The sequence below is a fragment of the Archocentrus centrarchus genome, chromosome 11 (genome assembly GCF_007364275.1).
Source record: "Archocentrus centrarchus isolate MPI-CPG fArcCen1 chromosome 11, fArcCen1, whole genome shotgun sequence".
Taxonomy (NCBI): domain Eukaryota; kingdom Metazoa; phylum Chordata; class Actinopteri; order Cichliformes; family Cichlidae; genus Archocentrus; species Archocentrus centrarchus.
The window spans coordinates 3,765,296-3,837,384 of NC_044356.1; the positions used below are offsets into that span (position 1 = coordinate 3,765,296).

The following is a 72,089-nucleotide window of genomic DNA, read 5'->3' on the forward strand; positions in this document are numbered from 1 at the left end:
ATTTATATGATGATGATGTGCAGCATATGTGTTCACTTTGTATGGAAATTTTATGTGTAAATGTGAGTCCTGTTTAGAGCCTGCTGGACTGCTACAGCCCATTTGTGGTGTAGTTACAGTAGAGCAGAGAGACATGAACTTGTTGTGAAGTGAAAGCCAGCAGTGTGAACCTGTGAACTGTACTTCTTTGTCATTGTGTTGTTTCAAATGGTTTACACTGTAATGTGTGTGTCTAAAATAAAGCTTAAGCTTTGATATTATGTTTCTAGAACATCATTCCTCACAGTCTGTTTTCATTTAGTTACTCATGTATTTATTTATGCCGTGCAGGCAGTTAATTGTACCCTGATATTAAATCTATTGTACTATAATTCATGTATTACATGGACAATGAAATAAAACTGAATAAATGTAACAGCAGCTCAAAAACGTGGCCTTAAAAATGAACTGCAACAATAATTAATGACACCAGTGTACCAAACTGCTGATGAGGTGAGGTGTGTGTGAAAAACATACAACTTGTGAATAACAGTTCAGATTAGCAAAGCAGTTATTGTTTCATAAGTGTAGCAGAGCTGATTGGATCATTTTTAGAACACGTTAAAACATCAGAGTTTACTGATTCATTATTTTATAGCTGCAATTTACACTTGATATGAAATCCCCTCTCATGTTGGTGCTGTGAGGTCGCTCTCTACACCAGAGAGCTGAACACAAAGGTTCAGATCAGCCTTCATCTGGAAACTCCTGTCATGGTTGGACAGGATTCCTCTGTGGTCCTCATCTTCTTAGATCTCCTCTCCACGTCTCCTCCAGGACATCTCAGCTCTGTGACCAACCTGTAGCGTGGTCTCTGATTGGAGAGGAGGGACACTGAGGAAAGAAGAGGAGAAAGAAAGTTTATATCATTATTAGGTTGGAATAATGTTGTCGAAGTTCTGCTGGAGGTGGGAGTTGAAGATCTCCCGGACTGGGGCTTCTGCCAGACGTTCCCAGCGCACCCTCACAATACGTTTAGGTGTGCCAGGTCTGTCCAGCATCTTCCCCCGCCACCTGATCCAACTCACCACCAGGTGGTGATCAGTTGACAGCTCAGCTCCTCTCTTCACCCGAGTGTCCAGAACATACGGCCGCAGATCTGATGATACGATTACAAAATCGATCATCGACCTGCGACCTAGGGTGTCCTGGTGCCATGTGCACTTATGGACATCCTTATGTTCGAACATGGTGTTCATTATGGACAAACTGTGGTTTGCACAGAAGTCCAACAACAAAACACCATTCGGGTTCAGATCGGGCAGGCCGTTCCTCCCAATCACGCCCCTCCAGGTCTCACTGTCATTGCCCACATGAGTGTTGAAGTCTCCCAGCAAGACTATGGAGTCACCAGATGGAGCACTCTCCAGCACCCCGCCCAGTGACTCCAAAAAGGGTGGGTACCCTGAACTGTCATTCGGCGCATAAGCGCAAACAACAGTCAGGACCCGTTCCCCAGCCCGAAGGGACAGGGAAACTACCCTCTCGTCCACCGGTGAAAACTCCGACGTGCAGGCAGCAAGCCGGGGGATACAAGAATACCCACCCCAGCTTGCCGCCTCTCACCGAGGGCAAATCCAGACCTTCTCCAGGAGACTGGTTCCAGAGCCCAGGCCATGCGTTGAGGTGAGCCCAACTATATCTAGCTGGTATCTTTCAACCTCACGCACTAGCTCAGGCTCCTTCCCCACCAGAGAGGTGACATTCCATGTTCCAATAGCCAGTCTCGATAGCCAGGGATCGGTCCGCCAGGGCCTCCGCCCTTGGCCACCGCCCGACACACATTGCACCCGACCCCTGCGATGCCACCTGCGGGTGGTGGGCCTACAGGAGGGCGGGCACATGTAACCTCTTCGGGCTGCGCCCGGCCGAGCACCACGGGCTAATGCCCGGCCACCAGACGCTCTCCCTCGAACTCCCTCCCCAGGCCTGGCTCCAGGGTGGGACCCTGGTAACCCTATCCCGGGCAGGGTAAACTGTTCCCTTGCTGTTACAATCATAGGGGTCTTCTGAACCGCTCTTTGTCTGGACCCTCACCCAGAACCAGTTTGCCATGGGAGACCCTACCAGGGGGACAAGCCCCTGGGCAACATAGCTCCTGGGATCACTGGGACACACAAACCCCTCCATCATGATAAGGTGGCGATTCATGGAGGAGAGGTTGGAATAATGTGTATTTAAAATGATTATTGCTACATCTTTCTATCTTAACCAGCGCCTCTATTTGAATGAGGTTTAAGAAGTAAATCACTGACCACCAGGGGGAGCCGAAGCCTCACTCGTCACGACAACAATCAGGAAAGAAGGAAAAGCTTCTGTCGCAGGGTGCATCAGATCTTTGGTAGAGCTCATAACAGCTGGCTTTTTACACACGTTTTTCAATGATCCTTGCAATAAAACACTGACAGAGAATATCTCTGCAGAATATGCACACTTTTGATTCTTTAAGTCTATTTTCCTCTAAATTAATTCATAATTAACATTATGAATGAACTATTTCTAGAATATGTGCTTGAGCTGGCAGCAGAAAAGTCTGGTATCTCTGCTCTGCTCAACTTTATTCTGTTGTATTTTCATCGATGTATATTGATGATGATGATGATGATACTTTATTGATCCCACAATGGGGAAATTACAGTTAACAGAACACCCATCCAAGAAGACAAACAGAACAAACATGGGGAAATAGGTGAACTGTGGCCATGCTGCCCCCCTTCTGGAGGCGCTGCCATTAAAAAGACAGAAACAATAGTGAAAACATATAGGGATGAGTGAGGAAAAAAATCATCTCATACTTTGTATACATTCACACATACACAGTATAAGGTTACAAAAACCTCTGCGACAGGGCAGAAACATATAGTATGGGAGCACTAGGGTGGGGAGGGATGGACAGGGGAGCCAGCGGAGGCGAGTGTGTGTGTGTGTGTGTGGGGGGGGGGCTACTGTGGGGCTGACTCAAACTCCCTCCTCAGCTAACAGTTCTGATAAGATGTAGAGTTCATCAGCAGCTAGGTCAGGGAGATCAGTCCAACACAGGTCAGAAGAAGACAGGACGGCGGGGGCGTAGAGCATCTGTTTACAAACATCCCGGAGACAATTTGATAGGCGGCAGTCCAAGGCCGCCAGGGAGCCAAATTCCTGATTCTACGACTTGTTTTGGTACAGACTGTACTGATTAAATTGTTGACAGCCTTCAGTCTTACTGGCACCTCTCTGTGGCGAAAAATCCAATTCATCCGAATCTTCTTGGTTCGTTCCTTCGCCGTGCAGAAACAGATACATACATCTCCAAGATCTTACCCCTCAGAATCAGCTCCAGATATACAGAGTCTGAGTTTGAGTCTGTACCCTTCCAGCGTTCCCGTCATAAGCAGCCTTACCAAGGCCAGACAGCTGCCTAGACTTCCTGAATTGCAACGACAAACCAGGTATCTCCCGGTCCAATTCGGAGAAATCCCAGTGTCAATAAGCCAAATGTGTGTGTATTCCATTAACAATAAGGCCAGGCATGTCATCTTCCACACCACACAGGAATCCATAACGTAGCCAGCTGGAATGTCAATTGATAAGAGGGAATAGGGTTCTCCTTCCCCCAATCTCCTCATGGTGAAAAATTGATCAAAAACAATGGCATGGAGAGACCAGCTGACCAGATCCATAATTATAAATTCCAGTTCGGAAGTTGTGTGAAAAGAGGCTCTAAAGCAGCAAGCAGCAAAGCAGGGGAAAAAGGAAGGGCTGGGGAGAGAAGAAAAGTGCGACCGTCTCCGCTGAGAGCTGAGGAAAAAAAAAAATGGGTACTTCTGTGAGAAGAGTTTACTCAAGAGTGTTTTTCATTGTAATAGAGTAAATCTGGAAGATACCACCCTGTTCCAGCTGAGATAAAGAGGGGTTTCTGTGGCTGCCATAGTGGTGCAAAGGTGAAGGCTTGGAAGCGGAGATGAGCCCTTTCTGCCAACAGTCATCATGGGAAATGTGAACTCTCTGCCCAACAAAAATGATGACCTGGAGATATCTGTGCAGTCTCGTGTTTTACTGAAACACGGTTGAATCCAAACATCTCAGACTCTAATGTGGACATTCCACACACGCCCTGTGGAATGTCCAACGGGTTCTGTGCTAGGACCAATTCTATTTACATTATACATGCTTCCCTTAGGCAGTATTATTAGAAAGCATTGCATCAATTTTCATTGTTATGCAGATGATACTCAGCTTTACCTATCAATGAAGCCAGATGACACACATCAATGAGTTAAACTGCAGGAATGTCTTAAAGACATTAAGGCCTGGATGACCTCTAATTTCCTGCTTCTAAATTCAGATCAAACTGAAATTCTTGTTCTCGGCCCCACAAATCTTAGAAACATGGTGTCTAACCAGATACTTACTCTGGATGGCATTACTTTGGCCTCCAGTAACGCTATGAGAAATCTTGGAGTCATTTTTGACCAGGATATGTCCTTCAATGCACATATTAAACAAATATGTAGGACCGCTTTTTTGCATTTGCGCAATATTTCTAAAATTATAAACATCCTTTCTCAGAGTGATGCTGAAAAGCTAATTCATGCATTTATTACTTCTAGGCTGGACTATTGTAATTCATTATTATCAGGCTGTCCTAAAAGCTCCTTGAAAAGCCTTCAGCTGATCCAAAATGCTGCAGCTAGAGTACTGACAGGGACTAGAAAGAGAGAGCAGATTTCTCCCATATTGGCTTCTATTCATTGGCTCCCTGTTAAATCTAGAATAGAATTTAAAATCCTTCTCCTCACATACAAGGTCTTGAATCAAAGCCGGCCCAAGCCTTGATGGGGCCCTAAGCACAATTTGATTTAGGCCCCCTCATATCACTTCATTGTCCCCTGAGCCTAACCGTTATTAATTCTGCAAGGTTGAATTTGAATATTAATTTTTTTGGGATGCATCGCTGTTTCAGTCTCAGCCCACTGAAAAGCACTGTATTTCATTATGATATATATTGTAAAACTATGTCCATGACATTGAGGAGGGTGGTATATGTATCACTGCATGCCATATCCAATCTACAGACCATAGCCTTTTTAGGAATTATGTGATTTAGGGTGTTTGACCTGCTTTTGGACATGTTGGACATGCTCTTTTCATCCAAAAGATGTATATTTTTGCATAACTGTGCAAATTCATCTAATGACAGACTGGTAAATAAGCCATTTGTAATTATATAATAATAATTATCAATAGAATAATATCAAACACAAGTGGTCAGCAATTGGACCCAGTGCAACAAGAAGTGCTGTAAATATGTTACTATGCTGCTATACCACAAAATGGTGAGGCGGCACCCCAAGACCACAAATGAGGCATAAAAGTGAGGTCCACTAGTCTACCCATGCAACCTGACTACAGTGTGAAAACAACAAAACGCTGTCACCACAGGAACAGTGAGTAAAGTCTGATTAAACCACCACAGCTTACCCTAACCCTATTTTAATCACACACACTGGATTAATGGTAAATGGACTAGTTCTTATATAGCACTTTTCTACGCAGTATGAGCACTCAAAGCGCTTACACAACACGTTTACATTTACCCATGCATACAAGCACTTCCATGATTAATTAAGATAAGTGCTTTTAATTATCTAACATTCACACACATTCATACTCCGACAGTTGCGTCGGAGTATGAGAGCAACTTGGGGTTAAGATACATTGGCATGTAGCCTGGAGTAGCCAGTTTCATCACAAATGTAGGTGAGCTTAGGAGCCCCCTGGTGGTCAGGCGGCCCTATGCAGCTGCATACGTTGCCTATGCCTCGGGCCGGCTCTGTGTTGAATAATCAGGCACCATCTTATCTCAAAGACCTCATAGTACCACATCACCCCAATAGAGCACTTCTCTCTCAGACTGCTGGCTTACTTGTGGTTCCTAGGATACTTAAGAGTAGAATGGGAGGCAGAGCCTTCAGCTTTCAGGCGCCTCTTCTGTGGAACCAGCTCCCAGCTTGGATTCAGGAGACAGACACCCTCTTTATTTTTAAGATTAGGCTTAAAACTTTCCTTTATGATCAAGCTTATAGTTAGGGCTGGATCAGGTGACCCTGAACCATCCCTTAGTTATGCTGCTATAGGCCTAGGCTGCTGGGGGGTTCACATAATGCACTGTTTCTTTTTATTCACCTCTTTCTATTCTGTTTTTACTTCCCTCTGCATTTAATCATTAATTGTTATTAATCTCTGTCTCTCTTCCCCCTCAGCAGATGACCCCCCCTCCCTGAGCCTGGTTCTGCTGGAGGTTTCTTCCTGTTAAAAGGGAGTTTTTCCTTCCCACTGTCACCAAGTGCTGCTCATAGGGGGTCGTTTAGACTGTTGGGTTTTCTCTGTATTATTGTAGGGTCTTTATCCACAATACAAAGCACCTTGAGGTAACTGTTTATTGTGATTTGGCGCTATATAAATAAAATTGAATTGAATTTACACAACTTGAATCTCCATCACATGAAGCTGAATCCTAATTTCACATTTAATTTATAAAATCTAATTATTCAGCTGCAGCTGAGGAGACAGAAAGTGGAGATAAAAATGTGGAGAAACAGCTCAGACTGATTTTACTGACCAACCTGTGTGTTAGAGACCCCGGGGGTGGAGCTGAACTCAGGTCAGTTTTTATTTAATAAAAACTGTTTTTGCTGCAGTTTATGACAGTTCAATTGACCATTTAATTGTTTAAATAATTATACAATAAAAATGGAATCTAATGATGGAATAGAAACCTCACTTTATTCATTTAAGATAAGAGATAAGATAAAACTTTAATGATCCCACAACGGGGAAATTTGCGCATTATAGCAGCTCAGGACAGAGAAAAATGAAAGGGATGAGTAAAAACAAATGAACTAAAATAGAATAGACTAGAAAAACTATACACATATACATAAGCACTATATACATAAAATATACAGTGCCTTGTGAAAGTATTCGGCTCCCTTGAACTTTTCAACCTTTTGCCACATTTCAGGCTTCAAACATAAAGATATAAAATTTTAATTTTTTGTGAAGAATCAACAACAATTGGGACACAATCGTGAAGTGGAATGAAATTTATTGGATGTGTCAAACTTTTTTAACAAATAAAAAACTGAAAAGTGGGGCGTGCAATATTATTCGGCCCCCTTGCGTTAATACTTTGTAGCGCCACTTTTTGCTGCAATTACAGCTGCAAGTCCCTTGAGGTATGTCTCTATCAGTTTTGCACATAGAGAGGCTGAACTTCTTGCCCATTCTTCCTTGCAAAACAGCTGGAGCTCAGTGAGGTTGGATGGAGAGCGTTTGTGAACAGCAGTCTTCAGCTCTTTCCACAGATTCTCGATTGGATTCAGGTCTGGACTTTGACTTGGCCGTTCCAACACCTGGATACGTTTATTTGTGAACCGTTCCATTGTAGATTTGGCTTTATGTTTTGGATCATTGTCTTGTTGGAAGATAAATCTCCGTCCCAGTCTCAGGTCTCTTGCAGACTCCAACAGGTTTTCTTCCAGAATGGTCCTGTATTTGGCCCCATCCATCTTCCCATCAATGTTGACCATCTTCCCTGTCCCTGCTGATGAAAAGCAGGCCCAAACCATGATGCTGCCACCACCATGTTTGACAGTGAGGATGGTGTGTTCAGAGTGATGAGCTGTGTTGCTTTTAAGCCAAACATATCATTTTGCATTGTGGCCAAACAGTTGGATTTTGGTTTCATCTGACCAGAGCACCTTCTTCCACATGTTTGGTGTGTCTCCCAGGTGGCTTGTGGCAAACTTTAAACGAGACTTTTTATGGATATCTTTGAGAAATGGCTTTCTTCTTGCCACTCTTCCATAAAGGCCAGATTTGTGCAGTGTGCGACTGATTGTTGTCCTATGGACAGACCCTCCCACCTCAGCTGTAGATCTCTGCAGTTCATCCAGAGTGATCATGGGCCTCTTGGCTGCATCTCTGATCAGTCTTCTCCTTGTTTGAGATGAAAGTTTAGAGGGACGGCCGGGTCTTGGTAGATCTGCAGTGGTCTGATACTCCTTCCATTTCAATATGATTGCTTGCACAGTGCTCCTTGAGATGTTTAAAGCTTGGGAAATCTTTTTGTATCCAAATCCGGCTTTGAACTTCTCCACAACAGCATCTCAGACCTGCCTGGTGTGTTCCTTGGTCTTCATGATGCTCTCTGCGCTTTGAACAGAACCCTGAGACTATCACAGAGCAGGTGCATTTATACGGAGACTTGATTACACACAGGTGGATTCTATTTATCATCATCAGTCATTTGGGACAACACTGGATCATTCAGAGATCCTCACTGAACTTCTGGAGTGAGTTTGCTGCACTGAAAGTAAAGGGGCCGAATAATATTGCACGCCCCACTTTTCAGTTTTTTATTTGTTAAAAAAGTTTGACACATCCAATAAATTTCATTCCACTTCACGATTGTGTCCCACTTGTTGTTGATTCTTCACAAAAAATTAAAATTTTATATCTTTATGTTTGAAGCCTGAAATGTGGCAAAAGGTTGAAAAGTTCAAGGGGCCCGAATACTTTCGCAAGGCACTGTATATCAGTGTCAATACAATACACACATATAAATATACACACATGTACACACACATCAGAACACTATATACAGATATCAAAACATTATATACATTTTTTTAATTGATAATTTAATTTTTTCTGTGATTACTGGATAAAAATGAGTAATGAGATTTATAGAAAAACTGCTTTAATGTTTCCCAGTTTAACTGTTTCTAATCTGATCTAAGATCAGAGAAATGATGGCTCTCTGACAGCCACAGCAGAGATGTTTCACTGAGTCACTGTTAAAGGTCAGAGCTCAGTCATAGCTTCATATTTAGCTGGAAACATTCAGAGCAGCTTTCCAAGTCTGTAATGAACGTAAAATTTCACTAATAAAGGCCAACATATTATAATGAATGTCTCAGCTTTGTAGGTTTTAAATATTTCAGTACAGTTTGGGAGGATGAGACATTTTAATTAAAGAATGGAGATCATGGCTGGAAAATGAATCCATTATAAACAGATCCAGACTGGATGAGCTGGGAAATGACTGGAGCCTGAACTGGATCTGGACCTTATCCAGTTGAATCCTCCTGCTGTGAAGGTGGACTTGTTTTGCTGATCTGTTACTCTGAATTTCAGACACCAGAACTTTCAAAATGTTGATTTAAGTCACTTTAAAACCATTTAGTTCACTTCTGCATCTAAAGCTTCATCCAGATCAGTGTGATGTAACAGTGATGCTACAGTAACTACAGTAAATGTTTCAGAGGAACTGACTGACAGTCTGACAGCTGCAGCTGCCTCATTATAAATCCGTGACATCATCGCTGTCTCCGTCCTTACAGCCTGTTGACGAGTTGACGAGCTTCATGTTACAAAAAAAATAAACTAACATCTAACTGGGATTTCACTGCTTGTAGAAACATAAACGTCTGCAGATGAATTCGCTGCTCTGACGCTCTGACAGCCACTTTATGAAGGAGGAAATGAATGGGAGTGTCAGACAGGTGGTTCAGGTGCAGCAGGAGGGGCGGAGTCAGAGAGACACTCAGAGGTTGTTGGATAAAACCTGCCAGGTTAGGGTCACAGAGTCTGTTACCATGGTAACTGACTAAGAGTTGGCGTTAGCTCTTTCTGGACTCCTCAAACTGCCTGACAACAACAGGAAGGAGACATGTGGGAACGAGGATCAGTCATATCCTGATCATCCTGACAGATTTGATGACTGTGTCATCAGCTGCTGTGTAGAAATGGTCTGACTGATCGCTGTTACTGGGAGGTAGAGTGGAGAGGAAATGTTCACATATCTGTGAGTTACAGAGGAATCAGGAGTCTGTAATGGAAAATGTGTTTTTCAACTCTAATAACCTCTGTGTACTTCTTTGGTATGTTATTGTAAGTTTCTAGTACAAAGACCAAGTGTGCGAAGTAGAAAACAAATTTCTTTCCAGGTTGTGTCCAAGGTCATGACACACTTATTATCAGGCTGATGCTACATGGTGGTGGGAACCTGAACTTCCCACAGCTAACAGAACAAGATGGTATCAACACAATGAGTATAAAGTAACTGTGGTTATTTTGTTCTGTGGTCAATGCTGGTGCGAAGACTGTTCATGCTGTATTGATCCCTTTGCAAAGATTATATTCTTACTTTCAATAAATTATCATAAAATCAGTTTGGTTTCAGGCTCAACTTATTTTTTCCACAACAGTCAGTTCAAAGGTTTATTAGAGACAAAGATAAAATCTTGACCCCAATCAATGGCATTACAATATTTCATCTATAGAGATTAGAACGTATAGGCAAAGTGTCACTGGGGGTCAATCATTTCTAATCATCTGAAACAGCTTATTGTTATGAATGTACATGAAAAACGGCAGCAGGTCAGGCAGGTTTCTTCTGTCTCTTTATTGTCACCTCCAGTCTTTATGCTGCACGCATGGAGTGGAAGGCAAACCACAATTACTCCTGCTGGTGTTCCTGTGTTTGAAATTAAAAAAAATTCACATCTAAAATGTGCAAATCTTCCTTAAATACAGCAGTATTACAGTGTCTGCTTCAACTGTGAAACAATGGAAAACAAGCCTTAGCTTAAAAGGTCAAAAAATCAGTATAAACCAGCCTGGCAGTAACTGAAACTGAAACACAGCATATGAGACACTGAAGAATGAGCAGAAATAAACCCCCCCCCACACACACACTTTACCATAAAGTAGGGAGCAGTGCTTCCTTCTAGTTTCCAGTTTTGACACAGTATTGTATTTAGTAAATGATAAATGCTCAGCACACACAGATTTAACTGCAGTGGTTCAACAAAGCATGTTACAGTTTGTTTCTCATTCAGCTTCACACACACTCAAACAACAATCATACAATCATGTTTGTGGGTAAATGTAAAAACTCTGCAGACATTATTACAGTATTGCATTATGAGCAGGAACTGCGTGTTGGCTTTAATGGAAGCAGGCAGACAGAGGTAACATCAGCTGAATCATTTTACATAGAAAAGTGTTAAAAGTCTTTGTTGAACACAGAAGAGAAGCTTCTTTAATAATAATCATAATTATGCCAGTCAAACTCAAACATTGTTAGAGTTGAGCCTGTTCTCCTGCCTGTGATTGGTTGAAGTTGAACACGCCTCAAATACTCCGACTGTAAACTAACCAGGAAACATCTTTGGACTGAACAAACCTGTAAAACCATCTGAGTTTCTCACACTTCTTCAGTTCAGCTCAAACTCTCTGAGCACGATGAAGACGCTGATGATGCTGATCGTCCTCTGTCACACTGCATCTGCAGGTAAGATCACGGTCCAATCAGGAACTTTCTCTACAAACTATTCTCAGTAACATACAGATCAAATGTGTCGGCAGAGGAAAAAAAAGGCTAAAAACTGATTTAGAATAAATATAACAAGTAACAGGGCTGCTAGACTATAACTTTACAGAGATTCAGCAAAACTTATCTTGGTTGTTTTCAGTTGAGTAAATTCTGTTTGTCCTGCAGTGAAACACACTTTGAGGTTTATCCCTCTACAGGAAGTCTGGAGCAGCTCTCCATTTAAAGGCTCCGAGTTTCTGATCCTATGAGTATTACCCTATTAGGAATTTACAGAAGCTGTTTAAGCCTTTGATGAAGAGACTCACCTCGCTCTAACTGCCTACCCTCTGCTGATGCAACCAGCTAGCAATCCTAATAGTTCAGTGGGACACCTGTTATGACGGCTCTCCTCTACCATCCTCGATCTTAAAATGATTAAGTTATTGTAATTATGAAGGTCCAGGAACACACACAGCACTCAGAACAAAGAATAATGATTTATTTTTTCAGGCGTGCACAGATGCTTTTACATTTCACTGAGACAGGGTGCAAAAGGCTCACTGGGGCTGTGCTGTGAGCCGTCTTTTATACGTGAAGAAGATAAGGAAGTTCACAGTTCTGGATTGTGATAACACTGCCTCCTGACCTCCCCTCTGAGCATCAAACACAATAGTAGAGACTGTAAGTGGATTCTTTTACTGCGATTTACTGTCACACACTAATCAGCTGTATAGACAGCTGTGAGAAGCGGGCATGATAACAATAATAAAACAATCTTGTTCTAAGTGATTATCTTTTCAGGCCTGCTGCTCTCCCCACAATACTGTGTTCCTTCCATCAAGGTCACCACACAAAAGAGAGTTACACATTCTTTCAGGCGAACAACCTGACACAGCACATGACTAAGGGTTTCTAAAAGAAGCTAAGCATGATAAAGCATTAGAAGAACTACTTTTTGCTCACTAATGTGCCAGAGCTACATTTTTATAACTGTAAAGCATTTTTCAACTTTATTAATTTAGTCACCAGGAAAACAATTTAATTATTTGCCTTATTCTGTTTTTCTTGTGCATAACCTTTGGCACAAATATAATTTCATAGCTGCTCTGCACTGTGGTGGCATTGATGAGCATAATGGAGCAATTATGTTCTTAAACTCGGATACAGGACTTTTAGAAAGACTTCTAAACTAACATATTCATCCTGCTGTTAACATTCATCCTTCTTATGATTCAAATAATACAAAGTGCTATAATAAAGTATATGTATATCTGATTTTAGTAATAGTTAATCATACATAATCCTAATCACATGATAAATATTGTTTTTCCTACTCAGCAACACACCCGCTTAGGAACAAACTCTGGTTATTAGTGACGTGGTTTTCAGAAAAGTGAAGCTAGCAACTCGTGGTGTTTGATATTGATATTGATCTGATACTAAGTAAATACAGGGCCAGTATCACCAACACTGATACTTGCATCTTAAATTAGGGAGAGCAGTGGGTCATGATTTATGAGATGAATCATCATCACTTTGCCAAATCTGAACACATTTTAATACCTTTCAGCTTTTCGTGTATTTTACTGGATTTTTTGAGCAACCAGGTCCCTATACTATGAAGTGAGTTTAACAAAGAGAGAGCAGATTTCTCCCATATTGGCTTCTTTTCATTGGCTCCCTGTTAAATCCAGAATTGAATTTAAAATCCTTCTCCTCACATACCAGGTCTTGAATAATGGTAAATGGACTAGTTCTTATATAGCACTTTTCTACTCTGTCTGAGCACTCAAAGCGCTTATACAACAGGCTTACATTTACACCATGATTAACTAAGCTAAGTGCTTTTATTATCTAACATTCACACTCCAACGCTTGTGTCAGAGAGCAACTTGGGGTTAAGTATCTTACCCAACGATACGCTGGCATGCAGCCTGGAGTAGCCCGGAATTGAACTGCCAACCTTCCGATCAGTAGGTGACCTGCTCTGCCTCCTGAGCTACAGCCACCCACTAATCAGGGCCCATCTTATCTCAAAGACCTCATAGTACCGTATCACCCCAATAGAGCACTTCGCTCTCAGACTGCGGGCTGCTGGCTCTCTTCCACAGTGTATCTTTTGTCCTGGCTCTCTCCCCTCAGCCCTCAGCCTGGGGAAAGTGATCATTATCCAAAATGCTGTTTGAGGGCTGCAGTGAGGTGGTCTTGGAAAGACTTTGAAATTCAGTGTAATTTCTATTTTTGCTCTAATTTGTAAAAACTTTGTGCCTGATGATAATATTGATCACAAACTTTAATCTGCAGTTATCAATAAAATCTCATAACAGAGTTTCAGAGTCACCTTCTAAATGATTAAATCAGCCTATTATCCCAAGGATAATGCAAAATAAGATAAACAGTACTGCATTCATGCAACTGTATCAGGTCATGTGATACCTGTTCTCTGCAGGGAGATGTTCCTACTGTCCACACACATCTGCAGCCACTCTGGACACATTTTAGTGAGGAATTTGTTTTTGTTCCCGTTGTGTCAGCTTCACATCTGTCTGGAAACATCAGTCTCTGATTTCAGTGTGATCCATGTCAGTGACTTCTCTGACATCTCTGAGGTATTTTCATACACTGGAGATTCTCTTTTTCAGACTATGCTCTGTAAACTGTAGTGATGGCCAGAGGTGGACAAAGTCCTGACATTCTGTACGTAAGTGGAAGTACAAGTACTTGTGTTAAAAACTACTCTGATAAAAGTTGAATTACTGCTTCAACTTTTTTACTCAAGTAAAAGTAAAAAAGTACAGGCTCTGAAATGTACTCAAAGTAAGAAAGTAAAAGTAGCTCTTTGGAGGACGTTTCTACCTGCTATTTTTCTGTAAAGCTAACTATGCTAATAATACACGAGAATACAAACATTATTCAATCTAAATTTTAATCCTAATGAATGCACTCAGCTTGAATCTGTTCTGTAGGACACAAACTGTGAAAGTTAATTTAAACCCAGCTCTGTTCTCTGTGTCCTCAATAGTAGAGGGTGACTGTGCCTCCACCTAAACACCAACATGAGGATCCTCAGGGGTTCCAGTGGGATTCAGAAGGTGGAGGAACCCTAAGATCAGCTGTAGTGGCTCTGCATGGGGAGAAGAACCACAGCTTTCTATTGTAGCTGCAGTAAATGATGTTGGTGTGCAGGCTGTGATCAGCTGACCTGCTGCTCTCTCCTTCCTCTTTTTTACATCTTTCTCCATCTCAGTGAAGTTATCGCTCATTCTTTGCTCTCCCTGGAAATACAGCAGCTGTTTCATTAGCTAGCAGACACACTGTGTGACAAACTGCACACACTTTTTGTGCTAAAATTTGTTGAGCATTTAGAAACATTGCATTTAAAATTATCTGCCACACGTTACGCTCTTTATGCTCGATCCTCTTCTGTAGTGCTAGCTAAATGCTGAAGTACCGCAAGCACAACTTACTGACGTCAGCCCAGCCCACTCTAACCCCTGATTATAGTGCTATAAATGATACATAAATTATACAGTTTGCCTCTTTGATTTCTTTGTATGCGATGATCCCTGGTGGTGGAGGATATGCCAGTGCGGTTCTCTCTTATATGTTATTATTCCTCCATTTAGGCTCAGATTCTTTGATGTTTGACGGAAATGCAAACTTTTCTCAGACACGTTAAACCAGTGTTTTTCAACCAGTGTGCAGTGGGAGATCGTCAGGTGTGCCGTGGGAAATTATCCAGTTTGAAGTACACTGAGCCGATTATGCCATGTTCGGTGGTATAGGGTTATACTTAACAATGATAACCTTCATCCATTAAAACACTGTACGGGGACTTGTGCATGATGATAATATTAAACTGGCATTAGCTGTGAGCTTGCCTCTTTCTCATGTATTGTTGTGTTGTGTTACTCCTGGTAATAGAATGCTTTTGGACAGAATTAGAGTTTGCAAAACACTGAAGTTTTCTACTATAAGATGGTAAATGGACTAGCTCTTATATAGCGCTTTTCTACTCAGTATGAGCACTCAAAGCGCACATTGAAGACCACATTGTTGTGGCATTTGTTATGTTCAAGCTGTGTTCTTGAAGTGAACATGTTAAGTGCACTTTTTATTTGAAAGAAGATATATATTATATGATAAAGTTCTTTTTTGTGTTTATTTGATTCCTATTCAAGACACTTTGATAAGAATGACTATATTGTTAATATAGGCTACAGAATATCATTTTTTAACATTTTTGGCTGGTGGTGTGCCTCGTTAACCCAAAGTAATGAGTCTGTTTGAAAATGTACAGATATTTGTGTAAAAATGTAGTTAGTAAAAGTGAAAAAGTAGTCAAAAAATCTATGGAAGCTTGTTTCTGTCACAAAAAAAAAAAAATTTTCTTGAAATTTCATGTTACGTATCTCAAATTTTCGCATTAATAACTCGAAATTTCGACTGCCAATCAGGAAGCTCCGTGATCCGTACATCATTTCCTTGTTAACTGGAAGCAGGAAGCTGAAGGTATCAGCTGCCCAACAGTTCAACATGAAAACATTGATTCCTTACTTTTTATGCAGCTGTTTTTTGCTTGAAGACATTTTGACCGTTGACTGTCAAAAACATGCTGACAATTTTTTCACGTTTAGTAGAAACTGCTAGCTCACTGATACTGTTGCTACCCCATTTTGAGTGTGCATGTGCTGGCGGCATCTGCTTCTGGGTAACAAGGAAATTACCTCTTTCTTGGAGCTTCCTGATTGGTAGCGGTATGCCGTAATTTCGAGTTATTAACACAAATATTTGAGATACGTAACTCGAAATTTTGAGAAAGTAACTCAAAATTTCGAGAAAATGACTGGTTTTTTTTTTTTTTTTGTGGCAGCAACAAGCTTCCATAGATACCTGAAAAATCTACTTAAGTACAGTAACGAAGTATTTGTAATTCGTTACTTCCCACCTCTGGTGATGGCTGAGGGAAATTCCCAGTAGGTGAGCAGTTTCTGGAACACTCAGACCCCCAACCACGCCACTTTCACTCACCTTTCTTTCTGATGCTCAGTTTGAACTTCAACAGGCTGTCTTGGCTGTGTCTATTTTTAAGAACCATCTCTTACTTATGCTTCATTCACTTTTTCATGTGTTTATACACCACTTTGGGTTTAACATTTCATATTTATTAAACTCTCCCACACAGGGGTGCAGCTATATACTCTCTGAGGTGTATGCGGACACATTTTTAGGCGCCCCCCCCCAAAAAAAAAAAAACAGGGGCGGGGGTGGTAATGCTAATTAGCAAGCTAATACTAACCGCTAAAAGCTGCTCCTGCTTGTTAATTGAGTGAAGGGGCCTACACATGTAACCAGAAAGCACATCTAAAGCCTAATCACAGTCTTTGTGAACCTGTAGTTACATTTCTCGAGGTGTATGTCATTTTTCTTGAAGGCCTTTCACAGCTCCACTGGTGCTGAAAACTAATGTTTGACTATGGCTTTCTGAATACAGCTATCGATTATTTTCAGAATCGAGTATTGTATCGATTATTCCATCAATTAATCAAGTAATCGGATGAGAAATAATTTTTCGTACTAACAATTCATCTGCCCATTTTAACTTCCGTACTGCAGTTTTTCTCTATGTCACATGTGTCAGACTCAAGGTCTGCGGGCCACTTCCGGTCCACGATGTAATTTTATAGGCCAGCAAGATGATTTCATAGCTATTATTAATAGCCCACGGGTAAATGTGCTCCCACCACTTATACTACAAATTCCACGCACTGCAACAGCTGCCGGCAGGCCAAGAACTGTGCGCTAACCTGTTTTCCCTATTGCCGATTGATCAGTGATCAGCGGAGAAAACATCGGTCAGCACTTTTTACAGTGACATTTAAGCTTCCTGACTCCCCAAAAATGACCAAACGAAAAGTGGAAAACAGGGATTTTCCAAACAGGTGGGAGGCAAAAGACCTGAACGCTGACATCGGAGGTAAACCATCTGTCTGTTTTCCTCACTTGCGCTCCGGGGAAAGAGCGGATTGGTGGGAGAGATACGGAAAAGATGAAGAGGGAGACCTGCACAGGTGAGCTGACAGTGCATCACTGCGTCACACAGCAGGAAACGGTGCGCAGTAAAGTCCTGAAGACAGAACGCGTCATAAACACCGAAACACAGACAGGGAACTTTGTAAGAGGCAGTTTCAGTCTTTCTGGAGTAAATAGCTTCTGAATTTGGTGGCACGCCTTATTACACAGGTGCGATGAGCTGCCTGAGGAAATCTGTCAGTTCATAGAAAGTGAAGGAAAAGCCTCAGCAGGGCTCCGGGATGAAAACTGGCTGTGAGAGTCGACTTTTCTCATGAAGCATCATAATGCGTCCCTGCAGCTTTGGGGACTGGACCGCGTGATAACTTGTCTCCACCGCTGTGTTTGCAGCTGCGCTATTTGCTGATAAACTGGACACACTGCGCAGTTTATGCAGCGTTTTTCCGACTGTGAAGCGCAGAAATTCACATTACAGTTTTTACCTGAAAAATTTGCAACTTTTCATCAGTTTGAAATATATTCATGTGATTTTTGAAGAATAATATAATTTTATATTTTATTTAATGTGTTGAGGAAAAAAGCTGCTGTATTCTGGCCATTCAAATTTATTTTACTAATTTAAATAATTATTTTTAATCCTGTTCCGCCCGCGACTCAGAATGTGTCTTCAGTTTTGGCCCGTCCTGTGATTGACAGCCCTGCTCTGTGTGAAACAAACAGCGGTTTATGGAGCAGCTACAAAGCTCTCTGTTCTTCATGTTGCTGATCAGGTGGTTGAAGAAGGACCTCCAGCTGTTTCCCAATAAAAGTTTTAAGGTGCTTACAGGAGTAAGTGCTGCTGCTTTGGTCTGAGCGCACTGTGTCAGTAACGGCTCATAACTTACGACTGTCTTTAAATTGGACAGGAGGAGGGGAGGTGAAGGAGCGCAGGGGCGCCTAATCAGCGCTGCGCCTCTGTTATTGATCATGTCATATGCACAGCTGTTAAATACAGAAAATGCAACTAGAGAAATATTTTCCCACATCGTTTTGGCGCCCCCCTCTTGTGCGGCGCCCCTGTGCATTGCATATAGTGCATACCCCCTTTTTGCGCCACTGCTCCCACAGTGTGTCTGTTGCCAGAGGTTTCTTCCTGTCAAAAGGGAGTTTCTTCCTTTCCACCATCACGCAGTGTTTGCTTACAGGGGGGTCATCTGATTGTTTTTGTTTTGTTTTTTTGTAGCCTACAATAAAAAGCATCTTGAGGTCACAGCTGTTGTGAGCTGGCACTATCTAAATAAATTGAATCAAATAAAGTATAATAAAGACAGTCTTTTCTATTCTACAGGCCTGAACTGGTCAGAGTTCCATGTTAGGTTAATTACTGACTGTATGTGTGGCATTTAGAGTAGGCTGTGATTGTCTAAATATGCTGGTCATGCATGTTTGAGAGCTAAAATGATCTTAGACATAATAAGAGTCACTTTTTTGTTACTGGAAATGTAATTTTACACTGCAGTAACAGTATTTCATCACTAGGTGGATTTCCAGTGTTTTTTCTCCTCAAACTTTATTAGTCTTGTTTTATCTTGTTTTATCCAGTTTCACGTAATATGCCACGAGTGTCTGTGCTGTAGTAGTGACTGGGAGCATAATCATGTAATACTCTTCCATATCACTAGACTAGATAGCAGCAGGTAGCGAATTGCATTGTACATAGAGACAAGACAATTAAGCCGCGTTTCCATACGGAACGACTCTCCGCGGGTCCACTCGACTCGTCGCGATTTGACGGCATCTCCATTAGAATCAGGAACACTTTGCCAGTCCTTTTTCCGTACTCACTCACCCGAGGTTCTAAGCGATCCGAGGCGATACAATGTGACGCGGAGTACAGCATGCCACTGATTGGCCAGGGAGTGTCGTCACTAGCGGAGGTATGAGAGCGACTCCTTCACCAGAATCATTTTTAAAACCCCACAGCAAGAAACTGGAGGCACGAAAAGCATCGGTTGAATGCCCAGACTGACAGTTTGCAGCGGTAGTTCTGCAACATGAGAGCCATCTGAAACGCTCACACAGCATACATATTATAACCCTATACTGCCGCGCGATCGCCGCTGCTAGCTGAACAGCTGGTTAGCACAGAGCCTGAGGCGGCTGATCAAAGGAACTTTGAGTCACCGTAATAACGAGACAGTTTGTCTTATCGGAAACATTCAAACGCTTTCTGAAAGCTGAGAAACTGCACTTCACAACCAATATAGGGTATTATTACAGTTTTATTACGGTAATTGTTGCCGTAACTCTGCGAACGGCGGCACTTTTGAAGTACACTGAGCCGATTATGCCATGTTCGGTGGTATAGGGTTATACTGAACAATGATAACCTTCATCCATTAAAACATTGTACGGGGACTTGTGCATGATGATGATATTAAACTGACATTAGCTGTGAGCTTGCCTCTTTATCATGTATTGTTGTGTTGTGTTATTCCTGGTAACAGAATGCTTTTGGACAGAATTAGAGTTTGCAAAACACTGAAGTTTTCTACTATCAGACCACATTGTTGTGGCATTTGTTATGTTCAAGCTGTGTTTTTGAAGTGAACATGTTAAGTGCACTTTTTATTTGAAAGAAGATATATATTATATGATAAAGTTCTTTTTAGTGTTTATTTGATTCCTATTCAAGACATTTGATAAGAATGACTATACTGTTAATATAGGCTACAGAGTATCATTTTTTAACATTTTTGGCTGGTGGTGTGCCTCGTGATTTTTTCAATGAAAAAAATGTACCTCGGCTCAAAAAAGGTTGAAAAACACTGTGTTAAATGATAGAACAAAATATGTAAAACCAGTGTCACCTAATTCAATGTCCCATCAATTTTACAGTAAGCCACTCCTTGACGTTTTTCTGCACTGAAAGCCCCGGAGCCCAGGGCATCCCTGAGTTTGTGTCTGTTGGACTTGTTGATGAAGTTCAGATAGTTGACTGCAATAACATCAGAGGGCTGGAAGTTCATAAAGACTGGAATAAATTCTTTAAGGATGATCCTCAGCATGTGGAGTGGTATGCTTCACAGTGTCTAAATAATCATCACTTCTTCAAGGCTAACATTGAGAGTTTGAGGCAACGTTTGAACCAAACTGAAGGTAAGAATTAGTTTCACTTGTTACTGCTGAAATATCATATTATTATTATATTATGAAATATGATCCTAGTTTGTTTTAAAATTCACTCAGAGATTTAGATTAGGCTAGAAAATAATTTAGAGTACATGTGACATGGTCCTGGGTCTGCAACCTCTTGTTTCTTAGGCTACGTTCACACTGCAGCCTGAAGTGACCCAAATCTTATTTTCTTTGCCCTTATGCGACCTGTATCCGAGCTTTTCAAATACAGCCTGTGTCTGTACGGCCAGGTCACATTCATCTGACCTGCACGTCATTGATACTCGACAAACGTCATTATTCTGCGTCCTGCTACGTGGAAGTGGGAAGAAAAACAGACTTACTTTCACAAACACTGAGCATGCTCGCTACGTGTGATTTTATTGCGTCTACTGCGCATGCGGGAAGCTTTTAGGTTCGTTTGCAGTTCACACACAGATCACATACAAGTTGTATATATTTGGAAATGTGAACGACCAAGCAAAAAAAAAATCGAAATTCACAAAAAATCGGAATTGGGTAGCCTTAGTTTAAGGTCTTTTGTAGTTTTGTTAGCTTTATTGTGACTGTGTTGTTTTGTTATATTGTTTCATGTGTTCCTCTTATGTATTCTTAGCTTTACACCTCAGTTCTCTCTGTGTTCCATCCCAAAGTGTTTCCCCTGGTGTGGAGTTTCTTTTATTTTCACAGTGTGTCTTGTCTTATCTGCGTCCCCTTTATGTGGTGTCAAGTTTACATTTGTGTATCAGTCTTCTCACTTCCTGTTTTATTTTGACATCCCCTGTCTCTGGTGCTTTGAGTTTAGTTTTACTTCCCTGAGTCTCGTTAGTGTCCTGCTGTTCACTTGTTTTGTCCCAGCTGTTTCCACTCACCCCTTGTTCCCTCTGCCTATTTATTGGCTGATTTCACCTTGTCAGAAGTCAGCAGGGGTGAAAGTAAGCCTGTACGGTCCGGTACTGCGTACCACTAAAAGACTCTGTACCGGTATGCAGTACCTTGAAGAGGGGAGTAGCTGTCTGCTGTAAAGCCGTCATTCAGATCCAGTCACGGCTGCACTTTGGGTCAGAATAGATATGCTAGCAATAAGCAGTCTAAAACACGACTTAATCAGTTAATAAATTCCTTTTTTTTTTTTCTCATTTCAAAGTGTTTCTGAACTGTTCGTGCTGTACTGGAGCCTCAAGTCTCGAGCTTCTCTCCCCTCAGAGCTGTTAACTGGCCATGTCCATGGGAGGTATCCACAGGACATATGTAGTGCCTTTTATGTGGCAGGCTAGACCCTCCCATTTTGACTGAAAAAGCTACGTGACGCCCTCTGGTTATTATTGGCTCTGGAAAATCAATTTCTTAATGTAACTGGCCGAATGAGGTGTCAATCAAAGTGGGAGGGTCTAGCCTGCCATATAAAAGGCACTACAACTGACAGGACCTGGCCAGTTAACAGGCTACATGGGTTTTCCAGAGCCAATAATAACCAGAGGGCGTCACAGAGTTTTTTCAGGTGATTTTGGTGCGGTCAGTTAACAGGTTAATGTTTGAGAAAGTTTGGTGATTATTTATTTCCAGAAATTTTGTATTGGTGGACAGAGCCAGAATGTGTGGAGGTGGTCATCAGTTGTGTTAGTGTACAGTGTGTGCAAACAGTTCCTTAACAGTTGAAAAAATATATTCCACATTTTCAAGTGCTTTTAATTTCTGCCTTATGCAGGCAGGCAACAGTTAAAAACAAAAAACTACACACACACACACACACACACACACACACACACACACACATATATATATATATATATATATATATATATATATATATATATATATATATATATATAGGGAAGAGTGGGGTGAGTTGTGCCAGTTTTTACTTAAAGTGACTTTAAAGCAAGGCCATGATAGTAATGCTTCCAACTGAAATATATGTATTATTTTTCAGAATGTGGTGCATCCCTGGGGACAATCAATTTGTATCTGAAATATGGTATCTAAGAAATATACCTTTCTGAAAAAAGTGGTCTTGTGACACAACTTGCCCCCGGTGTGGGGTAAGTTGTGCATTTGGAGAGAATGCATTGGGGTAAATTGTGCCATTGATTATTAAAGTAAAACAGTATATTTTGATCTCAGAAACTGTAATGCTATATAAAAGCTAGACAAATACAATACAAAATGACTCATTTAAGGTTTATTTAAAGTTATTTTACAAGCCTTTTCTACAAGCCTATTGCACCACATGAGCACATCAAAGGTCAGTTTTCTTAAACAAGGACTCGCGCTTCATGAACATGAACATGACAGTTTATTAGCATTATTTACATATCTATTTACATATTTGCATATCTCTTAATTTGTCCTTTATTGACCCATTGCTGGTTACATTCAGATTTACATAAGCTGAAGCTATACGCTCTAAATAAGTACCCAAATTTGCTTCTCTCTGTGAACTATCTGCATGGTGATAACTGATAATGAGCATTTCCTGTGGAAATAATTTTTATATAATTATTAAAAATATAATTGTATCAAAGGCTCTTATTTTGAAGGTGCGTTGCTAGGGAAGTGATGCATCACCCCCCAGTAGAGCAGTGAGCTGCACAGCCAGAAGTTGAGCTGCAGACTTTTCCTCCTTTCCTCCACCTTTTTTCACCTTTACACACTTGTGGGGACTTAAGTATATTTCACCTGAAACACGGTTGTTTTTTGTTGGAGAGTGTTTTTATTGTGGCACTCCGAGTCTTAAGTGGATGCACGAAGTGAGTGTCGTTCATATAGCCTATAGATAGTGTGTTTACTACGGCGCACCCAGCTAAGCATCGCTGCCATGTTGCCCCCGTTCGGCAGCGGCAACACGGCATGAGGCCCGAGAGAAACAAGAAGGAGGCTGCACGGAACAAAGAGAGCTGTCTGACTAGCTCAGCCTCCGACTCCCTCTACCTCGACCAACATGGAGCCAGCAATCGGGTCATGTTAAAGGTCGTCCCGGTGCTTCTACATCACGAAGGGCGTAGTCTCAGCACCTATGCTCTGCTGGATGATGGTTCAGAGCGGTCCATGCTGTTACCAGCGGCACCCAAATCACTGGGAATAAAGGGGGCCCCCAAAGACCTTCCTCTGCGGACAGTCCGGCAAGACATCCATGTGCTTCATGGACGTAAGATATCCTTCCGTGTCTCTCCAGCTGCCAACCCAAAGGTCAGCTATAAGATCGACAGTGCCTTTACAGCTAACAGTCTCAGCTTGTCCCAACATACCTACCCCTTAGAACAACTTCAGAAGAAGTATAAGTATCTCCGTGTCCTCCCCATACCTGCCTTGAAGGACGCCAGGCCATCGCTCCTCCTCGGCTCTGACCAGTCACATCTCATAACCCCTGTAGAACCAGTAAGGCTCGGTCCGCCTGGTGGCCCTGCAGCAGTCCACACCCAGTTGGGATGGACCCTCCAAGGTCCTGTCTGTATCATGGGGCGGCCAGCTGATTCAGTTCAGTGTCACTTCTCTCCCTCCACAGATGGACACTGTACCCCACTGACCGGAAAGAGAGGTGACCAGGTCAAAACAGGACCAGCAAGCGATTGCACTGTTGGACGCCAAGACAGCCCGTACCGAGGTCGACGGAGTGAGCGAGCAGCGATCTATAGAGCAGAAATGCAGAAGCTCAGTGAAGCAGGTGCGGTTGAGGAAGTCACTTGAGAGGAACCACCTAGGGAGTGTTGGTACATTCCCCATCACCTCATCTCTCACAATGGGAAGCATTGCCTCGTCTTTAACTGCTCTCACCAATACCTCGGCCAAACCCTGAACCAGTACCTGCTGCCTGGCCCCACACTTGGAGCTTCCCTGGTGGGCGTCTTACTGAGGTTCCGGGAACACCCCATCGCAGTAAGTGGAGACATCAAAGGGATGTTTCATCAAGTCCGCCTCCTCCCCGATGATCGCCCTCTACTGAGGTTCCTTTGGCGTGACCTGAAAGTCAATGAGCCCCCCAGAGTGTTTGAATGGAAAGTCCTGCCCTTTGGCACAACTTGTAGCCCCTGTTGTGCTACATATGCACTGCAGCGCCATGTCACAGATCACAGCCAGCCTGAAGACATCATGAGGGTTTCTGTCGACCACTGCTTCTACATCGATAACTGCCTGCAAAGTGTGCGCACGCCAGAAGAAGCCAAGCAGCTGGTGGATCGGCTTAGAGAGCTTCTGTCTTCAGCAGGCTTTGACCTCCGACAGTGGGTCTGCAATGAGCCGAGCGTCCTGGATCACCTGCCACAAGAGGCCCAATCGCAGAGCTTAGACCTGTGGTTGGCACAAGACAAGACAATCCTCAAGAATCCACCCTGGGTCTCAGCTGGAACTGGGAGAGAGACTCCCTGGGCTACAAGCACCGGCCAGTGTCCTACGATGCACCAACCCTAAGAAACATCTACAGAGTCCTAGCTTCACAGTACGACTCCTTACGTTACCTCCTACCTTTCTCCACTAGGTTAAAGCTCATCATCCGGCTGTGGGATAAGCAGCGCGGTTGGGATGACCCGAACTTACCTGCAGCTCTGCTTCAAGCCTGGTCCACCTCCAGCTCCAGTTTCTACCTCTACTCACCTTTCCTCGAGCATATGTGCCCGCAGACTCTGACCACGACGCTGTCACTCAGGAAGTGCACATCTTCGCAGACGCCTCAGAAAAAGGCTTAAGGAGCTGTGGCCAACCTGAGGACAGCGACCAAAGAGGGCCAGATTCACTTGTCCTTCATCCTTGCTCGTTCCAGAGTAGCCCCCAAACGCGTACACTCCATCCCACGTTTGGAACTGTGCACCACGCTGGTAGCAGCCCAACTCGCCAGTCTCCTCACCAAAGAACTCACCCAGGAAGTGTCTCACACCACCCTGTGGTCAGATTCTACCACAGTACTTGCCTGGCTTCATTCCCAATCCTGCCGCTTCAAGGTGTTCGTCGGGGCAAGGGTGGCGGAGATACAGGAGCTGACGGAGGATTGCACCTGGCTTTATGTGGACTCGGACCAAAATCCTGCAGATGACCTAACGAGAGGTAAAACCCTACAAGAGCTCAAGGATCCAAACAGATGGTTCCAGGGACCTTCCTTCATGCTATGAAGCCCAGACAGCTGGCCGCAGAGGCCCAACGCTGAACCCCCAGAGGATCACACAGAGCTACGGAAGACTGCCTTTTGCGGAGCTACAGTCACCTCACTTCCAGACCCGGGGCCAGATGATAAAGGATACAGTTCCTGGCAGGAACTCCTGGAGGACACTGTCCAAGAGCTCCTAGGAGCGACCCCCTCAACTACCCCACCCACAGCTGAGGATTATCAGCGAGCAGAAACCGAACTCCTGCTGAGATCTCAGAAGCAATCCTTTTCGGAGGACTACAAGCTTCTGGCTGGAGGAAAAGCAGTGTCGCCTTCAAGTCGCCTACTCACCTTAGCCCCTGTCCTCGATTCAACCTCTGGCCTAATAAGGGTGGGTGGTCGGCTCCGACGGTTGGAAGATGTTGATATCCCCCTACATCCTGTCGTCCTCGATGCCACTCATCCAGTGACACATCTGCTTATCCAGAAGTACAACAGTGATCTGCATCACCCCAGTCCCGAGCGAGGTTTTTCAGAGCTGCAGAGATCATTCTGGATCATCAGAGGGCGAGAGGCAGTCTGTAAGCATCAACGAGCCTGCGCGGTGTGTCAGCATTGGAGGGGCCAGCCTTCTGTTCCTAGGATGGCCGATCTTCCGGAAGCTCGCCTCAGATTACACAAACCTCCCTTTTACTCCACCAGTGTGGATGGTTTTGGACCCATGCTGGTAAAGGTGGGCCGACGTCAAGAGAAACGCTGGGGAATTATCTTTAAGTGTTTGACGACCAGAGCTGTACATCTGGATCTTCTTAGGACCATGGATTCTGACGCCTATCAGATGGCGTTGAGACGGTTTACCGCCAGAAGAGGAACCCCTGCTGAAGTGTGGTCAGACCAAGGGACCAACTTCAAAGGAGCCCAATGAGAGCTCAGAGAAGCCTTCGAGAACATGGTTCCAGAGCTGCAACAGGAGCTTGCCCATCAGAAGATCAAGTTCAATTTTAATCCTCCTGCTGCTCCCCACTTCGGTGGAGTATGGGAGCGGTAAGTCCGGTTAGTTAAGTCAGCACTTTACACGTGTGTTGGATCGCAACCAGTTGCTGAGGACGTGCTACTCACTGTGCTCCTGGAGGTCAAAGCCATCCTCAACTCAAAACCGCTGGGCTACGTATCGGCTGACGTCGCAGACGTGGATCCGGTGACACCAAACAGTTTGCTCATGGGGCGGCCCGATGGTTCGCTCCCGCAGGTGGTGTACCCAGAGACCGACATCCTGAGCCACCGACGCTGGCGACATTCCCAGATCCTGGCGGATCAATTTTGGTCAAGATTTATAAGAGAATACCTGCCTGGCCTCCAGACGAGACAGAAATGGCAGTCCTCTCCTCCTGATCTGCAAGACGGGGCAGTCATCATGTTGGTGGAGCCACAGCTGCCACGGGCCCAGTGGCCAGTTGGGCGTATGGTCAAGGTCCATCGCAGTGATGATGGTTGTGTCAGATCAGCTGATGTCAACATAAAAGGATACATCTTCACCCGGCCTGTAGCTCGGTTGGTGATGTTACCAGCTCTCCCATCGGGGGAGGAAGATCCTCCTCCAACCTCCAGACCTCCTAAGACGGACTGAGCCTTTTATTTTATGCAAATATGCCCATGCACATTTGGGGGCGGCTGTATCAAAGGCTCTTATTTTGAAGGTGTGTTGCTAGGGAAGTGACGCAATCACCCCCCAGTAGAGCCGTGAGCTGCACAGCCAGAAGTTGAGCTGCAGACTTTTCCTTCTTTCCTCCTCCTTTTTTCACCTTTACACACTTGTGGGGACTTAAGTATATTTCGCTTGAAACACGGTTGTTTTTTGTTGGAGAGTTTTTATTGTGGCACTCCGAGTCTTAAGTGGATGCACGAAGTGAGTATCATTCATATAGCCTATAGATAGTGTGTTTACTACGGCGCACCCAGCTAAGCATCGCTGCTGTGAGGTCTAATTGTTTAACCTTGTGTACGAATATAATGTGAATGCTGATGTTAGAAGTGTTTGAATGTCCGGTGAGCTAACAGTTGTAACTCGCCATTAGATTGGGTCGGTAATTAGCGTTACTCCGCTGGAGAACGACCATGTGAGCCATGTGCCGTCATTTGTTTAGTACCCGGTTTAGCCAGTAGAGGGAGCTATGACCCAGTTAACCTACTAGTGTGGTTAATATGCCTTCCTGTTGGCTTATTTAAGCTACTATTATTTCTGCACATGTAAAGGAAAGACATGTATATTTTTTCTACTTGTGTGAATACCTTTATTATGGAGATGGTGACAATGTGATTATTATTGTTATTATTTCAGAACTATGTGACAACACTGAGTGTGCAATAAATCACCGCAGTCATCTGACCTGCTGGCAAATATGTCATATCCTGTCATCATTCCGGTGTCCTGACCGACACCGCATCTTGTCTGCTGTATCCACCTAAACGAGCTAGCCAGAGTCTCTTACCTCAGAAACAATAATATAATTACTTTTTCTCAATAAATGCACACTTAACCTAACCTGCTTTTTCTTCTCTGATCCAGCTTGCAGGGTTATTGATGTCATTTTTTTGTGCATACTGAAAAACCAGTTCACGGCATTTCATGGGACTTAGATGGTGAAACATTGCTGCTAGTGCTTTTATATGTTCTACCACCTCTTTCTCCATATGTTCATCAAATACTTGACTGGCAAGTCCAGTTCTTTTATATCCAGGCCTTATTTATTTCCATTTATCTTTTTCTTCTCCATGTATCGTTTTAATGACATTCTGCATATGTTCATCTGCCTCGCCGCCTGATGAATGGACTTCCCTTTCTCCACATCTTTCACTGCTCTGTCCATGTCCTCTAGAGGAGTGGAAGCCCTGCCTATCTTCCTCTTATAATTCTGTGGCATCATAATATATTTCTATTTTTGGTCTCAAATGAAGAATGTCACATAGTTTTGTGATAAAATGTAAGAAAACTATGTACAAAACAATAAATACTATGTTTAAAACACTTTTAAGTGGGGGTGAGTAGTGCCACTGGCACAAATTAACCCAGGCCCTCTGGCACAAATCACCCCAACCCCAACATTCTGGAAAAAATGCATTATCTAGCAGTTTTGAGCTAACATAATGCTAGCCATATAAACTCATAGTGTAGCTTACCAAAGCATTAAAACATTTGTAAAATGTTTTCAAACTTGTCTATAACTGTTCAGACACAACGATCAAAAAACCTTGATCACAGAAATTTTACTTTGTAAGGCAAAAAACATTTTTTTGAAGTTAAATGTGGTTACTTCTCATACAATGAGGCTCTCTTCTTTGCAGGATGAGTAAAATGGCTAACGCTTCAAAAATGTGTGGTCACATGACAAATTTGTTCTGTTTCCCTATGTTAGGGATCATTTTTTACTCAGTGAATAAAGGGCAACTGAGTAATAAATGACGGTAAACTCCAGTAAATTAAATAATAAACAGTGTATCAACCAAATAATAAATAATTAAATAATACATTATACAGAGAGCAACAGATCAGAAAGTGCTAGACTAACTTCTCTCTTTTAGTGCATCTTATCTTGAGGACCGGCCACAGAACGTACAATTAGAACATCACCAACGTCACCGTGTTCTATTATTAATCTGGACAAGATTTCACTGTATTGATTAAATTAGAACATCAGGAAGAAGATTTGCCTATGACTGAGAGGAATCTGGGTCATGAAAAAGCAGCTTGAACAAGACTGAAGGTCAACGCATAGCACCCAGAGATTGTTTATGCATAGATAACAGGCTGTATAAAAATGTTTTGTTTAGACAGGAACACGGCTCAGAGAGAGAGAGAGAGAGCACACTCTTACTCTGAGTCCCCACATGGCCATGTGTGTATTTTTTCTGATTCTTTAATACATTCATGAATTACTTTTTTATTTAAAGTGTTTCAGGTGTCTTCCTTCATAAAAAACCTGTTTACCTGTCAGATGGTGACCCCGACATGATAAGGACTGATAACAGGTAATGACAGGTGATTTGTGAAGGAGGATGACTGGCAAAAGAGGACAAAGGGGAATATTTTCTCCAGGACTCGCCTTGGAACTCCTCAAAATACTCACAGGGGGGAAACGAGGGGTGGCACAATTTCCCCGCTCCCATAAATCACCCCACTATACAGTGGTGTGAAAAAGTGTTTGCCCCCTGCCTCATTTCCTGTTTTTTTGCATGTTTGTCACACTTAAGTGTTTCGAAACATCAAACCAATTTAAACAATAGTCAAGGACAACACAAGTAAACACAAAATGCAAGTTGTAAATGAAAGTGTTTATTAGTAAAGGTGAAAAAAAATCCAAACCATCATGGCCCTGTGTGAAAAAGTGATTGCCCCCTAAACCTAATAACTGGTTGGGCCACCCTTAGCAGCAACAACTGCAACCAAGCGTCTGCGATAACTTGTAATGAGGCTTTTACAGCGTTCTGGAGGAATTTCGGCCCACTCATCCTTGCAGAATTGTCCTAATTCAGTTACATTAGAGGGTTTTCGAGCATGAACGGCCTTTTTAAGGTCATACCACAACATCTCAATAGGATTCAGGTCAGGACTTTGGCTAGGCCACTCCAAAGTCTTCATTTTGTTTTTCTTCCGCCATTCAGTGGTGGACTTGCTGGTGTGTTTAGGATCATTGTCCTGCTGCAGAACCCAAGTACGTTTAAGCTTGAGAACATGAACAGATGGTCTGACATTCTCCCTCAGGATCTCTTGGTAGACAGCAGAATTCATAGTTCCATTTATCACAGCAAGTCTTCCAGGTCCTGACGCAGCAAAACAGCCCCAGACCATCACACTACCACCACCATATTTTACTGTTGGTATAATGTTCTTTTTCTGAAATGCAGTGTTCCTTTTACGCCAGATGTAATGGGACACACACCTTCCAAAGAGTTCCACTTTTGTCTCATCGGTCCACAGAATGTTGTCCCAAAAGTCTTGGGGATCATCAAGATGCGTTTTGGAAAAATTGAGACGAGCTTTAATGTTCTTTTTGCTCAGCAGTGGTTTTCTTCTTGGAACTCTGCCATGCAGGCCATTTTTGCTCAGTCTTTTTCTGATGGTGGAGGCATGAACGCTGACCTTAACTGAGGCAAGTGAAGCCTGCAGTTCTTTAGACGTTGTTGTGGGGTCTTTTGTGACCTCTTGGATGAGTCGTCGCTGCGCCCTTGGGGTAATTTTGGGCGGCCGGCCACTCCTGGGAAGGTTCACCACTGTTCCATGTCTTCGCCATTTGTGGATAATGGCTCTCACTGTGGTTCGCTGGATTCCCAAAGCTTTGGAAATGGCTTTATAACCCTTTCCAGACTGATAGATCTCAATTACTTTCTTTCTCAATTGCTCCTGAATTTCTTTGGATCTCAGCATGATGTGTAGCTTTCAAGGATCTTCTGGTGGACCTTACTGTGTCAGGCAGCTCCTATTTAAGTGATGTCTTGATTGGGAACAGGTGTGGCAATAATCAGGCCTAGGTGTGGCTAGGGAAATTGAACTCAGGTGTGAAAAACCACAGTTATAGTATGTTTTAACAAGGGGGGCAATCACTTTTTCACACAGGGCCATGATGGTTTGGATTTTCTTTCACCTTTACTAATAAACACCTTCATTTACAACTTGCATTTTGTGTTTACTTGTGTTGTCCTTGACTATTGTTTAAATTGGTTTGATGTTCCGAAACACTTAAGTGTGACAAACATGCAAAAAAACTGGAAATGAGGCAGGGGGCAAACACTTTTTCACACCACTGTATATATATATATATATATATATATATATATATATATATATATATATATATATATATATATATTAGGGGTGGGACTCGATTAAAAAAATTAATCGAATTAATTACAAGCTTTGTAATTAATTAATCGAAATTAATCGCATTTTAATCGCATTTCAATATTTGACATGAGAAATATTAATTTAAGTTTAGTTGATGAATGAATCAATATTTCCTCTTCTCTTCCTGCTCTTGTCGGAGACGGTCGCACTATCTCTCTCTCCCTGCCCTCCCCATCTCTCCGCTTGCTGCTTGCTGTGAGAGCGTCTTTTTACACACTGTCCGAATAAGAACAAGATTGAACCATGGATCTGGCAAACTGGGCATTCTCCATCATTGATCGAATTTTTTCCACTATGAGATCCGGGACAGGGGAGCCTGGGTGTCCCAGTGGAACAGACCCGGTTGGATACGTCATCGACTCTTGGAGCTCGTGGAGACCTGTGTGCTTCTCAGCCCTTGGAGTGGAAGACGTAGAAGACGCCTACATATTCGGCTTTTTGGTAGCAGTATCTTCTCTGTTTGGGCTCGGTGGATACCTGCTTTACTGGCAAATTAAGAAAATCTGGACGGCGGTTCGACATCTGCAGAGGCTGCCGATCCAGGTGGAAGGGCTGAGCAGAGCCGCACAAACTCAGACTCAAAGCCTGGTGGACCTGAGCCGCAAGATTAGCGAGCTCGCAGGCGAGAGGGGTTAGATCAGGAGATATAGTTCGGATCTGCACAGTGAGGACGGCAATCAACTAATTTGGAATATTGGATTTTTGAATGGTTTCCCAGTAAGACTGAAGGCTGTTGGAAAAACAAGCAGCCTGTTCCAAAACAACTTCTGTTATCAGGAATTCGGCTCCCCTGCCGGCCTTGGGTTGGCAACCATATCTCTCTCCAGGGCACTGTGTGCGGCTGCTCTCCCCCCCACTCCGCGTTGTGATTTGTGAAGCTGGGTCTGGTGTATCACGGCCGCTGATGAAATTCCACCACTATCAGCAAACTGTTTTGGCTGGAACCTGGCATCTGGCTCCACAATGCCCCCACCTCTCGTCTCCTTCTGCATCCCCTCCTGGCCTGACCTCACCTACCGCCGCTGTCCTTGCTTTACATGTGCAATTGCTTTGCTAAGGTGGTTTTTTTGGACCCTGGTATAGTGCTCTTTTGAGCACTGTACCAGATGACTTTTTTTTTAACCTAACTTCCCCATGATGTGTTGTTTTCTCCTCCTGCCAAAGGTAGCGCTGCAAGTCGGCTGCATGACCCGAGGACACATATCCCCCTATGTGTGTTGTGTTTGTGTATTTGGATGGTGTTCTGTAACTGCAATTTCCAATGTGTGAACTTGTTCACCCACATGGCAATAAAACTTCATTCATTCATATACATAAGCTTAAACTTCAAAATTTTGTTCATTTTCCCACCAGTCTACTACACAGACCAATGAAGGGTGGAAGTGCTCCTGTGATAAGTAAACACCTGAAATTAAAGTTAAGCATCATAACTGGATAGTTTTATTCAACACTTGTTATAGTTGGAAGTTAATCATTCTCTCAGCTGTATTCCTTGATGTTGAAATGTGTTATGCTTGTTTTAACAGCTTATTTTGAATTAAAGACTTAAAATTAAACCACAAAAAGGAGAAAAAGTTCGTTCTCCATTTAACCAGCTGCTGTTACACAGCTGTGCTTCGCACTCACGGTTGCTAGGCGCTCACTTCCGGCCTTTGTGGTGTTCGTGGGCTGCGAAAGACGTGGGCCGGGTCCTTCGCAGGATGCGGCCCCTAATTTGGACATTGTGCGTCGATATAATCTGTATGCCGGGAACTCGTGCACTGAGAAACGTTCCACGGTGCAAAGTGCGATTAAAATGCGTTAAAGTTTTTAACGCGTTAATTTCCCCGTAATTAATTAATCGAAATTAACACGTTAAAGTCCCAGCCCTAATATATATATATATATATATATATATATATATATATATATATATATATATATATATATATATACATACACTGTGTGTGTGTATATATATATATATACACACAGACCAATAAAAAAAAAAGGATTTTTAGAAATGTTGGCCGTTCAGGTGATCTGTGTCCATATTAACGCTCTTTTCTGAGTTATTTTTTTTTTTTGTTTCTTTTTCTACTTTCTCTGCAGTTCTCTAAATGTATATTCAACTGTCTAAATAGTACCAATAACGCCGATTAATGAGCATAGTGCCGTGATCACTTGTTTGTTTTGTTTAAAAGATGTTTCTTCTTCTTCTCCTCCTCTTTTTTCCTCCTCTTCTTATTTCAGTCTTATGTCACTCAGGTCACTTTTTTCACGTCTTTTTTATTTCTGCAATTAGCACGCCAACACGCCAACATACAGAGCATACGCACACATACACACACACACACCCACCAACATACAGCGCATATACACACACATCTTTAGTGAGCACACAACAGCCCATTAGTTAGGTTAAACATGAGCACACTCAGATTTGTCTCATGGAATGTACACGGGGCTGGTTCGAGGGAAAAAAGACTAAAAATTTTTAATCAGTTAAAAGACTTAAAAGCAGATGTTGTTCTTTTACAGGAGACACACATGTCCAAAACATCTGTGCACACTCTCTCCTCTCCACAGTTCCCTCACACGTACTCAGCCTGCTACAACTCCAAACAAAGAGGTGTAGCTATACTGATTAACAGGAAGATAAACTTTAACATTAGCAACAGTACAATAGACCCTGAAGGTAGATTTATAATACTTAATTTATCTATTCAGAATACAGATTTATGTATTGCTAGCATATATGGACCAAATGTTGATGACCCCTCCTTCTTTCATACTTTCTTCACCTCACTATCTGATCACTCTGACACTACACTAGTAATAGGAGGAGACTTCAACCTGGTACTTAATGCAGATATTGACAGGCTCAGTACAGCAGTGAATCAGAGGAACTGGCAGTCTGCAGACATTCTTAAACAGTACATGAAGGATTTTGGTCTTTGTGATGCTTGGCGTTCACATCACCCCACTCTGAGGGATTATAGTTTTTTCTCACCAGTATATCACTCCCACTCCCGCATAGACTACTTTCTAGTTAGCAGCTCCATGATGATGGACATTACAGACACACAGATTCATCCTATCACGATCAGTGATCATGCACCGGTGTCTCTCTCTCTCTGACACAGAAAAAAGTTACACCACCAACCAGGAACTGGAGATTTAATACATCATTACTTAAAGAACAAGATTTCACTAATTATTTCAAAAAGGAGTGGTCAGCATATTTAGAAAATAATGATCTTCCGGAAATATCACCATGTGTTCTTTGGGAAGCAGGAAAGGCAGTAATGCGGGGCAAAATAATATCTTACTGCTCGCATATGAAAAATAAAGAAAAAGCACTTGTGTTAGAATTAGAACAGAAAATGAAATCTTTAGAAACTGCCTATGCTGCTTCGCCACAAGAACATATAATTAACAACCTGAGGAAACTGAAACTGGAGTTAAATGAAATAACTGATAAAAGGACACAATTTATGTTGCAGAGGCTGCGTTTGGAAAACTTCGAGCATGGAAACAAATCTGGAAAATTCCTGGCCAACCAATTAAAACTAAATAAAGAAAAAACAGCTATTTATTCTATTAAAGATTCAACTGGTAACATTACTCATGACCCACAACAAATAAATAACTCTTTTAAAGACTTTTATGAAGCTTTATACTCACCACAGATTAACCCATCTGATACTGAAATGGAAGAATTTCTTAAAAATATAATTCTACCAAAACTAGATGACGATCAAGCTGCAGCTCTGGATTTACCTCTTTCATTATCTGAACTTAGTGAAGCAGTACAGCACCTCCCAAATAATAAAGCCCCAGGTCCAGACGGTTTTCCAGCCGAGTTTTATAAAGAATTTTGGTCAGAGCTAGCTCCCATTTTTTTCAGAATGGTAACTCAGATTCAGAGTGATCACATCTTATCTCCAACCCTAAACTCTGCTAACATTAGCCTGCTTCTTAAACCAGGCAAAGACCCCACACTCCCATCCAGCTACAGGCCAATCTCTCTCATTAATGTAGATCTTAAAATAATTTGCAAAGCCCTTGCCAAAAGATTAGAAAGTATTACTCCATTTATTGTACATCCAGATCAAACAGGTTTTATCAAGGGTCGGCACTCAGCCAATAATACACGTCGACTGATAAATATAATAGACTATTGTTCTATTAACAAATTAGAGACGACAGTCGTGTCTTTAGATGCAGAAAAGGCATTTGATCGGGTAAATTGGAAATTCTTACAAGCAGTTCTACAAAAATTTGGATTCAGTTCATCCTTTATAAACTGGATCAGAACACTACACAGCTCCCCCAATGCACGTGTTAGGACAAATGATCTCATTTCCCAAAGCTTCAGTCTGCAGAGGGGCACTAGGCAGGGCTGCCCACTCTCTCCCTCTCTTTTTGTAATTTTCATTGAGCCACTAGCAGCAGCAATCCGTCAAAATGCAAATATTAAAGGGATTCAAACTGAAAATATGAACCATAAAATTAGCCTTTATGCTGATGATGTATTACTTTTCCTGGGGAATTCACAAGCTTCTCTCTTGAAGACTATCACACTGATAGATAAGTTCTCATCTATATCCGATTACTCTATCAATTGGAGTAAATCAACAGTTTTGCCTCTGAATTGTAATTTCCAGAGAACCTCTAGGACCCCACTAAAGTCAGGAAATATTAGATATTTAGGCATAAATTTTTCCGCCAGGCTCTCAGACTTGGTAAGATTAAATCATATCCCCTTATTAAAAACAATAGAGGATGATCTCACACATTGGAATAGTTTACCTATATCACTCGTGGGGAGAGTTGCTGCCATTAAAATGATGGTCTTACCAAAAATTAATTATCTATTTTCACTGATCCCTAATAAACCTTCTATTCCTTGGTTCAAGTCACTAGATTCAAACATCTCAAAATTTTTATGGAAAAACAAACCATCAAGAATAAGCTTAAAAACTTTACAAAAGCCAAAACAAAGTGGAGGTCTGGAATTACCAAACTTTTATTACTATTTCTTAAGCAATAGGTTGCAGTATATTTCAAAGTGGATCAAATCCAATTCATTAGACAACCCATGGCTGGATCTAGAACAGGAGTTTTGTGGAAAAATAAAAATCTCGAATCTACCTTTCATTAGCCCTAGTATTAAACATCATAATTGCTATAAAAGCCTTAGTATAAATACTTCTCTGACAGCTTGGTGGGAATTTCTGAAAATAACTAAATCTTCACTTATCCCCTGTAAACTAACACCGATTTGGAACAATCCAGATATTTGTCAGAAAAAGAAAATGCTGAATTTTCCGTTATGGCGTGATAAGAGTGTAAATACTTTAGAACATATTATCCAAGATGGAAACCTTATTACATTCCAAGAACTTATGTCAAAATATAGAATTGGCAACGGTAGATTTCTGGAATATCAACAACTTAAGTCCATTTTACAGGGAAGATTTAACCTTAATCAGTTGAATCTAGAAATACCTACATGGGTAACAGAATTTCTTAACCTCTATACCCCAAAATTGTTGTCAAAATTGTATAAATTATTACTGAAAACTGATGATTCAGTTTCCCTCCCAATTGCAAAATGGGAGCGTGATCTTTCTGTTAACCTAGATCAAAATTTATGGACAGAAATATGTTTAAATATCTTCAAAATGACTAAAAGACCCCAAGTACAACTTTTACAATATAAAATTCTCCATAGAACACACTATACTGGACAAAGGATGTTCCAAATGGGCCTTACACATTCAAACATATGCACCCACTGTACAAGCAATTCAGAGGAGAATTATCTACATGCTCTGTGGTCTTGTGTACCTGTTCAGAGATTTTGGCAAAGGATATGTAAAGACCTATCCACATGGTTTAGCTGTCGCGTCCCAACTTCCCCCAGACTATGCATCTTAGGTGACATCAGTGAATTAGTGATGGAGTCAAATATGTCACACATAGTTCTCACCGCCTTGTGCATCGCTAAGAAAACTATCCTTATGAATTGGAAGTCAAAAAATAAACTATGTATTACTCAGTACAGAAATTTATTAATAGATTATGTTAGTTTAGAGAGAATGTCTGCTTCATCTAAAGATCAATTGGAGGAATTTGACTCTCTTTGGTTCCCTATGATCAGCTCCATTACTTAGTGGGGGTGGTTGGCTGTTGGTTCTGCCCCTGAGGTGCTTTGTAGGCGGTCGGGTGGGAGCTCTGGGGGCCTGTGTAGCTGGTAGCCTCCTGAGACTGGAGTCCTGGGGCGACCTTCTGGTGATGTCTGTGTGCCTGTTCTAGTTGATGGTGGTGGGGGCTTGGATGGTGCTGCCTTGCGGTCCTGGGGTGTGGTCCGGGGTGTTTGGGGTGATGGGTGCCGGATCCCGGTCGGTTGGCTGGTCTTGCCTGGGTGGCTTGGGGGCTGGGCCCTGGGGCCGTGCCGGCTCCCGGTGGGTCCCCCCTGGCGCTGGGGGGTCTCTGCTGTCCCGGGCGCGCCACCGGGTGGGGTGGGTTGACCTAACCTGCGTTGGGACGTCCGGTCTGCGCTTTTGGGGCCCTGGGGTGCCTGCGCTGCCGGGGGGTGGGGTGGGGGGTGGGGACGGCGGTGGGGTGGTTGGTGGGGACGGGGCACCGTATTTCCAACTCAGGCTGTTTGTGTCTATTGTTGAGTGAATGGGCGTCTAGTGAGAGTGGGCTACCCTCTATGATGGGGGCGGTGGCACCAGTCTCAGGTGCTGCAGTGCTCTGGGATGCTGTCACCATGGCCCCGGGCTCACCCCTCCCTGCCCTGTGCTGGGGTGTGGGAGGTCGGGGTGCCTACTGAGCCAGTGGACTGCTGGCTCTCTTCTTCCAGGTTGGGTGGGGTTTTTTTTTTTTTTTTTTTCCACCTTCCTGGTCTTACCCCCCCCCCCCCCCCCCCCCCCCCCCCCCCACACACACACACACACACACACACACACACACACGTAGGGTGTAGGGTTGAGAGGCTGCGTGCAGAGTTACGCGGCCACTTGCATCTCCTTTTTAATTGCACTATAGACATTATAATTCACAACACATGCATACATACTACACGATACATATAGGACCTTTGGGGCAGGCATGTTACACAGAGGTTGATGAGGGGCGGCCGCTGAGGTGGCCCCATTCAGATCCTCATTTCTGTCTGTCCCCAAATTTTATTTGCATTTTAGACATGGAGGGTTTTTGGGGGGGCAGTGTGGGCGAGCACTGACGTCCAGCAGTTGGTGCTTGTGGCACAACTGCCCCCTCAATTTTAACTGCACCCTATACAACTCATTCATTCACAACATAAACACATACACTTATAAGTTGGGCGGGGGGAGGGGGGGGTGGGCCATCTCACACCCCGATTTCTTATGCCTCGCCCGGGGTCGGGGTCGGGTGGTTCCTTGGGGACCGGGCTGGCGGCATCTTGGGGTCACTGTTGGCCCTGGGGTGGTTTCCGCTCCCATCTTCAGAGAGTGGGTAGCTATGGATGAATGTGTGTCTTTGTATTTGTCACAGTCTTCGTGAGTATGGGTGGGCAAGTGAATATGGTGTATCTATGTTTATATGTGTGTGGGAGAGTGTGTTTGTGTATAAATGTGTACATGGGTGTGCTTGCTGGTGTGCGTGTGGTTGTATGTTTGGCTGGACCTGGGTCTGGGCCGGTGGCTTGCCTCCTGACCGCTCCTTGCTGGTTGCCTCTCCCCCCCTGCCCCCCTGGGGTGTGGGTACCTCCTGGTTCCTGGGTGGGGCCGGATGTTCTGATGTGGGTGGGGACCTTGATTTCCAAAGGAAATGCTACATTGACTTTGATCAGAGAACATAACTTTGGAGCACTCAGCAGCAGTCCAGTCCTTTTTGTCTTTAGTCCAGGCGAGACGCTTCTGACGCCATCTCTGTTCAAGAGTGTCTCGACACGAGGACTGCGACAGCTGAAACCATGTCTGCATACGTCTGTGCGTGGTGGTTCTTGAAGCTCTGACTCCAGCTGCAGTCCACTCATTGTGAATCTCCCCCACATTTTTGAATGGGTTTGTTCCACAGTCCTCTCCAGGGTGCAGTTATCCCTGTTGTTGTACACTTTTTTCTACCACATCTTTTCCTTCCCTTCGCCTCTCTATTAATGTGCTTGGACACAGAGCTCTGTGAACAGCAGCCTCTTTAACAATGACCTTTGTGTCTTCCCCTCATAGTGTGAGGTGTCAAAGGTCGACTTTTGGACAACTGTCAAGTCAGCAGTCTTCCCCATGATTGTGTAGCCTACAGAACTAGACTGAGAGACCATTTAAAGGCCTTTGCAGGTGTTTGGAGTTAATTAGCTGATCAGAGTGTGGCACCAGGTGTCTTCAGTATTGAACCTTTTCACAATATTCTCATTTTCTGAGATACTAAATTTGGGGTTTTCATTAGTTGTCAGTTATAATCATCAAAATTAAAAGAAACATTTGAAATATATCAGTCTGTGTTTAATGAATGAAGATAATATACAAGTTTCACTTTTTTAATAGAATTACTGAAATAAATCAACTTTTTCATGATATTCAAATTTTATGACAGCAACTGTAAGTGTGTGTGTGTGTGTGTGTGTGTGTGTGTGTGTGTGTGTGTGTGTATATATATATCTATATATCTATATCTATGTAAATATATATATGTGTATATATGTATATATATATATATGTAGTACCGGCAAGAATTTAAAACTACTTTCACCCCTGAATGTCAGAGTCTTGTTGTCTTGTGGCTTTGTTTTCCCTGTGCTCTCTAGATTTCCAGTATAGGTTTCATTTTGTTGCCTTGGTTTATTTTTTGTCCTCTATTTCCTGCTGCCATAATAGAGGCTCATTTTTGGTGCATCCACGCACCGTGACAACATCGCTATTTGATGTTCAGTTTGATCCCCACCCCTTGCTCTGCTAAAATAAAAAATAAACAGTGAATGAATCCAAAACACAAAAACAAATGATTTGTGTTTGTTTTTTTGTGCCACTTACAGCAGGTGCAGGATACCAGCTATGAGCTCTGCTCACATCTCACTGTTTACCTGCTTCTCTTCAGGTGTTCATATCATGCAGAGGATGTGTGGCTGTGAATGGGATGATGAGACTGGAGAGCTTAATGGGTTCAATCAGTTTGGCTATGATGCAGAAGATTTTATAGCATTGGACCTGCAGACACTGACATGGATCGCTCCAAAACCTCAGGCTCTCATCACCAAACTAAGATGGGACACTGAAAAAGCTCGATTAGAAGCAAATAAATACATTTTAGGTCATGAATGCCCTAAGTATTTAAAGAAGTATGTGCAATATGGGAAGAACCTTTTAGAGTCAGCAGGTAAAGTTACATAATCTTATGCAGTGAAATGAAAAATTCCTTTTGTTAAAGTAAAATTCAAAACAGAATGAAACAGCTGCCGTCTCTCTCCAGTTCTTCCCTCAGTGTCTCTCCTCCAGAAGTCTCCCTCCTCTCCAATCAGCTGCCACGCTACAGGTTTCTACCCTCACAGAGCCATGATGTTCTGGAGGAAAGATGGAGAGGAGATCCATGAAGGTGTGGATCATAGAGAGATCCTCCCCAACAATGATGGGACCTTCCAGATGAGTGTTGATCTGAAACTCTCATCAGTCACACTTGCAGACTGGGAGAGGTACGACTGTGTGTTTCACCTCTCTGATGTCAGCAGTGACATCATCACCAAACTGGACAAAGCTGTGATCAGGACCAACATGGGTAAGACTGGATCCTGCAGGGTTTGGAAACTATTGTTTGAGATTTTCTTGCTTTCAGATTAGATCCTTAATCCTGGGCTTACTGTTACTGTGATTATTAATAATATAAATGTAAATATAAGTCTGGGTTAAAACTGGAATTCAATAAATGCAGTGAGGTCCCACACAGTCTGATGTATCTGTACTTCAGAGTGCACAGGAGGAGTAACTAATGTTGGAGTAATGTGGAATCACTGAGTAGTAATGGTTTGGTGCTCTTCATTGTTTCACTCAGAGAGGTCAGACTCATCAATCATCAGCTCCTTTCTGATTGGCTCCTCACTCGTTCTTTAGTAGCTGCTCACATTTTAGTTCAGGATCATAAAGTGCTGCCATGTGTTGTTCAGCAGAGAAGCCCACTGACATGGTGATCTCCATCAGTGCTGCAGTGGTTGTTCTAGCTCTCATCCTCATTGCAGCTGCAGCATTTGTGGCTCACAAGAAGAAGAAAGGTGAGAAATCTGAATGGAGGAAATATTGAGTTTAGATTTTGGATCATCTTAATCCATACTGCCAAATGTGTTTGGATGCTGCTGCTGGTGGTGGTGGTGGTGGTGGGGATTTATGTCCAATTTAAAATAATCTGACAACTAAATTTTTTTCTTTGTCTGTTTCAGCTGAATGTTCTCCATCCTGTAAGTAAAAACTGTTTTATGTTTAATGTGCAGGATTAAAACCAGTTATAGATTCATGTAGAAATAAAACCTTCAGGACTTTTTGCCAGTGCAGCTTCTCTTTGTTCTTTATGTTCTCCCTCCATTGACCACAGCTGATCTCTCTGACACTGGTTAAACTGGGGGGCGTGTTTGAAAGCAGGAGCCAACAATCACTGCAGATTCTCCCTTTGAAAAGGCTCAAAGAGATCCAGACTGTCTGCTTTTGTTTTACAGGTGCTGATAATGACTCTGAGCAGTCTGAGAGACTAAACACACAAAGCTGACTGTCCTGCAGCAGCTCTGCTCTCCACGCTCTGCATCACTTTGTCTCCTGACTCTGTTTCATTGAGTCATCATTGTGCATCACAAGTCCTCTACAAAGCAACAGCATTAAAGTTAATGTTGGTTATGCATCTAACTGTGTGGTGATAGTGTGGTAATGAAGTGTGTTGTGTCACTGAGAGACTGGCCGTGAACAAGTCATGTGTCATTCAGCAGATGACAGTGAAACATTGAAGCATGCAGCAACAGAATCTCTGTAAAGTAGGAGATATCTGCACCTTCTTAGAGACCAGTGCAGTTTGACAGTGTTGTAGATTCTCAGCCTTTCAGTTCAGTGTCTAATATTGAATATAACTCTGAAATATGAGTAACTGCTGCAAACAAGGAGATCAGAAGACAAACTTTCTCTAATTGTTTGACAGACCAAGTGCTGATTTATGTGATGATGATGATGATGTGATAATGATGATGATGGTGATGATGATGGTGAGCAGAATGTGTGTTCAGTGTGTGAGAACAGTCACTTTCAGAGCCTGCTGTTCTGCAGCCCATTTGTGGTGCAGTTACAGCACAGAGACACACACTCGTTAAAAAGTGAAAGCCATGATTGTGATATTGTGATGTTCCCACCTTTCATACACAGTTGAGGATTTTTATACACAAATTTATACTTTGATTAAGTGAATCTTCAAATGTTGATCACATCATTACAGCCTTCACTGAGCCTGGAATGACTTTATGTGTTATCATCAGTGTGAACCTGTGAACTGTAGTTTGTCATTGTGTTGTTTTTAATGCTTTACACTGTAATGTGTGTGTCTGAAATAAAGCTTAAGCTTTGATATTGTGTGTTTCTAAAACATCATTCCTCACAGTCTATTTTCATTTAGTTACTTATGTATTTATTTATGCAGTGCAGATTCTTTGCTAATTTTCCACAAAAAGTATTTGTTAATTCAGTTTACTTGATATGTTTCTATAACTCCAGTTGAACTACAGCAGAACCTTTCATCTGTTATTGTCTTCTGTACCCCTACATTTGTTTTTCTGGGACAACTCCTTTATAAGGAGCAGCTGCAGCCTCCCCCTTTTGCTGTTGCATTTGGCGGGAGTGGTTACTGAAAATTTAGTAAATAGTCATAAACCAACTGTAATATACAATAATGTCTTTGTATTTGGTTTGTGTAGAGACTTAGAGTGATGCACCACTAACTGGAATATGTTGTTTTATTACAACTTTATCAGCCATTAAACAGAGATTCCCTTCAAAATACATCGGTGGTCCGGCCCATCATTAATCAACTCAATGCAGAGCGAGAAAGAAGAAGCCACTGGTTACACAGACAGTTTCTTTTGGACCCCGTGTGTTTTGTTTTTGCTTTATCTTGTCTGTTCTTTTCTGGGTTTCTTTTGGTTGTGGGGTTTATTTAGTTATTTCTATTCCTTGGTGTTCTCCCAGTATTCTGTGTCAGGTCTGCGTCTCTGTTCCCTCGTTGTACTTCCTGTTTTATTTTGATAGTCGTCCAGTCCCTGTCTGTTGTGTTCAGTTTTGCTTCTGCAAAACTGGTCTCGTCAGTGTTATTAGCGTCGCCTGTGTTACCACCTGTTTCCACCTCCATCATTAGCCCTCCTGTGTATTTAAGTACTGTGTTTCCAGTGCCTGTTGTCGCATCGTCGTCCTCGTCTTCGTATGTTCTCCTGCTGTGTGTCCTGTTCTGCCTTTGAATTAAGTCTAGTATTTTTGCACTTAGTTTTGCCACTAGCTCTGCCTAGTCCAGCCTTTTGTTCAGCACCTGTAAATAAAGTGAAATTACCTTTTACCTTTTCCTGGTGCGTCCTGCATTGGGGTCCTCGTTCCTGCCTGCCATACAGACGTTACATGACAGTTTCCTCAGTCGTCCTTGTAGATTCTCAGTCATCCAGGTCATAGTAGTCTCTGGAGCTTGAAAAAAGGGTAACTGGACTTCTTTTTGTTTCTTGAAGACGTTTCACCTCTCATCTGAAAGCTCCAGAGACAGTTTTCTCAATCGTTTTGGTCCAATTCTGAATGCAGAAAAGTCATTCGAACTGCTCAGTGCACTCCTATAAACAGTTCAGGCATTTTTCATAATACAGACTCACATGTGCAAAACACATTTTCACCTTTTTCACATATGTTAAAACATGAAACACTGGCAGAAGCCCCAGTTTGTGAGATCTTCAACTCCCACCTCCAGCAGAACTTCAACAGCATTCCGAGGGAGGCTGAGGACATTGAGTCCAAATGGACCATGTTCCGCACCTCCATTGTTGAGGCTGCTGCTCAGAGCTGTGGCTGCAAGGTGGTTGGTGCCTGTCATGGTGGTAACCCCTGAACCAGATGGTGGTCACTGGAGGTGAAGGGAGCCATCAAGCTGAAGGAGTCCTATTGGGCTTGGTTAGCCTGTGGGCTTCCGGAGGCAGCTGACAGGTATCGACAGGCCAAGTGGAACGCAGTTTGAGCAGTGGCCGAAGCAAAAACTCAGGTGTGGGACAGGGTTATTATAGTTAACGAAAACGAACGAAATAACGAAAACTGAAATTGAAAAAACATTGTCGTTAACTGAAATAAATAAAAACTATAATTAAAAGGAAAAAACGATAACTAATTAAAACTGAATTGTGAGTTTACAAAACTAACTAAAACTAACTGAAATTATCGATAAACTGACTTTCATTTACTTCTTTTTTTTGGTTTTTTTTTTAAGCCTTGTGGATTGATATGAAATCATTGTTTCCGCTCTCCGAGTTTAAGCTGGGAGCGCCACAGGACAACTGTGTGAGTGCGCATGTGCGTGCGCTCACCGCACTGGTCCGCAAAGTAATGGCTGCGGTCTGCCGAGAAAGCGGCAGAGTCCTGTATGGAGGTTCTTTGAGTACAAACACCTGCACACGACCACAAGGTAATTAACACACACAATCCAGCTACACAAGCATAAATGCGGACATGAGGTTGGCAACTTCTGTAGGTTGTGTACAGAGGCCGCAAAGACCCTGCAGGTTTAATTAGCGAGCATCTAACCAAGCTAGCTCCAAAACAGAAGCAGCTTCAGGTGGTGAGAACATCAGGATGCAGATGGATTTGAGCTTTGACTCCTTCAAAGAGTTTGTTTTTGTTTAACACCACATGTAGGCATTATTAATCTGCTGCACTGATGCTGAAGTTTATTGTGGAGTTTATTGTAGAATTTATTGAGTTTGGGAGTTCATGTTTTTCTTTGTTTCTCCCTGATTATGCTCATGTGTGTCCTTAATATTACACAAATTTAGCATGTCTTGTGAACAGTTGGTTGTTGACGATATTTCTTTAAACTGTATCTTTTGTCAAGTTTTCATTACACAATAGTCACTTTTGCGCCTTGAATCTTGCACCTGATCAGGTATGAAAATACTAAAACTAATACTGAAACTAACTGAAAATAACTAAAACTAAGCATGAAACCAAAAATAAAAACTAATAAAAACGAGCAAAACCACTCTGAAAACTAATTAAAACTAACTGAATTAGAGAAAAAAAAGTAAAAACTAACTAAAACTAAACTATAATGTCTGTGTAGATTCTCAGTTATCCAGGTCATAGTAGTCTCTGGAGCTTGAAAAAGGCGACTGGACTTCTTTTTGTTTCTTGAAGACGTTTCACCTCTCATCCGAAAGGCTTCTTCAGTTCTCAACCAAATGGTGGAGAGACCCAGGTATTTAAACCCCTGTGGGCGTAGTCCCCTGGAGGTGGTTATGACCCTCTATTGATCATGTGCGTGAACACATGTGCCCAGGTGTGAAGGGGGCGTGGGTCATATTTAATCAGTGGTTTCAGTTGAAACCAATTTAGGACTCCGCTCCATTGTTTCCTGTGGCCTATTGAGGTCACTGGAACAAAGGCGTGAATGGGGGTTGAGACGTCTGGGATCCAAAGATCCACAAAGAAGGAGTCCCACTTCGACCCATTATCAGCAGTATAAACTCGGTCACCTACAACATTTCCAAACACCTCGCCACCATCTTATCACCGCTTGTTGGCATCACACCCCACCACATTGAAAACTCTACAGATTTTACTAACAAGGTCCAGAATCTTGTACTGGATCCAGATGAAACCATGGTGTCCTTTGATGTGGTTTCACTTTTCACTTGCATACCTACAACTGAGGCAGTGGAGACCGTCAGAAGACGACTACAGGAAGACGATTCCTTACTGAACAGAACCAGCTTCACCCCAGATCAGATTTGTGCACTTTTAGATCTCTGCCTTACCACAACATATTTTAAATACAATGATGGATTCTACAGACAGAAGCATGGATGTGCCATGGGCTCCCCAGTGTCTCCCATTGTAGCCAACCTTTACATGGAGGAAGTGGAAAGTAAAGCTCTTGGTTCTTTCAAAGGGATGGCACCTAGCCACTGGTACAGATATGTAGATGACACCTGGGTCAAAATCAAAACCCAAGAAGTAGAAGCCTTCACTCGTCACATTAACTCAGTGGATAAATACATACGTTTTACCAGGGAGGACACCAGAGATAACAAGTTACCATTCCTGGACTGTGCGGTGCTTATCGAGGAAGATGGAAGCCTCAACATTGAAGTTTACCGGAAGCCCACACACACAGACCAGTATCTCCTCTTTGACTCCCACCACCCTCTGGAACACAAACTTGGGGTGATCAGGACCCTACAACACCGTGCGGAAAGTGTTCCCTCTAAGGCAGAAGGGAAGCATAAGGAACACACACACATTAAGAAAGCCCTCAAAACATGCGGTTACCCCAACTGGGCCTTCATCAAATCAGCTAAGATGCACAGGAATGAAGGCCAAACACAAACTACAGAGAATGGGAAGGACAAGAGGAACAACATTGTCATCCCATATGTGTCAGGCTTGTCAGAGAAACTCAGAAGAATTTTCTCCAAGCATGACATCTCAGTATACTTCAAACCAAGTCACACCCTAAGACAAAAACTGGTTCATCCCAAGGACAAACCCGCCAAACACAAGATCAGCGATGTAGTGTATGCTGTTCAGTGCAGTGAAGAGTGCTCGGACCTCTACATTGGTGAAACCAAACAGCCTCTTCACAAACGAATGGCACAACATAGAAGAGCCACTTCGACAGGACAAGATTCAGCAGTACATCTGCATCTGAAGGAAAAAGGGCACTCTTTTGAGGATGCCAATGTCCACATTTTGGACAGGGAAAACAGATGGTTTGAAAGAGGAGTGAAAGAAGCCATCTATGTCCACTGTGAACGACCATCATTGAACAGAGGAGGTGGATTACGTCACCAACTTTCCCCCGCCTACAGTGCTGTCCTGAGCTCCCTTCCCAGACGTCTCAACCCCCATTCACACCTTTGTTCCAGTGACCTCAATAGGCCACAGGAAACAATGGAGCGGAGTCCTAAGTTGGTTTCAACTGAAACCACTGATTAAATATGACCCACGCCCCCTTCACACCTGGGCACATGTGTTCAAGCACATGATCAATAGAGGGTCATAACCACCTCCAGGGGACTACGCCCACAGGGGTTTAAATACCTGGGTCTCTCCACCATTTGGTTGAGAACTGAAGAAGCCTTTCGGATGAGAGGTGAAACGTCTTCAAGAAACAAAAAGAAGTCCAGTCGCCTTTTTCAAGCTCCAGAGACTACTAAATTATAATGTAATATCCAAAACTATTATAACCCTGGTGTGGGAGGAATTCGGTGAGGCTATGGAAAAAAACTTTCGAATGGCATCGAAGTGATTCTGGCAAACCGTCAGGCGACTCAGGAGGGCAAATCAGTGCTCCACTGACACAGTTCATAGTGCGGGTGGAGTGCTGCTGACTTCAACTGAGGCTATAGTCGGACGGTGGAAGGAATACTTCGAAGACCTCCTGAATCCCACTGACACGCCTTCTGTAGTGGAAGCAGAGTCTGGGGACGAGGGGGATGACTTGCCAATCACTGGTGGTGAGGTCACTGAGGTAGTTAAACAACTCCTTGGTGGCAGGGCCCCTGGGGTGGATGATATTCGCCCTGAGGTCCTGAAGGCTCTGGATGTTGTAGGGCTGTCTTGGTTGACACGCCTCTGCAACATCGCGTGGAGATCTGGGGCAGTGCCATTGGATTGGCAGACCAGGGTGGTGGTCCCAATCTTTAAGAAGGGAGACCGTAGGGTGTGCTCCAACTTCCGGGGGATCACAGTCCTCAGCCTCCCTGGTAAGGTCTATGCCAGGGTGCTGGAAAGGAGGGTCTCCCTGTTAGACAAACCTTGGATCCAGGAGGAAAAATGCATTTCGTCCTGGTCGTGGAACACTGGACCAGCTCTTTATCCTCTCAAGGATATTTGAGTGTGCCTGGGAGTTTGCCCAACCAGTCTACATGTGCTTTGTGGACTTGGAGAAGGCATTCGACCATGTCCCTTGGGGTATCCTGTGGGAGGTGTCTGGCTCGTTATTGCAGGCCATTCAGTCTCTGTTCAACCGCAGTGAGAGCTTGGTCCGTAAGTCGGATTGTTTTCCTGTGGGTGTTGGACTCCGTCAGGGCTGCCCTTGGTCACTGATTCTGTTCGTAATTTTTATGGACAGAATTTCTAGATGTAGCCAGGTGGGGGAAGGCTTCTTCCTTGGTGGCTTCAGAATCTCATCTCTGCTCTTTGCACATGATGTGGTCCTGCTGGCTTCATCAGGGGGTGGCATCCGGCCTGCAGTGGAATGGTTCGCAGCCGAGTGTGAAGTGGCTGGCATGAGAATCAGCACCGACCGGGTTCTGGAGTCAGTGCCTGTATTTGAACAGTTAGGCGGGTTTTCCGCCGCAGAAGCACTCGGTGCTCGGCCGAAAAACGGGTTCAACTCCAGCCCCGCAAACTACCTGGTCTCAAACCAAAATAACACGTGAGAAAAGCGGCAGAAGGGCGTGACTCTGCCATCTCAACATCAAGTTTTCTACCATATTACATGTGTATTACATGAAGCAAAGCGATTTTCACGGCTGTGAATTAGGTTGGGCTCTAAGGCTGAACTTGCTGCTTTGTATCAGTTCATATCACAGATAAAAGGACACAAAGTGCATACTTGTCGTCTTGCTCTAATCGCTGTCTGTGTTTCCCTCTGTGCTGCACACAGATGCTGCAGTAGTTTGGTTTGGACCGTAAAATGTGTTTGCAGCACAAGAAAGGGGAGCGTGTTCTCCCATGTTTGCACTCTTTAACTTACATGTCCAGACAAGGACACGCCCACACTCATACGTAAAGGAGCGGTTCGCAAGCGCGGTGGAAATGCGGGCCATGCCTAAGCTTTTCGCCGGTTCGTTTGGGAACAGTACAGGCACTGGCACCGGAACCCCAGCAGTGAAAAAGGGGCTTAAGTCTGAGGCCATGGTCCTCAGCCAGAAACGTGTGGAGTGCCCTCTTCGGCTCAGGGATGAGTTCCTGCCCCAAGTGGAGGAGTTCAAGTATCTCAGGGTCTTGTTCATGAGTGACGGGAGAAGAAGCTTGGGAGATGGATCGGGGCTGCTTCTGCAGTGATGCAGACGCTGCACCGGTCTGTCGTGGTGAAGAGTGTAAAAGCGAAGCTCTCGCTTTTCCGGTCAATCTACGTACCTACCCTCACCTATGTTCACGAGCTTTGGGTAGTGACCGAAAGAATAAGATCGCGAATACAAGCGGCAGAAATGAGCTTCCTTTGAAGGGTGGCTGGCCTCTCCCTTAGAGATAAGGTGAGGACTGCAGCCATCCGGGAGGGGCTCAGAGTAGAGCCGCTGCTCCTCCACATCGAAAGGAGCCAGTTGAAGTGGCTCGGGCATCTGATTTGGATGCCTCCTGGCCACCTCTTGGGTGAGGTGTTCCGGGCATGTCCCACCGGGAGGAGGGGCCAGGACACACTGGAGAGATTATATCTCTCTCTGGCCTGGGAACGCCTTGGGGTCCCTCCGGATGAGCTGGAGGAGGTGGCTGGGGAGAGGGAAGCCTGGGCTTCTCTACTTAGGTTCCTGCCCCCAACGACCCAGCCCCGGATAAACGGATGGATGGATGAATGGATGGATGGATGGATGGTTAAAACATGAAAAGTCAGTTAATCACTTCACCTTTGTGACTGATATAAAAAATGTATAAAAACCCCTTCACCACCCTTTTAATTTATTTTTTTTGTACTTTTATCAATACTTTACTGACGTTGGAAAGAATCCTGCAGAAATATGAACGATTTAATAACAAAGCTTGTGAACCTGTATGCATTTGTAACGGGTACCGGTTCACAGCGCCCGTGAGCAGCTTTACCGATAGCTGGAATAATGGAAAACAATAAGATGACACAGGAGAAGCAGTTTGTCGTCTCTGATTCCTCCTCAGCTATATTTATTAACACATCACATATCATTAACTGTTAACACTGTCCATTTTAAATCAGCATCATCTTGCTGTACACACATATGTATAATGTCTCCTTAGACATGTTTCAGTGTCCATAAATCACACATATTCATCAGACATTAACTCTGTTACAATATCTCCTTTATGTCTCTTTCTCATATCACAGATTAACACTGGTTAGTACTGTATTTTAAATGTACCTTTAGAAAAATACCATGAGGTATTAATGGACTCCATATTAAACAGTAGTAAGTAAATAAACACAAACTTTTAAACATATTGATTAATTTATACATTTTACTCTTCTCAGTTTTAATCTACCTTTTAACTAGCACAAAGATATAAACATCAAATACATAGAGAAACATGCCACTTAATACATGAAACAATGAGAATGAAAGTGCATCAGCTCACACAGGCTTTCAGTAGTTAGCTGCCTGCTAGCAAAATGGCCGCACTGCTGTCACTTTCACTCTCGGTGACGATTGATCTCATAAACAAAGGATAACGCATCTTACCGCTCATTAACACCATCGTTCTGAATTCGACTTTGTCTACAAACATTAACTAGCAGTTACACCCTTTTTCCTTACAGTTTCAAACACAACATACCTGGAATAATGGAAAACAATAAGATGACACAGGAGAAGCGGTTTGTCGTCTCTGATTCCTCCTCAGCTATGAGGGGAATGCACGAGCGGCAGGCACACCACCATCTCACAGTGCCTCCTACTGGTGGGAGCGGAGTAACTGCATACACACTCAATATTTAACACAGTGTGTGAACCAAAAATTGACCCATATAAAGACAAACAAAATATATCTGAAACACAGCATTATACACCTTATTCAAATGCTTATTTCTAATTACATCCACATGTGAACACACACTTGTGGGCTTCACACGCTCCCTGACAAAAATAAAAATGTCTCCTGACATTTACCAAATCATTTACCAACTTTTCAACGTAAAGGTTGCACCTATTATCGTTTATTACGAACAGATCTCTCTTCAAACGCACACCAGGGTCGGTGGCATGTATGGAGTTGGTGTATGTGGCATGTATGGTGCTTGGGTGTACAAAATGGGGTGTGTGCATGGTGTCCAAATAGTTGGAATGTATGGCAAAAGAGGCAGTGGTGAAGGTGTGTGAGATGCAACTATGCCAGGTGAGTATGGTGCTGTGTGCGCAGAAACTGTATTTGCGCTAGTCTGTGATCGGACTGATGGTTCACCCAATGTGTTGTATGTGAGAAATTGTGTTGGTTTTGTTTCACGAGCAGACCTTCTAATCTCTGGCTGATCATGCTCAACAGGTGGGGTCTGGGATCGGATCTGGGATCGCTCTTGAACTCCATTGTCTGTCTCAGGTTCAATAAGAGCACGCTGGTCTTCATCCTGGTTTTGTTCAGCTCCACTTTCTGTAGGAGACAGGTTGTGCTCGGGCACCGTATGACCACTGCTGATCACAGGTTCGGGAGCAACTGAGTCTCCTACAGGGTTTTGACAAGGATCTCTCAGAGAAAAGGTAAGTTCCTCATGGTTGATGAGAGATCTTTCTTCAGTTCTTTCCGCAGGTACTCTGAGCCAGTAATGAGAGACACAGTCATCATCTGAGTCTGAGTTGTCGTTCTCATCCATTTCTTGTGCGTCTGTCTGTCTTTCTTTGTGTTTTGGTCTCTTGTCAGGGACATGTCTGGCATGGGGTGAAACAACTTCCACAGGCAAGTCATTTACTAGCAATAGGAGATTGCGGTGTAGTGTTCTGGTTTTCTTGTGGTCACCGCTCTCAGGACTGACAATGTACACTGGACTCTCAGCAAGCTGACTTTTGACGATATAGATAGTCTTCTCCCAATATGATCTTAACTTGCCTGGCCCTCCACGTTCACTGAGATTCCTTACCAGAACCCGGTCTCCAGGTTGCAACATGACTCCTTTTGTTTTCCTGTCATAGATTACTTTCCCTCTGTCACTGGACTTTTTGCTGTTCTCACTTGCAATCCGATAGGCTTCTGCCATTCTCTCAGCCCATTTTTCCGCATAACCCCTTGGCGAGTATGACTCCTTATCTCGAGTCAACCCAAACAGCAAGTCAATTGGGAGATGTGGATGACGGCCATAGAGGAGGAAAAAGGGTGAGTAGCCAGTGGATTCATGTCGAGTACAATTGTATGCGTGGATAATGTGTGGGAGGTGGTCCTTCCACCGCAGTTTCTCACTTTCTGTCAGTGTTCTCAACATCTGGAGTATGGTGCGGTTCAATCGCTCAGCTGGATTGCCCTGCGGATGGTATGGCGTTGTCCTTGAGTGACCTACTCCAGCCAGTTTCTGCAGCGTTTCGAACAGTTTGTTTTCAAATTCACGGCCTTGGTCGTGATGCAATTTGGCCGGATATCCAAATCGGGGTATGAAGTCACTGAAAATCCACTCAGCAGCTGTTTTTCCACTCTTGTTCTTTGTGGGATAGGCCTGAGCAAATCGAGTGAAATGATCAAGCACCACCAGAATGTATTCGTAGCCTCCACAACTTGTTTCCAAATGCAAGTAATCAATACACACAAGTTCCAAAGGGAAGCTTGATGTGATGCTACCCATAGGAGCACGATCATGAGTGACAGGCTTCTTGGCTTTGACACATGGACATCTCCGAGTGACATAGTCCTCAATTTCTTTTGCCATAAACGGCCAGTAGAACCTTTCTCTAGCAAGGTGGGTCACTCTTTCTGTGCCGACATGGCCCATCTCATTGTGCAGATACTTAAGGGCTAATGTTCTGTATTTGGTAGGGAGGACCAACTGTTTCCGCCCATTTGTTTGTCGGTACAGGAGGTCATTTTCCAGGTATAACCTGCTCCATTCTTGCAGCATCCTCCGAGCAGCTCCACTTAGAGTTTTGCATGTCTCATCTGTCACTTTGGTAGTTGATGCTTTCAGCTCTATTATCTGACTTATAGCTTGATCTTCTCTCTGTGCTTTCACCAGATTATCATGGCTTATGGTTGGCAGGTTAGGGTAAGGCTTTTGGTGTAGATCTGGGGAGGAGGTATTAAGTGCTGCAACCCAGGCCACATCTTTGCGCTCAGCTGCCTGGCTACCATGCCATGTTGCACAAACAACTTCATCAGAGAGCTTCTCTGTGCAAGTCATTTCATATTTCTCCATGTCCAAAGGAAGGCGAGACAGAGTGTCTGCATCCGCGTTTGACTTTCCAGGCCTGTACTTGATGTCAAACCGGAAATCAGAGAGTTCACCCACCCACCTATGGCCGATCGCATTTAACTTTGCTGTACTCATGATGTAAGTCAATGGGTTGTTGTCAGTATAGATGGTGAAGTGTGGAGAGTAGTACAAGTAATCATGAAATTTCTCACACACAGCCCATTTCAAAGCGAGAAACTCTAGTTTCCCACTGTGCAGGTGGTAATTGCGTTCGGATGGAGTGAGGGTCCTTGAGCCATATCCAATGACTCTCAGTTTTCCATTCTGGCGTTGATATAGGACAGCTCCTAAACCCTGGTCTGATGCGTCAGTATGGAGGGTGAAAGGGAGGTTAAAGTCTGGATAGGCCAAAACAGGTGGGCTTGTCAGGAGAGTAACCAGTTGTTCAAGAGCTTGCTGATGTTCAGTGGTCCAGTTAACAGGCTCTCGGGAGGGCAACTGTGGATGTTTAGTGGTTTTGTTTTGTACTCTGGTCTGGGCTTTCCCTGACTTACTTTGAAGCAGCTCATAGATGGGTTTGGCGATTCGGGAGAAATCTTGAATGTATGAGCGGTAATAGCCCAGGAACCCAGTCAGTTTCCTTACATCTCCAACTGTTTGTGGCCTTTTGTTTGTTAGAGTTCGTACAGCTTCCAGATCACGTGGGTCAATTTTGACCCCTTCAGATGACACAAGGCGGCCCACATATCTGACTTCTTGCTTAAAAAGCTCACATTTCTCAGGCCTTAGTTTCACTCCATGATGCTGGAGAGCCTGGAGAACCTTTCGGAGTGCCTCAACATGCCCATCAAACGTTTTTGCATAGCAAAGCACATCATCGAGATATGGAATGCAGCATTCATCTCTGAGGGGACCTAGCATCTCCTCCATGCTCCGCTGGAAGGCTGCAGGGGCGTTCGAGAGTCCAAATGGGATCCGGATCCATTCATAGAGGCCCCATGGAGTGATGAAGGCGGTGAACTGCCGTGAACTCTCAGAGATAAAGCCCTGATGGTAGGCTTTGCCTTGGTCCAGGATGCTAAACCAGGCATTGCCACCAAGGGTGTCTGTCAGGTCCTGTATTCTGGGCAGTGGGTGACGGTCAGGAACGGTCTTTTTATTCAGGAGACGATAATCAATGCATAACCTCAGGCTGCCATCTTTCTTTCTCACACAGACCACCGGAGCAGCATACGGGGATTTGGATTTGACTATCCAGCCTCTCATCAGAAGTTCTTGTATGTATTCTTTTACCTCTTTGAAAAGTGGTTTAGGGACTGACGAATAAGTCCTCTGGACAGGGATCTCATCACGGAGGGTGATTGACATTTGTAAGCTTGGTATGCACCCAATATCATTGCTGTCACGTGCAAAAGCTCCAGCCTCTTCACAAAGCATTTTGTTAACCACAGCTCGTTTCTCCTCATCAAGATGACTGAGGTCAATATTAGGTTGCCATGAGGGTGAACTGGGGCTAGCAGGAGCTGGAGTGACACTGTTGACTGTCACTGTGGGCTCAGACATGTCAGATTGCTCTGGTAAGATGACTTTTTCAACACTGTGTATACTGCCCAGAGCAGTCTTTCTCGGTAATTTGATTGCGTGTTTTGTGTTGTTCCCAACAGGTACAGCAACATATGGCTTCCTTGGATTTTGCACCTCTAACAGGCCTTCTCCAACATCCAACTCTGTCAGCTGAACATTGTTGATGTCTGGTTCAAACAGGAAGACTGAATCAGAACAATCCATGTTGGGTGGGACTTGGCACTTAACCCAGGTTACCTGTCCTGCTGGAATGACAGTGTCTTGTCTGCCAGTCCGTAGACGACCACTTTGCACAGGGGGTTTGCCAGCCTGGATGACATTTACAAGGAGCTCTGCATTCTCTGTAGATATTGACAGGGCATTACAGAGCAAAGTGGTAAGCATGGGAATTAACTTTTCAGGTTGTTCCTGCATCATCTCCTCCAGCACATTAAAGCCTAGCAGTGGTCTCTCAAGGGGCAGACTACTAACAAGAAAAGGCACAGTGATTGACAAATCTGGGTTTTCATTACCCATCAAATTCACAGTAAGTGGAACCCAGCCATCAAAGGGGATGACATCACCATTAACTGCAAAAACCTGTAGTTCTTCATCATCATGGATAATCTCCCTTAGTGATTTAACTGTATTGTCAGGTAAGTATTTGTTCTTCCAGTCTCTGTCTATCATGCTTACTTGAGCTCCTGTATCTAGCAAAGCAGCGACAGCTAGGCCATTCAGGTTACAGCGAACCAGGGCTTTGCTCCCAATAAGCTTTGCCAGATGTTCATTTTTGCTGCTGGACAGGACATGGGAGGTGACACTTGATTTCTTTAGCACTCCCTGTCCTGTATTCTCTGTTACACTATTTTGGTCTTTGATACTGACGGTTGCCAAGTTTTGCTTGTCAGGCTCATTGGTATGGCGTATGGCAGGTTGGGACTGTAGGGACCCGGTCACTGTCTGTCCCCTGGCAGGGACCGGCTGCAGTTTCCCTGACGTGTTGGCTTTCTCAGGCAACCCACTGCTCTGTGACCTTCTTCACCGCAGTAGAAGCAGTGTGTACAGTCAGAGCGATGCTGCTCAACACATTTGTCACAGCCAAATGGTCTCTCTCTTTTGTCATCTGTCCTTCCTTTCTTTAGGTTACTGACTTGCTCTGGTTTCTGTGTGTGCATTGACTGTTACATGAGTTCAACAAGACTGGTCAGCTTTTCAACCTTCTCTGTTAGTTGCTGGATAATATCTGTCTTTTGTTTCTTCCCCACGTTCTCCTCCTTGGTACTGGGATACTGAGCAGCATTAGCTTCCACCTGGGCACTGTGTACATTTGTGGGTCTTTGACGGGTGACAGGACCTAAGCGCCTCTGTCTCTCATTTTCATCACTTAGTATCCTTTTCATGCGTTTCAGGATTGCCTCATCAGTCACACCAGCGTCCGCAAGCAGTGGTTTGAGCTCTCGGCGAACATCATCGTGTTTGTGCCCAAGGCCCTGGTATACAGTGTGGAGGAAAACATCTTGAACTGTGCTTGCACTGTATTTCACATCTGTGTCAGCATGCTTTGAGGCCAATAAAATCTTTTGCTTTAGCCCCATGACTCTGTACAGAAATTGTTGAGGAGTCTCACTGTCTTTTTGTTTGGTGCACATGAGCTCTTGGAAAAGCTCCATGTTGCTTCGCTCACCCAGGTGAGAGTGGAGGAAGCCTTTAAGCTCTTCAACAGTTAACTCATCCTTATTCATTAACATGTCCTTGAAAGGTCCAGGTTTTATAGTTCTGAGGACAGCTCTCACAATTTCTGCATCACTGAACTGCTCGTTTAATCCTTCTTCAATCTGACGGCAAACATTATTGTAGCTGATGTCTGACCCCTGGTCTGCAATCTGACCCCCATGTATCTTAAACTCCCGGCGATGGAGATAAGAAAGGTCCCTTAAGGAGACCACTTTGTCAGGTGTTGTCCCAGCTACAGGTTTGGTGTGTGCAAAGTCTCTATATTGTGGGATGGACTGCGGTCTTACTGGTAAGTGAGATGTAGAATGCCGAGTGGATGTGGGTATGTTCTGCATGATCTTCTTACCAAGTTCCTCATAAGTGGTTAGCATTTTGTGTATTTCTGTCTCATGTGTGCATGTCGCTGTGGTGGCTGAATGGTGATTAGCACTGTCAACTTCTCTTGCATCATTAACAATGATATCAATAGCATCACCATTAGTTTGAGTCTCTTCACCACTTACATTAGCAACTTGTGAGTTTATGTCATCACCTTTTGCATGCATTTTGACATTTTCCTCAGACACACAACCCCTCGTGGTCACATCAACTACATCTCTCAAATCTAACAAATGAGCCATACCTTCATCCTCAGACTCTAGTAGAGTATTACTGCACATGAAACTGTTGATGTACTCAAAACAATCATCCTCACGCCCCGACTCAAGTTGAGATTGGTTCATCTCAGGTACTGCCCTCAGCGACTTGGCAATCTGGAACAGCTGATCTGCAGAAAGAGTGAACAGGTCTTTCTTGATGGCCCACACCAAGCGTTTCCTCTCACTGTCTGCCATGGCTGCTTCCCTATTCCTCGTCCTTGGTCACGCAGTCCGATAACCGTACTCTGTCTTTGTTGTTGATGGGCTGTTATTTCCTGAGGCACAGTCTTGACTCTTCATCAGATGTAGAGGCAGGTAGGGTTGATTGGCCACATCAGGTCCTCGGTGTCGATATCACTGGATCAGCTTCCGTTTTGGCAGAGGAAGTGATCCCGGACGAGCCCCCAGAAAAACTGTAACGGGTACCGGTTCACAGCGCCCGTGAGCAGCTTTACTGATAGCTGGAATAATGGAAAACAATAAGATGACACAGGAGAAGCGGTTTGTCGTCTCTGATTCCTCCTCAGCTATATTTATTAACACATCACATATCATTAACTGTTAACACTGTCCATTTTAAATCAGCATCATCTTGCTGTACACACATATGTATAATGTCTCCTTAGACATGTTTCAGTGTCCATAAATCACACATATTCATCAGACATTAACTCTGTTACAATATCTCCTTTATGTCTCTTTCTCATATCACAGATTAACACTGGTTAGTACTGTATTTTAAATGTACCTTTAGAAAAATACCATGAGGTATTAATGGACTCCATATTAAACAGTAGTAAGTAAATAAACACAAACTTTTAAACATATTGATTAATTTATACATTTTACTCTTCTCAGTTTTAATCTACCTTTTAACTAGCACAAAGATATAAACATCAAATACATAGAGAAACATGCCACTTAATACATGAAACAATGAGAATGAAAGTGCATCAGCTCACACAGGCTTTCAGTAGTTAGCTGCCTGCTAGCAAAATGGCCGCACTGCTGTCACTTTCACTCTCGGTGACGATTGATCTCATAAACAAAGGATAACGCATCTTACCGCTCATTAACACCATCGTTCTGAATTCGACTTTGTCTACAAACATTAACTAGCAGTTACACCCTTTTTCCTTACAGTTTCAAACACAACATACCTGGAATAATGGAAAACAATAAGATGACACCGGAGAAGCGGTTTGTCGTCTCTGATTCCTCCTCAGCTATGAGGGGAATGCACGAGCGGCAGGCACACCACCATCTCACAGTGCCTCCTACTGGTGGGAGCGGAGTAACTGCATACACACTCAATATTTAACACAGTGTGTGAACCAAAAATTGACCCATATAAAGACAAACAAAATATATCTGAAACACAGCATTATACACCTTATTCAAATGCTTATTTCTAATTACATCCACATGTGAACACACACTTGTGGGCTTCACACATTGGAAAACAGACAAAGAATATCTGCAATCTGAGAACATTAAACCAACTATAGTCCAGTAAAATCATGTATATTCAGCAGCCACTTCATTAGGTACACCTGTTCAAGTGCTTATCAGACAAATCTCTATGTGGCCAATCACAGGACAGCAATTCAAAACATTTAGGAATGTAGACACATTTAAGACAGCCAGCTGAATTTCAAACTAAGCATCAGAAAGAAAGGTGAGTGAAAGTGGCATAGTTGTTGGTCTGAGTTTTCCAGAAACTGCTGACCTGGAGGGATTTTCCCTCACAATCAGACAGAGGTGTGAAGCTGACACAAATAGAACAAAGACAAATTCCTCACTAAAATGTGTCCAGAGTGGCTGCAGATGTGTGTAGATGTGCCTGCAGAACAGGAAGAAACCTCCAGCTTGGGTGCTTGGGGTGATGGGTGCTGGCCCTTGGCTGGATTGGCCGGTCTTCTCTGTGGGGCTCAGGGTGTGGGGTCTGGGGCCCGGGGCTCTGGGATCGCGCCAGCTGCTGGTGGGTCCCCCCTGGCGCTGGGGGGGGGGTGTCTCTGCTGTCCCGGTGCGACACCGGATGAGGTGGGTTGGCCCGGCCTGCGTCGTGATGTTCGGTCTGCGCTTCTGGGGCTCTAGGGTGCCTGCATCGCGGGGGTGGTGAGGGTGGCGGTGGCGGCCGTCGTGGTGTGGCTAGGGTGGACGGGCACCATTTTCCCAACTCAGGCCAGTTTGTCTTGTCTCTTGGTTGTGTCTCTCATTGAGTGAATGAGTATCTGGAGTGGAGCAGGCTACCCTCTGTGGCAGGGGTGGTGGTGCCGGTCTCGGGGGCTGTGGTGCTCCATGGTGCTGTCGCTGGGGCCCTGGGTCCACCTGCGCCTGCCCTGTGCTGGGGTGTGGGGAATCGAGGTGCCTACTGAGCCAGCAGACAGCTGGCTCTCTTATTCCAGGTTTCCTGGTCATAAGCCCCCCACACCGGCCTTTGTGGTCTTCGTGAGCTGCGAAGGACCCTGGACCGGGTCCTTCGAAGGACCCGTCCTATGCAGACCGGGTCCTTCACAGCCCACGAAGACCGTAAAGGCCGGAAGTGAGTGGTTGTGAAATTGGACGGTCTAGCCTTCATATCAGCGTCACCTGCCCTCCCCTCTGCGTAGCTCATGCCGCATAGCAACCGTGTCAGCGCAAAGCACAGCTGTGGAAAAGCAGCTGGTTAGCTGATAGCTCGGTCAGCTGACAGCTAGCGAGGCAAGCTGCTGGTAGAGCAGCGGCAACGGACAGCTCCGAAAACAGCGGAGCACTTTTTACAATTAAGCGATATCTTGATAAAACGAGCTGATATTTGAGGTTTACACATGACACCTCACTTAGGAGGACCATCAGGACTTTTCCCAACCAGAAGCCGTGGGTGGATAAATCTGTCCGCGACGCCCTGAGGTCCCGCACCGTTGCCTACAACTCCGGCCTCGCCTCTGGGAACATGGAGGACTACAAGGTTGCATCATACAGCGTCCGCAGAGCGGTGAAAGAGGCAAAACATCGCTACGGCCGCAGACTGGAACAGCAACTACAACAGTCTGACCCCAGGGGACTGTGGCAGGGACTACGCACCATCACGGACTACAAAGCACCACACACACACCCGGTGAGTGCCGACGCTTCTCTGGCTGATGAACTCAACATCTTCTTTGCGCGCTTTGAGTCGGGAAGCCGACAGCCCGCTGCGCTCCCGGCCGGAGGGGCGGAGACACTCACTGTGACAGAGCGCGACGTGAGGAGGGCGTTTAGACGTGTAAACACCAGGAAAGCGGCTGGACCAGACGGTATTAGTGGACGTGTCCTTAAGACCTGCGCTGACCAGCTGGCACCTGTGTTTACACTGATATTCAACCTCTCACTGAAACTGTGTGATTCCCACCTGCTTTAAAAAGTCCATCATAGTCCCTGTCCCAAAGAAACCACACCCCAGCAGCCCCAATGACTTCAGGCCCATAGCGCTCACCTCTGTGGTGATGAAGTGTTTTGAAAGACTCATCAAGACATTCATCACCTCCTCACTGCCCACCACCCTCGACCCACTACAGTTTGCATACCGGCCAGACAGATCCACAGATGACGCCATATCCTTCCTTCTCCACAAGACCCTTTCACACATAGACACTGGTAAGGGGAACTATGTGAGAGTGCTGTTTGTAGATAACAGCTCAGCATTCAACACCATAGTTCCCTCCAGGCTGGTCTCTAAGCTGCTGGACCTGGGCCTGGGCCCATCCCTGTGCAGGTGGGTTCACAGCTTCCTGACCAGCAGACCACAGGTGGTACGAGTGGGTCACCTCACCTCATCCTCCCTCGCCCTCAACACTGGATCCCCCCAAGGCTGTGTGCTCAGCCCTCTGCTGTACTCACTGTACACCCATGACTGCGAGGCCACGTCAGAGTCCAACGTCATCATCAAGTTTGCTGACGACACTGCTGTTGTGGGACTAATCTCTCACAATGAGGAGACAGCCTACAGGAGAGAGGTCTCCCGCCTGGAGAACTGGTGCCAGGAGAACCACCTCCTGCTCAACGTCAGCAAAACAAAGGAACTGATCGTGGACTTCAGCAGGAAGCAGCAGAGGGACTACCATCCACTTGTCATCAGTGGTGCTGAGGTGGAAAGAGTGGACACTTTCAAATACCTGGGAGTGACCATCTCACAGGACCTGTCCTGGACTCATCACATAAACATCACTGTGAAGAAGGCCAGACAGCGTCTCTACCTCCTCAGGCGGCTGAGAGACTTCAAGCTCCCACTCAAGGTGCTCAGGAACTTTTACACCTGCACCATCGAGAGCATCATGCGTGGGAGCATCACCACCTGGATGGGAAACTGCACCAAGCAGGACTTCATGGCCCTAAAAAGGGTGGTTCGTTCAGCTGAACGGACCATCAGAACCACCCTCCCCAACCTGCAGGACATTTACACCAAGCAGTGCAGGCTGAGGGCCATGAAGATCCTAAAACAGCCCAGCCACCCCGGACACTCTCTCTTCTCCCTGCTCCCATCAGGCCGGCGTTACCGCTGCCTGAGGACTAAGACTGAAAGGTTGAAGAAGAGTTTTTACCCACAAGCCATCCGTCTGCTCAACTCTGAGCCCTAACTGGACCATTATTGCACAGTGTAAATATTATAATTTATAAAAGTGTGTATAGTGTATAGTATATAGAGTATAGTGTATAGTGTGAATTACTTTTTTTTTAATTTTTATTCTTCTTATTTATATGTGTGTGTATATATGGTTGCAGGTACAAAATACATTTCACTGTGCATTGTACTGTGTATAACTGTGCATGTGACAAATAAACACTATCTTAATCTTAATCTTAATCTTAATTTATATTCTCGCCTGAAAACATCTTAAAAGTATATTTTGTGTCACAGAAACAGTCATATTTCAAACTTTTTGGCCGCTATACTCCGCCATTTTTGTGTTTGAGTTTTGATGCGCAATGAATCATGGGATATGGTAGGCCACGAAGGATACACCGGACCCAACCTTCAAATTCGAGAAAAGAAGGACACATTCGTCGACCGCAAACTTACTCATTTGTACCAAAGTCCAGCTTTTGTTGTTTGGGTGCTGGGGGGCTCCTGCATCAGCCGCAGCTGTGCTTCGCTCCACCTGTTGCGACTCGCTCTGTAAGTTTGACTGCGCCATGACTCCAGATGTTTCCTCATATTTGACGTAGTGTTTTTGAAGCTAGACAGCACTTTGTCACCAGCACAGAGTGCACAACTAAGGGGAAGGTATGCAATCGTGTCCCTCGGGGTATCCTTTGGGAGGTCCTGTGGGAGTATGGGGTGTCTGGCCCGTTGTTGCGGGCCATTCAGTCTCTGTACAACCACAGTGAGAGCTTGGTCTGTATAGCCAGTAATAAGATGGAGTTGTTTCCTGTGGGTGTTGGACTCCGTCAGGGCTGCCCATGGTCATCAATTCTGTTCATAATTTTTATGGACAGACGTTCTAGGTGTAGCCAGGTGGGGGAAGACTTCAGTTTGCTTCCCCTTGTCTTGTCCGTGTAATTTGGTTTACCTGTGTTCCCAGGTTTCAATGGTGGCCCTACAAGGGTTTGCCCAGATATATTTTAACCGGCCCTGAGTTTGTGTTCATTGGGACACAGACAGTCTATGCATGCGTGGGCTATGCATGGACCATGCATGGGCCTCATGTAAGTCAACCATCTGGGTCCCAGTGAACACATATTCAGGGCTGGTTAAAATCTATCTGGGCAAAATCCTGTAGGGCCCCCATGGAAACCGCGGACAAAACCTTATGGGGCCCATAATGTTTGCCCGTACTTATCCCATATGGGGTCCACCTATGTGTGCTGGCAGGGGTTAGTACAGTTTCAATAACGATGATTCTCTAGCTGATCCCTGACTAGGGTCTCACTCTCTGAGGTTACTTATGGAGAACACGCTCTACGAGTTGTGTTGTTCCCTGCAGCTGGCCAAGATCGAGCAGGAAGGTGGCTTCCCCCATCCCCCCATGTCTCCCTCTACACCGCTGTCACAGACATAAGAAGTCAGCTCGGCCAGGCAGGCTTCCACCATATCATCTATGTGGACATAGATGATATGGTCTACCTGTAAGCACTACACAGCTCCAGCATGTCAACGCTGAGCCATCAGTGCAATCTCAGTACTGTCAATGCTGCAAGCCCTGCACTATCCCAGCCTTCCATAGCTTCCAGAAGAATTTTATCTTTACTGCTGCTGGCATCCTGTTCCCCCTCGTTAGTGAACTTCCGTCTCTAGCCATGCTAGCCTAACGGTCTCCATCGCTGTAGTCGGCCCCTGGCCAAGCCACCAGAGGTATTCCACTGCCGTTTCCACCACTGGTCATCAGGCCAGCCCCCAGAGTTTCTCTGTCTCTGGCCAATCCCCTGAACCAATTTTTCTTCATTGCTGGCCTCCTGGCCAGCCCCCTGAGTTTCTTCTTCCCTGCTGCAGGCTACATGGTCAAACCCCTGAACTGCTTTATCCCTATGGCTGGCCACCTGGCTGGCCCCCGGATTTGCTTGCTAGCTTTGGCCCCTGGGCCTTGCCCTGTGGCCTGGCTGGTCCCCAGAGTTGCTGTGTCTCCTCTGCCAACCCCTTGGCCAGGTCAACCCCATGGACTGCGTCCCTTGTTTCTGGGAATTTATGCTCCCTGTGTTTCATTTACTTTGTTTTTGTTTTCCGTCACCACCACACAACTATGACATATATTCAGACTGAACAGACCTGTAAAACCAGCTGACTCTTCTCTCAGATGTTGTTTTTCAGTCATCCAAACATGATGATGAAGCTGTTGTTGTTCCTCTATTGTCACGCTACTTTTGCAGGTAAGATTATGATCCATAATCAAAAAATATTAAATTTTCAAATTTAATTCACAAATTATTCTTGTAAAATGTGTCAGCAGACAGGTACAAAGACTGAGCTGCAGGTTCTACTTAGTGACATGAAAACTAGTTATGTCAACTTGTCATGACACTAGTCCAACAGTTGAATGAATCCTGTTTGTCTTAGAGTTTTTTTCCTGATATTTTCTGGAGTCTCAAATGTCCCAGAATATGTGAAGATGAGAGATGTTGAAAATTAAAATACATGCAGGTTTGGTAAATTTTAATTAAATGAAAGCTATAAAAATATAAAAGTATCAAAATGACAAAAAGACCCTCCTCTTAACCTGCTATGACAAACTCCATCTGTCAACTGTGTGTTAAAAGGGTAGTGTGCGTATCAGACTTAAGCAGCTAGAGGCAAGCAGGCAAATGTGGGCAGATTATGTTTCAGTGAAAGGAAAGAGGGTCAGACGCTGCAATAATAGACAGAACTTTTAAAATGGTCAGTACATGTTAGAACAATAATTATAACATTAAGAATGTTGCTTCTCATCTGTTATGGTTTACTAGCAGTAAGCAAAATCTTTAAATGTTTAAGCTCTCATGTGACTCAGAGCAGGGTTTAACTTATATTAACTTTTAACTAACATTACTTATGTTTACAGTTTCTTTACTCCTTGCTGAGACAAGGTTTGTATTTATAATTCAGAACTGAACATGATCAAATATTGTATTGCAATATAAAAAAGTGTTCTAAAGAAAAAGTGTTGCCTGCTCAAAGTCTTGTGTTGAGCTTAGCAGTTAATATGTACAAATACATTTTTCAGTAAATACTTGTTGTTCAATGCATGCTATATAGAAATGCCATATTTAAACATGACATTTATTTGATTCAGTGCTGATAAAGACATCTAACATAAGAAATATAGAGATGAGACAGCTGGGAGATGAATAAATTATGGAAAGATTTAGGACAGTGATTAAACCAGTATAAGAGGGGGTAAGGTTATGGTTCTTGTGCTCTGAAATTGTACTCTTCAATACATAATCCATCCTCCAAGTTTGAAGATAAAATATTGCATGGTTACTGAGATACTGAAAGCATGACAGACAGATGGACGACAGAAAAGTGATCCCGTAGTGTAGCCCTGCCTCTTGGAAGGCGACACAACAAAAACTGTACTGAAACAGTGACACCTGAACAAAGGCCAGGTCACTGAGATTCAAACTCCAAGGTCACATCACTGTTATTGCGTTCATGTGACTGTACAGTTATTCTATCATTTTTTAAAAATTGGACCTTAAATCACACAAAAAACAACAATTTAGATTAGATAAAAGTTAGCGTTTTTTTTTACTGTAAAAATCAAAACATGTTTACCAAAAAGGATTTTGTAAATAAACTACAAAATATAAGTTTTACATTTGAAAACCTTATGTACAAATTTATCAAACAATAAATTTATATACAACTATTTATTTTAAAATATGGGTGTTGATTTCGTGCTTTATATTCATCAGTAACTCCTCGAGGGACACCTATGGCGTCTGTATACACTTTAGAGTCAGGGTTGAGATGTCCTTGGAGCGTTTGAACCTGCCTTGGTGGGATGATAACTGTGATTGAACTTGTGGGTGAATCATAGTTTGTTGAATTAATTTGACTCTGATGCAAGTGCCTTTCCAAGTTTGAGGTAAAACTGGACGCAGCTTTGCATCTCCGCACAGCCACCATACATCAGCTACCTTTTGGTCTGGATTTTGCAATGGAGTGACAGCTGGGCGTTTTGCTACCCACTCAGAGCGTCTGCAGGTCATACAGTCTTTTGTGATTTTTACTGTAGTAAGGTAGTCAGTCTGATGTAAAAGCGCATAATCTATGACACTATTGTAATGTTTGCGAACATCCCAAAGGTATTTACAATTTGCTTTTACTGTACCCACATCAGTGGTGCCATAGGTAGAGATGAAACAGTCAGTTACATTTAGCTCTGAAGGAATAAGGACATCCTGAGGTGGCTCAAAGTGTGTTGGAGGCCTAGTAAAATCGCTTGATGGAAAGAAATGACCACAAAATTCTGGAATCTTAGATGACGTGTCAGAATTTGTGTAGTAGATATCGCAAAGGAACTTACAACTATAATTGTGACTAGGATAATGAGGATCTGATGCACAGGTTTCTGAGGTGTCAGGGACCGGTGTTACCATAAGTAGCGGCCTAGCCGCCATACAGAATGTGCATGAGTAATTTGTCAGTGACATAGCAGTGAAATTTGCATACTGCAGCCACAAATTATTTTTGATAAAGTCAGGACTAGAAAAGGGGTTTAAGGTCCCAGGAAGTGAACGCCTCACGTGATTCATATGAGTCTTCCCTGTGTCTGCGATGCTTGGAAAGTCATGTGGAAATTTATTGTATGCAAAAATGACCATGCAAATCACACAAATAGCTGTCACAATCAAAGGACACACCAAGCCTCTGGTCCCATACCATCCTAATGGTTTCAGCAGGTGTCTGCGTTCCATCGCTGATCCCTCGTGGGTGACACAGAGTCTCACTCTGCACGTGACTTTGTTGGAGGAGGGCGCTTTTTCACCCCGCGCTCTTACCTTTGGTTCCAACGCAGCTGCAGGTTGAAAGGGCAGAGCACGTCGTAAACCCTTGTTGTCTTCCTCAGCGTCAGCGTGGAAAATCTTTCTAACCCAGTGGGTTATTCCTGTGGTTCTGGGATCCTCTTGCAATGACTGGCATGAACCCAAGTTGCACGACCTCCGACCTTAACTGCTGTCTGTGTTGTCAGTAGTACCTGGAATAGTCCTTGCCAGCGTTTTTGCCTCCAGCTGGTTCTCTGGAAATCTTTGATCAGCACCCAGTCTCCTGGTCTGAGAGGGTGTAGGTTAGATTGGGCTGGTTGTGGAAGAGCTGCTTTAACCTGCTTATGGAGAGAGGTCAGAGCAGATGAGAGATTTTTACAGTAGCGTAACATTTCATCCTCACAGTGTTCTGTGGTTGGAAGAGGATGCCCTGGGGGCCCTATCCCCATATTTGGTGGAGGTCCAAACAAAATTTCAAAAGGACTGAGGCCATATTTGACTCTTATTCTTGTCCTCATGTGCATTAACACGAGAGGTAAGGCTTTTAGCCAGCTGAGTCCCATTTCTGCACAACATTTGCTCAGTTTGCTCTTTATAGAAGCATTCTCTCTTTCCACTGCCCCGGCACTAGCTGGATGATAGGCACAATGATGTCTGATGTCCATTCCAAGGTAGTCGCTCACCTGTTTTAAAGCTGTGCTAACAAAAGCTGGTCCATTATCACTGCTGAGCTTACCTGGTATTCCCCACCTTGGGATGATTTCTTGCAGTAAGGCTTTGGCCACTGTGCCTGCTTCTTGTTTGCTAGAGGGAAAAACTTCTACCCACATGTCCACGATCACCAAGCAATACTTTTTACCTTCACATGGTGTGAGCTCTACGAAGTCCATTTGTAGATGTTCAAAAGGCCTATCTGGAGGTGGATGTGCTGCCGGTGAAGTTTAAATGCCTCTGCCTACATTATTAGTTGCACAGATCATACAACACTTACAAAATTTTTGAGAGTAAATCTGGAATCCCTTTGTGAACCAGTGTTGCTGCATTTGTTGTATCATACCCCCTTTTGACACATGGTCCCTCCCATGTGTCAACTTAGCATAATGTGGGAAAAAATGTTTGGGGAGACATGGTTTGTTATCAGGACCATACCAAACCTCACTTGTTACGTAAGCCCCTGCTGTTTTCCATACCCGTTTCTCCTCTGGGGTAGCCATGCTCTGGATAGCCTGTAAATCTGTGTTAGGAGATGGAGTTAGTGTGGTTTTGATGTTAATGCTGTGGTCTGGTTTCACATTTAGCTGCTGTCTTTGCTGCTGCATCGGCTCTGGAGTTGCCTAGAGAAACAGAGTCTTTTGAGTTAGTGTGAGCATCACATTTACAAACAGCTATGGTTTTTGGGAGTAATAAGGCATCTGGCAATGCAGCCACTAGTTTGTGATGTGCAATGGGTTTCCCTGCAGCAGTCAGGAACTGCCGTTGTTTCCACAATGTGCCAAAATCATGCACTACCTCACAGGCATACTTGGAATCAGTGTAAACAGTGACTGTTTGGTCCTTAGCAATTTCACATGCTTTTGTCAATGCTACAAGTTCTGCTGCTTGAGCTGAAAGGTGAGATGGCAATGAACCAGAGGCTAGAATGTCATGTTCTGTGACCACTGCATAGCCTACTTGATTTTTACCGGTGTCTGGGTTGCGTGATGCCGAACCATCCACAAAGACCACCAGATCAGAGTTAGTCAGCGGTGCATCCTGTGGGTCAGGCCTGGGAGAACAGATTTCAGAAATAGCTGCTATACAATCATGAGGTTCACCATCTGCTTCTGTGGGGAGAAGTGAAGCTGGGTTTAGCACAGTGCATCTTTTAACTGTTACATTTGGCATCTCCAGTAATACTGTGTGGTACCTTAACCAACGAGCAGCTGATAAATGTGTAGTTTTTTGCTCTAGGAGGATCAGTGATACAGAATGTGGTACCAATAGGGTTAAGTCAGAGTAGCCCACAAGGTCACGTGAAGCTAGAAGTGCCTTTTCAGCTGCTGCTACTGCTCGCAGACAAGGGGGGGGGCTGCTGCTACTGAGTCCAGTTTGGATGAGAAATATGCTACCGGTCTTTGTCGCCCTCCATGTTCCTGAAATAAAACAGATGTGATGTATCCACCCTTTTCATCCACTGTCTGGGTGAATGGTTTATCAGGATTTGGTAATCCTAAAGTTGGAGCAGTCTGGAGTGTCAGTTTTAAGTCAGTGAAAGCTTTGTCAGCATCTTCAGTCCAGTCTAGTCTGTCATGTGCAGTCAGTCCCCTCCCATGTATCATTGCTGACAGTGGAGCCTCTCGCGCAGCATAGTTGAGGATCCACTGACGGCAATATGACGTCATGCCAAGAAAACTCAGCATTTGTTTCTTTGTTTGTGGTTTTGGGATGGATTGAATCGCTGCAATCCTTTTTGGGGAGGGGGACTTACCATCAGACGAGATCACGTGTCCCGCATAGGTGAACTTGTGCCAATATGGTGTGGGGGTTGGTAACTTCAGGTGCCCTGGCATGTATTGCTGCATTCACTGCTTGAAGATCTTGCACAAAGCGCCATTCTTCAGGCTGCCCTTCATCCCTTATTTTTTTACAGGAAATACTGGGCTCTCCTCACAGGGGATGATCACTCCTGCCTTCACTAAAGAGTTAAACACAGGCGTAATACCCTTAACAGCTTCTGGCTTTAATGGATATTGATGCTTACATGGTCTGAAGTCAGACTTAGGAGTCACCACCAAGGGGGGGGCACCTTTCATTTCCCCCACATCATATTTACTGGTTGCCCACAAGTGCTCCGGGATATCCCACAATTCTGGAGAGTCTGGGGTCAACTGGCATGGTTCCACCTGCTGGACATAAAGACAAGTTTTTGTTAGCAGCTGCACAGTCCTCATAACACAAACTACTGCTGTCAGGTGCTTCTTAAACACCCCATTGCAGTGTTTCACTCCTGGAATGTCAGTTTCCTCCCATTGTTTATAATGGTGCACTCGTTTTAGCCACGGCCCCAAATCTTGCCAATCATCTTGCTCAGCTGTTGAAAGAGAAACATGTGGAATGCTGTCATGATTCTGTAAAAACTGTTTTGTTCATCTGTGAGAATAATTTTAGCTGCACATCTTTTGTCCAAAACACACTGTCTATTCGTACCCTCTCAGTGTTCTGCCTCTCTCTGTACCACTCTTCCTCAAACTGCTCATCAGGTCCCTCACACACATGTGCTGTTACATGTAACGAGTCTGCTGCCCTGTAATCAGATGTGTGTGTTGTTGTGCAAGCTTTACCAGTTCATCACAAACAGGAAACACAGCAGTCTGCTGGAGTCTCCACTCATATGCATACAGCAGCAGATCTGAATTATATTTAACCATCTGCAACATTCTGTTCACCCGTGTGATGATCAAACCATCTTTCCCCGACACAACAACAATCCCAAGTTTACACATCAAGTTTACACATCAAATCTCGACCCAACAAGTTGACAGGACAGCACGGTGACAGCAGGAATGTTTAAAGAGCCCACTTTCAACATCTTCACATTGTAAATCTCTTGTGTATTGTTCAATTATTGGAACACCTCCTGCTGCTACAGTTTTAATATATCTACCACTAAGTTTTGGTTTTGGGTTTAAATCTGCTTGTCTGATCACTGATTCAGTAGCACCGGAGTCTACCAAAAACTCAACCTGCTGTCCTGCAACCTGGAGAGTTAGTTGTGGCAAACGTTTGTAAGCAGTGGATGAGCTCAGCATTTGGTAAAAGGTGTGTCTGTTAGGCCTTTCAGATTTAGCAGTGATGTGATGTACGGCCATATTTATGAGTGTAAGCTGCTCTTCTTTGCGTGTATGTTTGTGTGTCATTTTTATTGCATGTGTGTGTATGTATCTTGTTTTCATCCTTTACCTTTTGATGTGATGTCTGAGTACCCTTCCCTTTCTCAGCCCCGAGTCAGTCAGCCTCAGTTTCCTGCTTTTCAGGGCAATTTCTAACCCAATGTCCTGCAGCTCCGCACTGAAAACAACTGTCTCTGCTTCTTCCCTCCACTTCTTTCCCTCCAGCTCCTCTCTGCCTTCCTCTGCCTCTCCCACGGCCTCTCCCACGGCCTGCAGTGCTCCGTGTTTGTGACTTGTACATTGTGAGCTGTGCCAACTGGAGTTTTTCTTCAGTTTTGACTTTCCTCTTGTTATCTCGCTCCATTTCTTCCCTTGCCATTTTTTCTCCATGAATGGCAAATCTATCAACCTCAGACAGTCTTGCCAAGTCCCACTGCACACAGTGTTTGTGTACATACATTTGCACTTCAGGTCTTAGTCCTTTCACATCTCTGAGATGCACTTCCCAGTTTGTGATTTGGGGTGCGTCTCTCCATCCTGCCGCCGGGGTGTCCAAACCGCTGTGTTTTGAATGTATTTCCATCAGACGGTTTAGATAATCCACAACTGTCTCATTGTCCTGCTGAACACAGGCAGATACCTTGGAAAGGTTTCATCTCCGTGGCCACGCAGTAGTGAAGTTGCCGCACAGTGTAGTTATGGTGTTGGTATATGCTGCTGGTCCCCCAGTTAAGTTTGGGGCGACATTGTTATCCGGCCAGCCGTTGCTGACTCTTGACCAGACGCTTTGACCCCATTTTAAAATGATCAGTCTTTTTATCTCTGCTGTTGTCGGTTTAAACTCCACGAGAAAGGAACGGAACTGGGCCACAAAGTCCTCGCTGTCCTCTTTGGGGTCTGGAAGGTGTTTTGCAGCTTCTCTCATATCATTTTCAGGCCACAGTCGGTAAACCAAAGCTATATTTCCATCTGTACCCATAACTTCAACCATGGGCATGGTCGTAATGCTGTCATCCAAACTGATAGCCTGTTCACT

General features: G+C 43.9%; 1 protein-coding gene across 3 annotated transcripts; it reads left to right on the forward strand.

Moving 5' to 3' along the window:
• Positions 1 to 10,589: 10,589 nt before the first annotated feature.
• On the forward strand, positions 10,590 to 43,371 carry LOC115787693 (major histocompatibility complex class I-related gene protein-like). 3 transcript variants are annotated; one of them, XM_030740462.1, is made up of 7 exons: positions 10,590 to 11,383; positions 20,315 to 20,575; positions 40,639 to 40,917; positions 41,011 to 41,313; positions 41,702 to 41,803; positions 41,969 to 41,986; positions 42,242 to 43,371. In XM_030740462.1, the coding sequence occupies exons 1-7, from the start codon at positions 11,335 to 11,337 to the stop codon at positions 42,289 to 42,291; spliced, it is 1,062 nt and encodes a 353-aa protein (XP_030596322.1). In that variant the 5' UTR covers positions 10,590 to 11,334; the 3' UTR covers positions 42,292 to 43,371. The 3 variants fall into 3 exon arrangements, with proteins under 3 accessions (XP_030596322.1, XP_030596320.1, XP_030596323.1); XM_030740460.1 differs by having other exon boundaries at positions 10,593 to 11,383; positions 41,699 to 41,803; XM_030740463.1 differs by lacking the exon at positions 20,315 to 20,575 and having other exon boundaries at positions 10,596 to 11,383; positions 41,699 to 41,803; positions 42,242 to 43,370.
• The last annotated feature ends 28,718 nt before the right edge of the window (positions 43,372 to 72,089 follow it).

Coding starts and splice junctions, on each gene's coding strand:
- LOC115787693 (XM_030740460.1), top strand. CDS start 11,335: ATGAAGACGCTGATGATGCTGATCGTCCTCTGTCACACTGCATCTGCA. Junction 20,576..40,638: donor ACGTTTGAACCAAACTGAAG/GTAAGAATTAGT, acceptor GCTTCTCTTCAG/GTGTTCATATCATGCAGAGG. Junction 40,918..41,010: donor GAACCTTTTAGAGTCAGCAG/GTAAAGTTACAT, acceptor GTCTCTCTCCAG/TTCTTCCCTCAGTGTCTCTC.